The sequence below is a fragment of the Chionomys nivalis genome, chromosome 18 (genome assembly GCF_950005125.1).
Source record: "Chionomys nivalis chromosome 18, mChiNiv1.1, whole genome shotgun sequence".
NCBI lineage: Eukaryota > Metazoa > Chordata > Mammalia > Rodentia > Cricetidae > Chionomys > Chionomys nivalis.
Window position 1 is genome coordinate 3,752,244 of NC_080103.1, and position 61,101 is coordinate 3,813,344.

General features: G+C 47.1%; 3 protein-coding genes across 6 annotated transcripts; 1 reads left to right on the plus strand and 2 right to left on the minus strand.

The window, feature by feature from the left end:
* Window positions 1-6,073: 6,073 nt before the first annotated feature.
* Window positions 6,074-11,143, minus strand: Hapln2 (hyaluronan and proteoglycan link protein 2). Its single transcript, XM_057793660.1, has 7 exons — window positions 11,012-11,143; window positions 10,529-10,817; window positions 7,972-8,095; window positions 7,400-7,753; window positions 7,156-7,272; window positions 6,860-7,042; window positions 6,074-6,466 (listed from the first exon to the last, which is right to left on the minus strand). Exons 3-7 carry the CDS (start codon window positions 8,057-8,059, stop codon window positions 6,183-6,185), a joined length of 1,026 nt encoding a protein of 341 aa, XP_057649643.1. The 5' UTR covers window positions 8,060-8,095; window positions 10,529-10,817; window positions 11,012-11,143; the 3' UTR covers window positions 6,074-6,182.
* A 2,707-nt stretch (window positions 11,144-13,850) lies between these two features.
* LOC130889380 (G patch domain-containing protein 4) lies at window positions 13,851-34,631 on the plus strand. Of its 4 annotated transcripts, none has more exons than XM_057793028.1 (9): window positions 13,851-13,998; window positions 23,818-24,162; window positions 28,508-28,641; window positions 29,040-29,113; window positions 29,210-29,302; window positions 29,393-29,479; window positions 32,405-32,487; window positions 32,744-32,794; window positions 32,983-34,631. In XM_057793028.1, the coding sequence occupies exons 3-9, from the start codon at window positions 28,563-28,565 to the stop codon at window positions 33,779-33,781; spliced, it is 1,266 nt and encodes a 421-aa protein (XP_057649011.1). In that variant the 5' UTR covers window positions 13,851-13,998; window positions 23,818-24,162; window positions 28,508-28,562; the 3' UTR covers window positions 33,782-34,631. The 4 variants fall into 4 exon arrangements, with proteins under 4 accessions (XP_057649011.1, XP_057649012.1, XP_057649015.1 ...); XM_057793029.1 differs by having other exon boundaries at window positions 24,078-24,162; XM_057793031.1 differs by lacking the exons at window positions 13,851-13,998; window positions 23,818-24,162 and adding an exon at window positions 24,173-24,389.
* On the minus strand, window positions 34,496-37,267 carry Naxe (NAD(P)HX epimerase). Its single transcript, XM_057793033.1, has 6 exons — window positions 36,463-37,267; window positions 36,266-36,374; window positions 36,067-36,177; window positions 35,871-35,984; window positions 34,983-35,130; window positions 34,496-34,766 (listed from the first exon to the last, which is right to left on the minus strand). The coding sequence occupies exons 1-6, from the start codon at window positions 36,747-36,749 to the stop codon at window positions 34,564-34,566; spliced, it is 972 nt and encodes a 323-aa protein (XP_057649016.1). The 5' UTR covers window positions 36,750-37,267; the 3' UTR covers window positions 34,496-34,563.
* Window positions 37,268-61,101: the final 23,834 nt, after the last annotated feature.

Below are 61,101 nucleotides of genomic sequence, written 5' to 3' on the forward strand. Positions count from 1 at the left end.
TCCTCTCATTTACAAAGATGTTCCCCATCCAAGGTCCTCACTATCTTTGAAGCTCTTGGTGAAATGTAAGCTTTCTCCCTCTCAAGATCTCAAGGGGCCAAGGGTTAGAAGCTGAAAACACTGAGCAAAGAAAAAGCTATTTTAAAACTCACAACAAAAATTAAATATAATTAATTAAGAGTCTATGTGTAGGTAATTTTAATTTGCTACAGCATACTATATATGAAACTTGAATTCAATTCTTGCTTAGGGAAATAGAGTAGAAATAAACAGTAAATAAATGTTTAAAACATGATTTAAAATGTAAAGAATGAGGTCCTTGTGGTGGTTTGAGTGAGACTGGCCCCCTCAGCTCGTACATGTGAATGTTTGGTTCCTGGTTGGTGGGCAGTTTAGGAAGGATAGGAGGTGTGGTTTTGTTGAAGGAGGTGTGTCACTGGGGGTTACTTTAAGGAATCAAAAGCCCCTGCCAGGCCCAGTTGTTTGCTCTCTCTCTGTTTTCAACTTGTAGACTGGATGTGAGCTCTCAATCATGCTTGCTACTGTACTTCCCACCATGATGATCATGGACTCGCCCTCTGAAACTGTAAGCAAGCTCTGAATTAAATTCTTTCTTTTATAAGCTTTTAAGCTGTCTTGGTTGTGGTGTCTCTTCACAGCAATAAAACAGTAACTGAGGTTTTGTGTGTGTGTGTGTTGTGTGTTTGTGCATGCATGTGGGTCTGTGTATGTCTTCTAAGTGCTGAGATTAAATGCATGTGCCACCATGCTGGAATTGATAGTTTTTTATATATACAAAGGGTTAAAATATTTTGGATAAAAATAAATTCTGTATGATGAAATGGAATTTTGTTCTAAGAATGAGAAGTGGATGACTACAAAATCATGAATGCTTAAAGCCAAGTCACAGAGGGTTTGAGTAAGTTACACCAGGCTTATAGAGAGTAGGACTTAAGAATTATGGATGTTTGATGATTAAGATTCATAAGTTCAGTTGGGTAGTGGTGGCACACATCTTTAGTTCCGGTACTAAGGAGGCAAAAGCAGACAGACCTGTGTAGGTGGAATTTTCTGTCTCACCTGTTAGTTCCCAAATAATAACAAAGAGACTTATTAAACTATAAATGATTGGCAAATAGCTTAGGAATGTTACTAACTAGCTCTTACAACGTAAATTAACCCATATTTCTTATTGATATTCTACCATGTGGCTCAGTACCTTTTCACAGTCCAGCATGTTCATCTTGCTTCTCCCTGCGCCTCCTGGAGTCTCTGCCTTTCTTCCTCCCAGTGCTCTCTCCTTGTCTGAAAGTCCTGCCAACCTCTTCCTGCCTAGCTATTAGCCATTTAGCCCTTTATTAAACCAATGAGAGCAATACATCTTCACAGTGTACAAAAAGATTATTCCACAACCTATTTTTGTGAGTTGGAGACCAGCATGGTCTGCAGAATGAATTCTAGGACAGCCAGGGCTGTACATAGGGGAACCCTGTCTTGAAAAACACAACAAAAACAAAACAAAAAGAGATTTATTAACTTTTAGGGCTATAATGAACTATTCATGCTAAAAATAAATGATTTAAAGATATGTGTCTTTCTAACTTCGCTAAGCTTTAGATTTTTTGGAGAAATTGAGTCATATAAAAGAACTGTGATATTTTATAAAAGTACACTATAGAAGGATCAGAAAAATGATGTTCTCAGTTTCTCCATAGAGTATATCTATGTTTTAAATTTATTTTGATGTCAAGGGAGCTTCAATTCAAAATTATAGTTTTTAAGGCTCAAAATCTTAGGGACAAAATTATAAAATTCCAATCTTATGAGAGTTACTAATTTATTGTAAACTGTTAAAGGTAATTAATCCTTAAAAGACAATGAATTCAGGCATGGAGATGCACACCTTTAATCCAGCATTTGGGAAGCAGAGGCAGGCAGCTCTGAGTTCAAGGTCAACCAGGTCTACAGAGCAAGTTCCAGGACTGCCAGGGCTACACAGAGAAACTTTCCAAAAGATAATGATCTTATAAATGATAAAATAACCTTTTTTTTTTCTTTTTGGTTTGTTGAGACAAGGTTTCTCTGTGTAACAGTCCATGCTGACATCGAACTCACTGACATCTGGCGTCTCCATTGCCCGCCTATGATCAAATGTCTTTAATATGCTCCAAATTGTGTTTGTAGTCCAGCTAAGTACAAATGTGATTCGTCTACAGAGAAAAGCATGGAAGGAGAGACCAGTTTTTATTTCCCATTGCATAGTCTTCTGCATATGTCAGGCCTACCACATGTAACTCAAAGCAAGTTTAAAGTAAACTTAACGGTTATTTAATATAAAGTAATATTCAAAATTAGAAATATTTTAAAAACAGGTTATGAAAACTGAATGCTTAAATAAAATAGGTTAAATTATAATACACTTGCATGGCAAAACATCCCTAGACTCAAGCAATATTCTTTTCCCTGGATGGGACACAGACTCCATCAGGGTGAACTGCAAGCTAGCGTCATAACAGAAGGATGCAGGAATTTATACCCACGTGAGTGCGCTGCTCCTGCCTCTGGCTGTGTAGGCCAGTCCTGGAAACCTTCCTCCTTCTCTTTAGGGAAGATGAATTACTCTTCATGTCTCACATGATGGGGGTGGACTCACTCCCCCTGGAGAGGACATTGGAGTCTACATTCACATCTTAAAAGTCTCCAGTAAGAGAGACAAATAGCAATAACTCTGCTCACCATGTCTCCCAAACTGACATCTGAGATACTGTGGACGAAGGAAGCTTGTACTAAGCTTGTCACCTGACTGGTGTGGGACCTGCATGCTAGTTTGATTGGCCATGCTTCCTACCCTGGCTTTCAATTTTCTTCTTAGGATTCAATTACTGAATCCTGCTTGAAGTCTCTAGTCTTCATATGACGTAATAACAAGACAAAGGCTCTGCCACAGGGCCAGTCAGCGCAGCAAGTCAGCTGTGGACACTCATTTAAGCATTAAGTTACAGGTGTCATCCGGAAGCAATCAGGAATGGGTAAAGAAAACCACACTGGCTGAGAAGAGCTGTGAAAGTCCCCCAGACCAGCCTCCCGGAGCCACTTCCCAGAGAACACCAGCGACCAGTGAGCTCTCCAGCCTGCTCCTGTTAGCAACCGGGAGCCAGGGGGCTTCCCACAGCAAAGCCTAAAAACTTCAACAGTGGACATTTGGAGACAGATATTGTTAGATTTCTGAGGCAGCATAAAGAGACAGAGGCAGAAAGAAACCAGGCTGACTTTGGCAGAAGAGACTGCTTTTTCAAACAACAATGGGTGGACTTTCTCCTGAGGGCAAGGAGGTGTATTCAAAGAGAAAAGGGAACATTTGGAGTTTATAGAGGTGGAGTTGTGGAATGGAGACATTAAATGCTACCTGCCATTCTGCAGTCTCTGTTTCTTGGAACTGTTTGTCCAGACAAGGATGTATGAGCTTCAAAATCTGCCTTGCCCGGCTGCCAGGAAGTTGGTGATAGGGGATGAATGTGTTAGACAATAGCAACGAAAGGAGGAGGGCTGGAGTTTCAACAAAGCCACAGATTTCAGCAAATACTGGGGCAACTGAGAGTTCCTTGCTCAGGGCCTAGCAGAGGCTATTAGCCTAACCCTAACCCAAACACCAACCCCAACCCTATACCTAAACCCCAACTTGACCCCTAACCCCAACACTACCCCTAACCCCAGTTCCAACACTACCCCTAACCCAACAGTAAACCTAACTCAAGACGTAAAACCAACTCAAACCCCAGCCATAACCCCAGTCCAAACCCAAAACCCAGCCATAACCCCAACCACAGTCATAACCCCAATTCTAACCCAACCCTTAACTCTAACCCCAACACCAATCCAAACCCCAATCCCAACCCTACCCCTAACCCCAACAGCAACCCCAACCCTAACCCAACACCAACCCCAATCCCAACCCTACCCCTAACCCCAACAGCAACCCCAACCCTAACCCAACACCAACCCCAACCCCAATCCTAACCCTAATAACAGCGACGTTGGGCCCATGGGTCTACTCCTGCTCCCAGGTTTCATCTTGAGGACAGTTTCCAGTCAGCCAGCTAAAACATCCTGTTTGTCCCTGTGCTCCCTCTGCCCCCTGGTGGTTAGCTTAGGGCATTGTTGACTCCACCTTGGGTGTGGTAATTTCCCACCTGCCTGAGGGGTATTCCTTGTGCAGCAGCTAGGTATTTAAGTTTCCCCTAAATTTGAATAAATGGTATTCTGCTGATCTCCTTTTGAATGACCCAGGTCTCTTGTGTGTTCTTTAAATCTCCAGGCCCTTGCCCGGTCCTTGCCCGGTCCTTGCCCGGTCCTTGCCCGGTCCTTGCCCGGCTCGCGTAGGGTACAGTGGCCCGCGAACTGTACCGGGAGTAATGCAGATTCCGGTGTTACAGTTGGAGGCCCCGCTGGGACATCAGGAATTACACAGCGGCTGTTCATTCCTTCAGGAACTATGATGCCCCTTTCTCTCTTTGAACTCGCAGTAATATTAGCCATAGTGCTTCCTGTAGGGCTAATCCTGACAGATCCCCAGGCCTGGACTCTGACAAAATTTTATTACCTCTGCTGTATCTAGAAATAATAAGTTTAGATTGTTTTTATCTGATTTCTTTAATAACTCATGCCTTGGCCCTTATAAATAATAAATAAAACAGAACAATAATCCCTGGTCCCATAGCTGGCTTCATTGGAATCGATGATCAACCACCTCACTTCTGGCCCCATGGATCTGCTTGTCCTTGCCCTCCGAGGTCTAACGATTGGGAACTGCATAATTCACTGGCTGTTCCAGCACCCACTCCTCCATCAAAGTCAATGACTGAAATGTAACCTAAGTAGAGGAATGTGTGCAGTGACAAGACTACCCTCCCTCTTGTGTTTGCTCAAACGCTTGTCAGCTCCCACCCACCACCTCCAACAGTCTTGTCTAACACACGGGATTCCCATGACTCTGGCCACGGTCCCGATGTATTAACCAAAATAATTAGTGTTTATAATAAATGAAGAAGGTACAAGTAAAAAATAATGGCTAAGTTATCCACAGAATAACTATGCTCTGCCAAAACCAGATGTTGCAAGGCCATTCTCCCTGTCACCTCAAATCGACGGCCCCCTCCAGCCCCAAGGTGCATGCACTGGGACTCAAACCCACTCTCGATCACAGGCCAGAAAGAAAGGACTCGTTTGTCTTAATCTTCATGGTTGCCTGTATCTTTCTCGAATGGATTTATTTATTTATTTATTTATTTATTTATTTATTTATTTTTGGTTTTTCGAGACAGGGTTTCTCTGTGGCTTGGAGCCTTTCCTGGAACTAGCTCTTGTAGACCAGGCTGGCCTCGAACTCACAGAGATCCGCCTGCCTCTGCCTCCCGAGTGCTGGGATTAAAGTCGAATGGATTTATTATAGAATGTATGTGAACCATGTGTCTGCCTAGTGCCGGGGGAGGTCAGAAGAGGGTGTTGGCTTCCCTGGAGCTGGGCTTACAGATTTTGTGGGTTCTGGTCCTCTGAGGGAGCAGCAAGTTCTCCTCACTGCTGAGCTATGCACTGGGCTTTACTATCTTTAATTGTACACTTTAGCTGGGTTGATCCTAGACTCAGGGGTCAGAGATAGGCCCACCTGTATGAATTCAAGGCTAGACTGGACAACCAGGGCTATGTCTCAAATTAATTAACTAATTTACTAATCAATTAATTAAAACAGGCCTTGGAAACGCTTCTAAGTACACTTAAAGGTGTGTTTAGACCCCACCGAATGTCTGTTCTGTAAGGCCTCAGCAGTTTGAGGAGTTTGGAGTGCTTCTGGCAAATCTAAATGAGAAATCTTTGGGTGGGTGGCCAGGCCTGCGAGCTTTCCTCTCTGCTCTCCTAGCTCCTGATGGCATCTCGTCACAAACCCTTAATTTTGCTGGATCACAGAAGCAATAAAAGCTCTCCTCTAGATTGTAGACGTGTTGTAGGTGCTTTGGGTCCAGGGCCAGATCCTCTCACAAGCTCCAAGCCTCCAAGCCCTACAGCTTATCGAACAGAGAAGACGCCATGTTATTTTATTGGTAAGTTAATGCCTGGGACGCCCCTCCGCCCGGGAGCCTGGAGCGCCGCGCCGGCTCTTTCTGTCGCACGTGGCAGGGGCAGTGCTCTCACTTCTCCGCGTAGCAGTAGGTTCCGTAGGCCGCCTGCTGGGGCCGGGGGAAGCCGAAGCTGCGCACCCCGGGGTCAGGGAGGCCCCCGCAGCGCGGCCGCGGCGTGGTGATGGGGAAGCGAACGCTGCCGTCCGCCAGCCAGCCTCCATCGCACCGATCCAGCCCCGAGAACTTCCAGGCAGCGTAGAGGTGCCCGACCTTGGCTACTACAGCTCCCCGCCGCCGGCACGCCGCGTGGGCTTCAGAGAGCGTCAGTCGCCCGGGCACGAAGAACACTTGGCCTGGGAACGAGAGCGGGTGACCGATTGCCCCAAGCAGCGGGTCTGGAGGGGGACGCGACAGCGAAGCTGGGGAAATGGCAGCAGGAGAACCCTACAAAGCGGTGCTTGCGGGAGCCCAGGGGAACGCGGTCTGGGACACTCCAACTCTGCCCGCCCAAATTCTCCTCCGCTAGGCTCGCCGCACTGGGCCCCGCCCACGACCCGCCCTCCAGGCCCCGCCCACGACACTGGACGCTGGCCTGCCCCCGCCTGGCTTACAGGTCCTGCCCCTGCCATCTCTGGGGTTCTTTCGCTCGATAGGGCCGAGTCCTGCCTCCTGGCCCAGGCCCGACCACGCCCTTGCTCCAGGATGGAGTCCCCAGACCGGGCACCGCTTCCACGCAGCTGGCTCACCTGCCAGCGCCGAAGTGAAGCAGAAGGCGTCGTAGCGGTCACGGCTGCGATCGCGGGGCCCGTAACTGCGGATGCCTGGTCGCCCATGACCGCCACACGGGGCGCGCGCGTTGAGCACAGGGTAGCGCACCGAGCCCTCCAGCAGCCAGCCGGCGTTGCACCAGTCCAGCCCCTCGGTCCACGCTGGCGGAGGAGGGGGCGGGGAGAAGGGAAGTCACCGGCGCAAGCCAGACTCCAGCAAGCTTGCTGGGACCGGTGTGCAGCCCGGGGCGGTCAGTCGGGGCTCCGGTGCTCACCCTGGTACAGTTGACTATAAGTGGCCAGGCGTCCGTCCTGCTCCTCGCACGCCTGCTTCGCCTCGAAGTAATTGAACTGGTAGCGGCCCCGGCTGGGTTGGTACGGAAACACCACACCTGGTGGGTGGAGAGCTTGGTTGGGTAGGGCAGTAGGGTGCGCAGAGGAGCGCCGGCAGGGGAGGCTGGCATAGCTGAGGTGGCCGGCACAGCTAGGGAACAACAGTGCTGGAACAGAAAAGCTCACCCTCCAGGCGCAGGGTCAGTGCCACGCTCTCGTCCTCGATGCCATTGATGAGCTCGCAGCGGTACCGGCCCTCGTCCTCCAGGCGCACGTTCTTGATGACCAGGGAGGCGTCCAGTCGATGCCCCTTCCGCATGCTGGCACGCCCTCCCAGGTGCCCGTAGCCTCGGGCGTGCAGTCCATTGGTGATGAGGATTATCGTTTCTCGGAGCTCCCCGGGCTCCACTTTGCTCCAGCGTACCTTGTAGCTGGGAGGCGAGGTGCCCAGGACGCAGGGCAGTGTGGCCGTGGCCCCACGACGAGAGTGAATGACCTCGTGGATGGGGAGCAGGAGGTAGTGGGGACCCGGATGGGGGGCTGAGCAGAGGGGCCACAGTGGCAGGCCTCTTATCCTCCCTGCCCCAAGTACCCACTCAGACCTAGTCCCCAGAAGCTTTCCTGGGACTCACTGGCACCACCCTCACCTCTTCTCACGGATTCTCACTCCCTAGGTGCTTTCCACAGCTGCTCTTTTTAGCCCTCCATCCCCTGAACCCTTTCCCAATGTCCTGGTCGGGGCTGGGCTAGGCTCTTACCCGGGTTCCCCAGGGCGTGGTGAAAGGTGGTGAATGCCCAGGGGAGAAGGACGCAGCAGAGTGCACGGAGAGGAATCCGACTTGGCATGGCGGTGTCAGCACTAACGACAGACACTCCTCAGTACTGAAGGAAAAAGGGGGAGGGGGCGGAGATGAGGATCAGCTTCCTGCTGAATATGGGAAGGTGTTTGTCCTGGGGAGGTAACCTGCCTGAGCATCTCCTCCAGGGTTCCCTCATCCCACCTGCTTCCCAAGCCTGCCTTTGGGATGTGGATCTCTGAATTCATTTGACAGTGTCGCTTTCTACCCCAGAGTCAAAGTCAGTGTGATTTCTCCTGCTTGGAAGAGTGGTTCTCCTCTGCTTCTGCTATCTTCTTCACACAGTTTCCCGGGCTTGGGGCTCCAGCCTGCCCAGCGCTGCTAATGTCTATCCCCAGCCTGACTCTGCACTGGAGTCCAGGCACAACGGACGTAAGAGGCATCAAAATTGGGCCTTATCTCTGGAAAACCTCCCTTCATTCTCCAGTCTGTCTCGCTGTGGAGCATGAAGTCTACTGGACCAGACACGGAACTTTTTCCTTATGCCCTTATCACTGGCTAAACTAACTGGGTTGGAGAGCAGGGCACACACACTGGTAGGCCGTGTCCCAAGGGTTTCCCGTCGCAGAACATAACACTGTAGAATTATGAACAGTTCCAAGTGCTGCAGTCAGTCTGCCTGTGTTGTGGGTCCCGCCTCCTTTTGTAGTTTCTATTCTTACCACCGTGAACTTTAAAAAAAAATGGTGGATTGATGATCCCTTGACTTGTTTTTATTCAGTCACAAATTGGGCTCTTGCATATGCTAAGTGCATAGCCTTAACTGAGGAACAACTTCAGCCTCAGTGTCCTGACTGGTGATTTGTAGCAGGTACCTGTGGTGGCTAGTCGCCTCTGGGCATGACTGTGAGGGCGAATTGAGGGTGAGGCCCATCCTTAGTGTGGGCAGCACCACCCCAGGGGCAGGAGCACCAGATAGAATAAAAGGAAGAACCTTGTGAGCCTAAATCAGTCTTTCCTAAAGTTGTTTCTGCTGCATATTTTGTTCACAGCAACAATAAGCATAACTAACACACTACACTCAGCAGCTGCAAGATTTGGGTAAATTAATCAAGATTTGTAAAAACTTAAACCGGTGCCTGGCGGGAAAGAGCTCTAGAGAGTACAGAGTGGCGCCAAGCTGTGTGTGCATTGTTATGAACGAGCATTAAATAATTGAGAGGGGAGATGGGAACATTGGCACAGGGTAAAGAAGGCCTCCAAGAGTATCTAAAGCACTGGGGTCCAAAGACCAGTTTGTAGCTGGAGAAACAGATTAGTTACATTAAGATGGCTCAGAGGTTGGGAGCACTTCCAGAGGTCCTGAGTTCAATTCCCAGCATCCACATGGTGGCTAACAACCATCTGTAATGAGATCTGGTGCCCTCTTCTGGCATGCAGACAGAACACTGTACATAATAAATAAATCTAAAAAAAAAAAAAGGAACTTTCCATCAGGTGGTAGTAGTGTACACCTTGCACTAGGGAGGTAGAGGCAGATGAATCTCTGAGTTTGAGGCCAACCTAGTCTACAAAGCAAGTGATAAGATGGCCAGGGCTACCCAGAGAAACCCCATTTCAACACCCTCACACTCACAAAAGGAAAAAACTTTCCAATAGGGGCTAGAGATAACCTGAGTTTGGTTCCCAGCACCCATGCCAGGCTATTCACGACTGCCTGTAACTCCAGTTCCAGGCGATCTGGCGCCCTCATCTGGACTCTAGGAGTACCTACTTTCATGAGCACACACCACCCTACCACATACATACACACTATTAATTAAGGAAAAAACAAGAACTTTCTAATAATAAAAATGAGGTGCCATAGTAGCACACCTTTACTCCCAACACTCAGGAGGCAGAGACAGGTGGATCTCTGTGAGTTCGAGTCTAGCCTGGTCTACACAGAGAGTTCTAGGACAGCCTGGGCTACTTAAGAGAGACCTTTCTCAATTAAGACAAAACACTGTATGGACATATAGGACAACCTGGTAGTAAAGTGACCTTTACTTTTGTATGGTTCCCTGTGTATAGGCGATTACCACCAAGCCTGGCAACCTGAGTTCAATTCCTAGCAACCCATGTATTTAAAAGAGAGAACTAGCTTCCGCAGGTGTCCTCTGATTCCACACCCTGGCACAAGCACACCGCACCTGAACACAAAATAATAAAATGCAATAAAATGTTTCTAAAATAATGGACCAAGTGTGATGTAGGTTAACCCACCATAAGCATACTTGAAGTGCAATCTGATCTAGGCACCTTACTATATACTGTGTGTTTATTCTCTGGAGGTTCAGGAAGGCAAAAATAAAGCCACGGGGGCAGTCCCAGAGCTGCAAAGGGAGAGTGTGCTGGGTTTGATTCCAGACCTGACAGGTTTGAGCTCTTGGCCACTGGTCTAGAGTTCTGTAGTTAAGAGAAGCCCACGTATACCATTTCCACACCCCTTGTAGAAAGAAGGCAACACGGTGCCTACCTGAAGAGATGACCTCTCCTCAGAGGAAGGGCGAGGTGCTTAGCTATCCTGCTGAAGACGGTGCAGTGGAGGTGCTGTTGAGGATGCTAGGGGTTCGAAGCACCCCAATGGCCCCAGGACTTGGGCATCTGATCTCTGACTCCTTTGACGCTTTTCCAGGGCTTGTTTGCTGTGCTCACAGAAGCTGGATGCTAGACCTGTTCCCCAGCTCACACTAAGCAGTGGTGACAGGATCGGTGGCTCTTGCTGTCTTGGTCAGGTCAGGAAGACGGAGGACAGAGCCGATCACCTAGAAGAGAACAGAGAGCAGGCCCTGCAACTCCTCCTGTTCTTAGACCAGGGGTGGGGACAGACCAACTGCAAGTACAAGTGTGTTGGTCCAGGCAGGGAGCGGATGAGCCCTAAGTGTGACTCCAGCTCTGTATTTCCATATGGGCCTCATCCGAACAACAAAACTGCCCCTCCCTCCACCAAAGCCCTCACCTGTGCCCTCCGTGCCAGGATACATATGGCCTTTTGGAAGAGACTGTCAAAGTGGGAATCACTTTCAGAATGTCCGGCTGCTTCAGGGCCCTGACCGTTTCTGTCTGTCTGTCCTTTCCTTTTCTGTTCCCACCCCAAGGAGAACACAATTTCCCATTGTCTATGTCTTTCCCCTATTGTTGGGTAACAGGGCTCTTTTATTCATCCCTTGGGTAATGGCATGGAAATGTCACCAGCTGGGGATACGGGATGTGGGATGCAGGACAGGCTGGCACAAAGCACCGGAAAAAGGCCGGGGTGGGTGATTAGCTCCGAGCAGAGACTAACATCCAAGGAGGATACAGGGGAAGGCTGAAATGAGGCACCCTCAGAACTCCAAACTCCGGCACTGTCAGGAGAGTATACGTGATGGGAACCACCTCCAGCATTGCCAGGAGAGTATACGTGATGGGGGACCACCTCCGGCATTGCCAGGAGAGTATACGTGATGGGGGACCACCTCATCTGCTCCTGGGAAGGTACATGCGACTCTTACCAAGGTGGAACTGTGGAAGCTCCCTGGTATTTTTCTTATTGCTGTAGAGGTATGAGTCGCTTTGGATGTGTGGCTGTGCCCGTCTGTGCGCCCACAGTGCCCACAGTGCCCTAAAAGGCCAGGAGAGGGCATCACTGTGTAAACCACAACTTGGGTGCTGAGAATGCAACCTTGGTCCTCTGCAAGAGCAGCAAGGGCTCTTAACCACTGAGCATCTCTCCAGCTCCTTGGGAAGTTCCTAAAACTGAGGTCATGTGAATAGGCAGCTTCTCCTTCCTCAGCACAGGATAGTCTTTGTTTAAATTTTCAGGAGAACTGGTGAGATGCTCGGTAGGTAAAGGCACTTGCTGCACAAACCTAGCAGCCTGAATTCAATCAGATGAATGCACAATGCAAAGATAAAACTGACTCTCAAAAGCTGTCCCCTGGCCTCCACGCCCAAACTCAACCTGCAGTCCCTCATACACAATAAAAACAACAAAAATTTAAAATTCTGAAGAGGCCAAGTGTGGTGGTTCACATCTCTAACGCCAGCACTTGAAATACTGAGGCAGGAGGATTGCCATGAGTTTGAGACCAGCCTGGGTCACAGAGTGAAATCTTCCTTAAAAACAAATAAAAGCAGGGTCAGAGAGAGGCCTAGAGAGGTTGAGAGCACTGGCTGTTCTTCCAGAGGACCTGGGTTCTATTCCCAGCACACACACGGCTCACAACTGTAACTCCAGGCCCAAGGGATCTGACACCCTCTTCTGGCCACTGTAAGCACCAGGCACACATATGATGCATGAACACACATACAGGAAGACACCCACACATATGAAATAATATTATATATAATTTCCTAAGAGGGAATCTCTTGGGCAGAAATTTACTTCCTCTCCAGTTTTTCTGGTCTGCCCTCCTGGTGGAGTCTACTCCCACAGAGTTCCAGTTCATGTACGGTCATGAGGTGTATACCTGGAGCGGTTCTCACCTGTGTACAGACAGGTTCCCGTTGAATTCAGATTAAGACCAAGACTCCTGGCTTCTACCAGTGCAGAGTACCTGCCCCCACAACAGTTATTTAAAAGTCTTTTTCAAATTGCTTCTCCTTCTTTTTTCTAAGATTTTACTATTTTTAGCTGGGAGTGGTGGCGCACGCCTTTAATCCCAGCACTCAAGGTAGAAGCAGGTGGTTCTCTGGAATTTGAAGCCAATCTGGTTTACGTAGAAAGTTCCAGAACAAATAAGGTTACATATAGAGACCCTGTCTCAGAATGAAATAAAAGTTTTTTTATTATTTAGTTATGCATGTATCTGGGTACAGGTAAGGGCAGGTGAGCAGCTGAGGAGGCCGGAAGTGTCAGGTTCTACAGGACAAGAGTTACAAGCAGTGTGAGCTCCCAGGTGTGGATACTGGGAACTGAGCTCAAGCTCTCTGCATAAACAGTTCAGGCTCCCAGCCACTGCGCCATCTCTCTAGCCCCTTCAGATGGCTTCTTAGCCAACCGCACCTGGTAGCTTCAAGGTCTTAGTGTTGTCTACTTTTAGAACAGAGCCCAGACGGGTAGAGATGAGAAAGACTATACTGCCCACCAAAGCTGATTTACGAATTAAACTTTTCACCTTTTTGTTGTTTGGTGTTTGAGACAGGATCTCACTGTGTACATTTGGCTGGCCTGGAACCTGATGTATAGAGCAGGTTGGCCTTGAACTCACAGAGATCCACCTGCCTCTGACTCCCGAATGCTGGGTATAACGGCATTTGACACCACACCCGGCCTCCCCCACTCCGTCACCTTAAATATGTGTGGATGTTTTACTTGCACGTTTCTGTCCACCACAGACCCCCTGAACTGGGCTTTGGTACTCGAACCCGGGTCCTCTGGAAGAGCAGCCAGTGCTCTGGACCACTGAGCCATCCCTCCAGTTTCTCTGCTAACGCTTCTCCTCTCCTGGTCTCTCTAAGCCCGATGAGTTCCCAGAATATTGTTTGGGAAAACCTGACAAGAGGCCCAGCCGGTTACACACTCCTCAGTGCCAGGCTGACCACCCTTTTCTAAGCGCCACACCTCCCACCCCCAATCCTGCTGCTAAGTCTCACTCCTCCTGGGAACCAGCCATCCCTCCCTAGTGAGGAAACAACTAGCCCGCTGTCTCAGGGTTCAGGACAGCCCGATCCTGTGCATCTGATTGGCTTCCTCCCAAGGCAAACAGAGGAGAGAAGCCAGTCTAGCGCTGCTGGCCACCGGGGAGGGGCTTCTCCCCGAGGGAGCCGCTGGCGCTGGCTCCTCTCCTCTAGTTGTGCACTGAGATTCTCCAGCATGAAAGGGCTGAGCGTGGCCTCTCGGAACTACTACTGCAGAAGGAGGCCTCTAAGGAAGACTGAGGAAAGAGCACCTGCTGAACCGCCCGGTTGTGTGTTCAAGGCTACTTCCAGTTCAGTGCCCTGGGCCCCGGGAAGAGGAAGCAGGTGAGTGCTCCGACTTAGCTTATCTTTCCTGGTTTAGGGTTTCCCAGGAGAGGTTTGACCTCAGGATTCCACTACCTGTCTGCAGCTTCCAACTTGGTGGCCTTGGTCAAGTCAAACGTGGTCCCAGTTTACCACCAGGGGTGTGTGTGTGACTGTCAGGGTCCCCTCCACTTCCCTAGGTGGCTAGATCTTGCCACATTAAGGGGTGAGCCTGAGAAAGAGCCCTGAGGCATCTCACTTCCTCTGAAGGCACTGAACTGGTTAGAGTGAGAGCTTTGGAACCATTGGTATGCACCAGCAACACCTTTTCAGATGAAAGGAAGGAGGGAGGGAAAGAGAGACAGGAGGGCAAAAGATCGCACAACCAGACCCCAGCCTCTGTTCCCTAGGTAGAGGCTACTGCCCTGGCAGGAGACTGCACCTCCTCTCATTGCCCCACCAGCCAGAAGGCCTGGCAGGGGTGCAGCAACCTCTCCACTCTGCTCCCTCGAACAGGAGTCCCCCGAATACCTGCTCAGAACCTAGAACTCCCTGACATAGGGCTCCTTCCTACCCCAACCTACCAGAGGCCCAAGAGATCCAGAAGCTCTTCTCAGGGTCATTGAAGGTTCAATGACTGAATTTTGCTTATGAAGAATCATATCAGCAACACTCAGTCCACTGCTGTGTTAAGTGAGCCATTGAACCAATCTTTTCTCCAGCTGCCCCTACAGGACAATTGAATTTCTTGATCCTTCGTTCTGTTAGACCACCCCGTTCTCCTGGGCCTTAAAGCTCGCTGCTTCTGTAGCCTTAACCTGCAAACTCTCCTGGTGCAGTCTCCTGAGTAACCCAGCTGTAGACTTGAGACACGACACCCGGATTTGCCATCTCCTGGTGCAGTCTCCTGAGTAACCCAGCTGTAGACTTGAGACACGACACCCGGATTTGCCATCCAGGACCTGGCTATCTTACCTGTCTGTTGGTACACACTCCCAGATTCACATGGGTCAGTCTTAAACCCAGGCCAGATGGAATGGTTGGAAGAAACAAGGGCTCCCCATTTTGTTTCTTCTTTCTCTGCACTCTGTTGAAGAGGCAAATCCACCTCAGCGAAGGGATTTGTTTATTTCAGAACCGGGAGCGGCAGACATAGTAGGTGTGATGGTTATTCTTGGTTGCCACTTGATTACATGTGGAATTAACTAAAACCCAAACAGCTGAGTACACCTGTGAGATTTTTCTTGATTGAATCATCTAAAGTGAGAAGATCTGCTGTCATTCCTGGGGTGTTCCCTGATAAGTCTACAATGCCCATGAGTCCTAAAGGGGTACAGAGATGAGCCACTCTGGAGAAAGTTTCAGGGAACAGCATCTGCTTTAGCGCATGTGAGCAGCTACTTATACAATGGTGAGCACTTTACCTCAGATTGGACAATGACCACTCATATCATCAGGGTCTCTGTGGGAAAGAAGAGAGATCACCCAGGAAGAGTGAGGAGACAAGGTGGGAGAGAAAGAACGAGCCTGTGGAAGTGGGGATAGAGTTGATTCAGGGTGGATTTGGTTTGAATACGAATGACCCCAGAGGCTCCCATATTTGAGTGCTTAGTCATCGGAGTGGCACTGCTTGAAAAGGATTGGGAGGTGTGACCGTGTTGGAGTAGGTGGCCCTGTTGGAGGAAGTTGACAGACCAGACTCTATTTTAGGATGAGAAGCCATCTTGTTACAAGATCAAAAGAAGTTCATTACTGTTTTCTGTAAAAACTTAAATTTGATCTTGTCTTGATTTTTTTGGGGGGAATTTGACATGTTCCACATCCGATATCCTGAGCTCCGCCCTGATAAGATCAGATGTTCTGCCAAGTTCCCACATAAACCAGAAACTCTTGGAAATCCCTGGCCTTACAGTTTGGAGACTATAAAAACCCTATTCCTGGCCGGGCGGTGGTGGCGCACGCCTTTAATCCCAGCACTTGGGAGGCAGAGGCAGGTGGATCTCTGTGAGTTCGAGACCAGCCTGGTCTACAACAGCTAGTTCCAGGACGGGCTCCAAAACTACAGAGAAACCCTGTCTCGAAAAACCAAAAAAAAAACCCTATTCCTCCTGTGTTTGGGGTTATTCTCTCAAACCCCATCTTGGAGAGATAACCCGTCAGAAAATAAAGCTTGCTTAACTTAACCAAAAATTAGAGTCAATGACCTTTACTCTCATTTGATGGGATTTGAGGTTTCAGAAGCTCAGTGGATCTGTCTTCCTGCAGATCTGGATGTAGAACTCTCAGCTTCTTCTCCAGTACCATGTCTGCCCATGCACTACTGCACTCTCTAAATGGGCTGGACCTCTAAACTGTAAGCAGCCCAGTTAAATGCTCTTTTACAGGAGTTGCCGTGGTCATAATGTCTCCTCACAGCAACAGAAACCCTGCTGGTAGCAGGGTCTAGATGATGCTGTGACAGGCCTGACCACGCTGTTTGTTGGTGGACTGCAGACTGAGATTTTGGATTAGGAAAGCAGCTGAACACTTCAAGCGGGATTCAATGGGTCGTACTATTAGGAGCAAGGAAGATAGTGGGGCTGAAAACAATGTTGACTATGATGGCTCTGCTCAAGAGGTTTCAGAAGAGAATAATATTAGTAAGTGACCTAGAATATTCCTGTGTTTGGTGAAGAATGTGGCTGCTTTTTCCCTTGTCTAAAAAAATCTGCCTGAGGCTTTGGGCTGCTTGAGTTTTGGACTACTGGCATTGGCAGAGGAGACTTCAAGATAGCTTAGTACTGACTCTATCATGAGGTTGTTAGTAACCATTTTTATGCAGCTCTATAGCATAGTGACTAAGACACAGGGTGACATTGACTAGTTCCACTGCCAGGAATGCAACACCATTGTGAGCTAGCAGAAGGCTATAGGACATCAAAGGAAGGTGATGGAGAGAAGAGAGGACTGACATACAGAACTGGATCCAGCCTAGGGTGAAAGACAGAAAGGGCCACTGCAGCCAGGGCTTCTCCATGGCATCTGAAAGGTCTTTTTATAGCTGTATCAGGAACAAATGAAGCTGTTGTAGGTGAGGGTCATTCCGAGGGCTTTGTGGAATATCCTGTTTGGGTCTAGAGGAGGTTTAGAAAGTAAAAAAAAAAAAAAAAAAAAAAAAAAAAAACACTTAACAGACAAAGAGAAAACATGAGTATGGAGACAAGGAGAGAGGAGTAACCCAGCAGAGGGCTAGAGAGATAGAGAACAAAAGTCCATATGTAGGAAGAGACTAATGCTGAAATTTTTGTCTGGTCCTGTGTCTTTGGGCCAGTTAGTCCCCTTCTCAGGGGTCACCTGAGCTGCATCAGGGATTTGGGGGCACCAATCTTACTTAACAAATCTGACAAAAAGTGTGTTGTAGCAGGGACAGAAGTTAGAGTGTCTCCCAGGAGGGTTAGAATAAAGCATAACAGATGGTAGAGGTCCAGAACATAAGACAGCATTTGATAACAGTGTGTATTCTTGTGGAACACTATGCAAGGGAGGCAATTTCTGTAATATATAAAAATATAAGCTGGGCAGTGGTGACGCACGCCTTTAATCCCAGCACTCGGGAGGCAGTTCGAGGCCAACCTGGTCTACAAGAGCTAGTTCCAGGACAGGCTCCAAAGCTACAGAGAAACCCTATCTTAAAACAAAAACAAACAAACAAACAAAAAAACCCACTGGGCTGGAGAGATGTCTCAGAGGTTAAGAGAACTGATTGCTTTCCAGAGGTCCTTTGTTCAATTCCCAGCAACCACATGGTGACTCAGAACCATCTGTAATGAAATCTGGTGCCCTCTTTTGGCCTGCAGGAATACATGGAGACAGAACACTGTACATAGTAAATAAATCTTTAAAAAAAGAAGAAGCTGGCATTTCTCTCTGTAGACTGGAGACAACCCAAGTCCTCATTACAAACACTTCATTAAAAAAAATAAGATAGACTGTTAGTACTAATGTCATTTTTACTGAGTATATATATAGTTAAGAAAGCAGGACAGTTGTACCCTTAGTGGAAGAAAAGAACAGGCAAGAAAACCATCCCAGGAATCTTTGGCAGGCTTTGTCAAAGGTGTTAGGAAGACTGAACGACGGAATGCTGGCGCACGGTCCAGCCAGTTGTACGAATGCATTTCCTCTACTAAAGCACACCAGCCGGGTGGTAGGCTTACGAACAAGGTTCCTTTGTGTGTAGACCCACGTGTGTCAGTCTAGGAGACACTGAGGATGAGTAATTTTGCTTCTCTGTTGTTGGAGACACTTAGGGTGTGGGTGCAGACTCTGAGATCCTCCACTGGGCTGTAAGAGACACGAGCAATTCAGCTTCTGTATAGATGAAGAGATTTACATGGTTCTTCCCCCATGCATCCTTGTCCTGTAATGAGGTGAGCATGCAACTTGCTCCATCCAGATAGCAAAGAGCGGGATGGGTGTTCCTAAGGGATGGCCATGCTGTGCTGCCCCGCCTTTTCTAGAGAATTCTTAATGCAGGGGAAGAAACCTGCCCGATTTTAACTCAGACCTCCAGTGAGCCTGGACCCTTGCTCTCATCCCGGAGACCTCTTCAGAGAACCACTTGTATACATTTTGCTTTCAAAGGTCTGGGGAAAATAGGGTCATGGAATTTATTTGGGCATTGAAGAATGGGTTCAACCTGGCAGACTGAGGTGAGGGTGCCGACGACTGATTACTCTTAGTTGCCAACTTGGTGAGCTCTAGACTCAATCATCTGGAAGATACACCTCTGGGTATGGCTGTGGGGGCTGTCTTAATCTGAAAGATCTGTGTACAGGGAAAGGGGACTGAGAAGCAGATTTCATCAGCCTCGCTTTCCAATTGTGGTTGCCATATGATCAGCTGCTTCAGGCTCCTGCATGCCCACCACGACATATTTTATCCTTTGGGACTGGAACTGTGAGACAAAATAACGTATACTAGTCAGGGTTCTCTAGAGAAACAGACTGATGTAATGAATATATAAATGTGTGTGTGTTTATTAAAGTTGCTCACAGGTTGCGGTCCTACTATTCCAACAATGGCTGTCTCCTGATGGGAACTCCAAGAATCCCTTGTTTGGTCCATGAAGCTGAATGTCCCAGCTGCTCTTCAGCATAGGCTGAAGAAGTGGGTGCTAATGCCAGTGAAGGAATGAACTTGCTAGTAAGAGCAGGAGCAAACAGGAGAAAAGCAAGAGCTTCCTTCTTCCATGTCCCTTATGTGGGCTGGCACCAGAAAGTTGGTTCAGACTTAAGGAGGGTCTTTCTACCTTTTCTTTTTTTTTTTTTTTTTTTTTTTTTTTTTTTTTTTTTTGGTTTTTCGAGACAGGGTTTCTCTGTGGCTTTGGAGCCTGTCCTGGAACTAGCTCTTGTAGACCAGGCTGGTCTCGAACTCACAGAGATCCGCCTGCCTCTGCCTCCCAAGTGCTGGGATTAAAGGCGTGCACCACCACCACCTGGCTTGGGTCTTTCTACCTTAAATCCCACCTCAAATGATCCATTCAAGGAAAATCCCTTACAGGTGTACCCAGAACCTTGGGTTTTAGTTAATTCTAGATGGTCAAGTTGACAGCCAAGAACAGCCACCCCACCCTCCAAGCTTGTCTCTGTAAATGAATTATATTTGTACTTAGCATGACTACAAACATAGCTCTGATCATGAGAGAATTCATCACTTATAAGGCAGCTGACCATTAGCTTTCATCTCAGTCATCTATAGTAACTCTCATGAAATTAGAATTTTAGAATCTGTTACAATTTTTGACCTATAAGTGGATGGGCAGGGGATAGATGGGAGTTGACTGGGGAGGAAACAGGAGAAGAGGAAGGAGGGATACTGTGGTTGGTATATAAAATAAATGAAAAAATTTAATTACTAAAAAAAAATTTCATTTTTTTTTTTGTTTTTTCAAGACAGGGTTTCTCTGTGTAGCCCCTGCTGTCCTAGAACTGACTGTTTACCAGGCTGGCCTCAAACTCACAAAAATCCACCTGCCTCTGCCTCCTAAGTGCTAAGATTAAAGGCGTGCGCCATCACCACTGCCTGACTAAAGTTACAATTTTGGAATTGAGGTTCTTTTAGTATCAAGTAAATTTTGAACCATAAATACAGCCCATGGAGACACTGGAAACCTCATTTCCGAGTCCTCTTATGGTGTGTCTTATAAAATATTATAGCATTTTAAAATATATATTGAAGCGCAATCCTAATTAGTTTAAATCATAAAATCCCGGAGTCAGATGTTGGGGTAAGAGCTGAAAGCTCAGAGAAGAAGCAACCATGATCACCTTTTACCTCTCCAATTCCTTAGACCGAAAAAGGCCAAGTGCCAATCTCTGGCCTGCTTTATCACTTCCTGTCTGTCTGTACAGACCTTTAGACCTCTACGGTTAACTAGTGGCTAGCTCATCCTCTGATCTCCAGGCAAATTTTATTTGTCAGAACACAAACAAATATCACAACATTTCCCACTTTTTGTCTAAAATAAAAAATCAAAGTTATAACTAACACAGAAAAACTATATACAATAAGTATAATAACTATATATAATATATACAGTCAAGAATTACATTAACAATGTCCAGTTCATTAATATTTGACAAGTTTATAGAAAATACTCCATGATCTATCCTATCTTGATGAGTCCAAAGTGTTTTACATAATTTATTTTTTATCCTTACAGTACCAATCCAAAACTATCTTTTGAGGTCTCTCAATCTTATACACTTTACATCTCTTTAGTGAGTTTCTTTTCTGAATCTATTAATAAGAAAAACTATAACTATCTAGTCTTCAACTCCATCAGAGACCTGAGAAGGAAATAATATTACCTGAGTAAACAGGAAGTGCAAACAAGTGACTTCCAAAAACTGTGAGAAATGACAAAGAGCTGACTACCTGGGCAGTCACCCAGGGCTCCTCTGCAACACTGGCATCCATCTTCGGCCTACAGGCCTAGGCTATCTGACAGACTTTCTGTGAAGCAAGATATTCTGAAAGGCTATCCTACCTTGTCTTGGCAAAGTTTGGTACTCACTTTCTTTTGCATCCTGCTTGTCCAATTAGGACAGCATACTGCCAGAAGTTTAGGTGAGATACTTTCTTGCCCAGTGGCTTACTTTAGCCATAAGTAAACTCCTGTGGAGTTTCTTCTTTGATGCGCATTATCTTCTCTATAGTAGATTGGTGCAGGAGCAGAAAAGCCTCATTGTCATTAAAAAAAAAAAAAGAACCTTATATAACTATAACATCTTAAATGCCATATTTTGTAGACCTCCGATGTGTTTAAAGACCTCCTGCCTATCTAAATATATCTCTGTTTGACCTTGAAAATATACTTAACATGACTACAAGTTCAAATGTAATCAGTGACTAACACTAACCTGTCTTCCTATATTATCCTAAATAGTCTGTAATAATAACTTTTTTCAGCTTTCCTGGCTTTGTCTTTATTTGCTATGTTTTTTTTCATTTTTAGGACAAAGTTTCATCTCATCATATAAAAATTCACTCTTATTCAAAAGATTTTAAGCCTTTTTTCCAAAAATATAATCTTATAATTTTATATTTGTTAACATTTTTCTTAAACCTATTTATTGTTTCTTTTTATTTTCTTAAACCAGAGTTGAATACAAATTACACATATAGCATGTTGTAGCAAATTAAGATCACTTATACACAGACTTTTAATTATTAACCTTTTTGTTACAAGTTTTAGGTTAACTTTTTTCCCTGGTTGTAATTTTTTTTCAGTTTATTTAAACCATCACCCGTGGACACACAGATCCTGAGAGGAAGGAAGTTTATTTTTCAGCAAGAGTTTCAAAGATAACCATGGGCTTGAATGGGAGAACATTTTTGTTTAAAAAAAAAAAAAAGAATCAAGAAAAAGGGGAAAATTCATAAAGTTAGATATTTGTAATTATATTTAGTTGTTTTAATTTTTATATGTAAAATTTTCTTGATTATTTTCCATTTGTTGTAAGAAAATTTCCCTAAGGGAAAGTGTTAGGCCTCATCCAATCCATATAACAGCATCACCACTGCTGCAGGGGTGAGCTCTCTCCTTTTTTTTTTAAATATTTATTTATTCATTATGTATACAATATTCTGTCTGTCTGTATGTCTGCAGGCCAGAGGAGGGCACCAGACCTCATTACAGATGGTTGTGAGCCACCATGTGGTTGCTGGGAATTGAACTCAGGACCTTTGGAAGAGCAAGCAATGCTCTTAACCACTGAGCCATCTCTCCAGCCCCAGTTCTTATTCTTACACCCAAGTTTTCCCAGAAAGCCTTGAGCTCTCTCATAAGGCCTAATCACATACAACAGCTAGGAGAAAAGACTGGCTGCTCAGGTGAAGAGCTGATGACCTTGTCAGCCTTGAAGCCCAGTTGTGATTTTTTTAATGTAATATATATTATGTAATATATAAGAAAAATGTATGTATAGATAAATGTAATGTATATTTTATTATCTATATTTTAAATTTTATATGTGTGTGTGTGTGTGTGTGTGTGTGTATACATACAGCGTTCTGCCTGAAGGCTAGAAGAGGGCACCAGATCTCATACAGACAGTTGTGAGCCACCATGTGATTTCTGGGAATTGAACTCAGGACCTCTGGAAGAGCAGCCATAGCTCTTAACCTCTGAGCCATCTCTCCAGCCCCAAGTTGTGATTATTTTAATCAGGCACAGCTGGAATTATTGAGTGATTTTTTTAAGACCTAGGGTCTTTTTCATCCATAGCCAGTTGGTATGTGTCTGCAGATGGAAACAGACAACCTGAAAAACACAGCAAGTATTTTTTTCTCTTATGAGAACATTAAGTTGCCAATAATAACCTACAGACCGTCAAACAGAAACCATAAAAATTCAAGCAAGACTATCTAGGCTTGTGGTTAGAATCAACCAACATAAGGTAAAAAGGAGTTCCAAGAGCAGTTTCAGTTCATACATCAGGGACTTTTCCCGGACAGAAAAACATGCCTTGCATAAAGAAACTTGCTGTGCATGCCGCCGCCATTCTGAAGCGGGGATCCTGGACTCGTTGGCTGTCAAGACTGCTGCAATGAGAAATGGAGGGCGGGGGGGGGGGGAGCGGGGGGGGGGAGATGGCTGTCCTGTTTGCATTTTGAAGTTCTGGATCCATGGTTCCCAGAGTCACTATTCCCTCTGTGTTACAAGCTGTCCCAGCGGAGACATAATCTTTGCTGTCCTGTAAATTGCTCTATAGACCAGGGTGGCCTTGAACTCAGAGATCCGCCTGCCTCTGCCTCCCGAGTGCTGGGATTAAAGGCGTGCGCCAGCACCCGGTATAATCTTGACTTTAGGACTCATTTCCCAAGGACTCGGGGAGGCTTTTGGGGGAAGGGAATAGAAGTTAATTAGTCCGTGCTCTGGGAGAAGTTGCAAAGCCGAGTTGCAGGGATCAGACGTATTAGGAATTATGTGGTGGGAGGAGTCTCAGATCCTTCTCCATTCTGTCTCATGAATTTATCTAAATCAATTTAGACATTAAAATAGATTCTTTCAAACTGGGCCAGTGGTGGCCATGTCCAATTGAGATCAGATTTGAACTGGGAGCCGAACAAGTATGGCTGAGTTTAGGTCTCCTAAATGGAGATTTTTTTTAGATTAGCCCACATAGACACTAAGAATGTATAATTTGGAACCCAGGGTCGGTGCGGAACCAGACATCTGGAGGCATTCCTCGGGTTTCTGATAGACCAAAAGTGCATGGAAGGTAGGAGGGGCGTCCCCAGATCAGGAGTCAGGTTCTCCCAGGCTGTGGAAAGTTCTCACAACTTTCACCTAAGTCTTGCAGGCGCTGGGGAGAATTCCTGGGACTCTGGATTGAGCGAGCTTTGTGTGTGGAAAGCTCCCAGAAGCATCGACCCCGCAAGTCTCAAGATGAGATAGATCGGTCCTTCCCTGAGCCTCTGTGGCCTAACGAGGGACCCGAAATCGGACTAAGAGGAGGACGCTTGCACTTTAGCCAGGAACTCAGTTTCCATGGCAACCAGCTGGAAGCTTGGCCTCTGACAGCCCGGGCATCTCTATGGTTTCTGTGTCCTAGAAGGACCGAAGTGCACTTCCGGGAAGATGGCGACGCCCACGCCTGGCGTGACACGTGCTTCCACGGAGAGGATCGCACACTGAAGGTAAGGGGTTTGCTTCCTCAGGGGCAGGAGCGAAGGCGGAGATCCGCCAGTAGTTCCACCCTGCTGACTGCTGCTGTGGAGAAAAAGGCAGCGGCCAGCCTTTTAGGCTGCTGCAATCGGGTGGCTCTGGCCATCCCTGCAAACTGACTGGAGAGGGGACAGTGCCTCAGAGTGCGCTTGCAGCCTTCACAGATCTAGCTGCGTCGGCCTACGCCTGGCTATTGCAAGTATGTTGAAAGCGATTCCTACTTGCGTTACTCATTTCTGTCCAAAAACACTGAACGCGTTCTTGCTGTCAAGGGCTGGGAAATGAAAACGTCTCCTACTCCGGGGAGTATGGTTTTGAATTACTGTGTCGAGGAATAGGATGTGGGAAGTCTTACAGAGAGAGAGCATAACAAACTGTAAGAACCCAAAAACAGCAGCTTCTGAAATTCCTCACTATCAGCCAATTTGGTTTCAGCGAGTAACTAAAGTTATCAGTGCCTGATTTCTTCTTCATAAATTACGGATAAGGAATACCTTCTCCTACGATTGTTGGCAGGCATAGAGAATCCATGTGAAGCAGTTAAGAGCAGGCTGGTGTTGAGTCAGTGCACTACAAGTGTGGAGTATGATTGTTGTTAAAATAATAAAATGATTTCTGAGAGGTTTTAAGGTGACCTCAGTATCTAAATTTTACTTATTTCTATATCAAGAAGCAAGGTAGCAATTGGAAGAGAGAAACTGGCCGGTCTCTAACCCTGGCCAGCCAGTAATTAGACCCTATCTAAAAACAGAAAAAGCAAGGGGGTGAAGGGGTAGGGCCACCTCACTCTTTCTGTTGCTGTGCTCAAGTTTCAGTTATCACTTGGGCTTTATGTAACATCCTTCCTGGTGGAAAGGCGGATAGAAATGTGGTTTGTCCTAAATGTGCCTTCTCTTTATACGTGAGATGCCTGGTAGCCCCAGCCCCCCATTAAAAGGTTTTGTGAACTTTGCTGACTTTTAGCTGTGCGGAAGTTGGAGAACGTTGCTAGCCACTGGAGTACATAGGGTACTTCCTCCCAACAGAGCGATGGTGTCACTTGTGTGGTACCTGGGAATTACACGGTCTGTGCAGTCGTAAGAAAGAGGATTTATGAGAAGAGTTTTACCTCGTGGGCCTCAACCCAAAGGGGTCTGGTTTTGAGAGCCGAACTTACTGTTTGTGTGAGGTAGGGTCTCACTATGTCCCCTTACTGGCCTGGAACTCAGTATGTAGATGGGTTGGCCTCTCTGACTGAGATCTGTTGGTCTGTTTCCTGTGCACCACCACACAGGGCTGCCAGGACTGCTTTGTTTAATTTTTTAAAGTTTATTTCTTATGTATACAAGTGTTTTGCCTGCTCGTATATATGTACGTCTGATGCATGCCTGCTGTCAACAGGAGGGTGTGGGGAGTTGCTTACTGGGAACCAAACCCTTTTCTCTTCAAGAGCAGCAAGTGCCCTAACCACTGAGCCATCTCTCCAGGCCCCAAAACTGTCATTCTATACATCATATAACTTCATTGTCTGTAACAGTTGGTCCTTATCCTGTGTGTTAGCGTCACTGCTACGGAAAGAACTGCCACAGATTTAGTGGCTTAATTCAATAAATAAATAATAACTCTAAAAGGAATTTATATGTGTGGGTGTTTTGTCTGCTTGTATGTCTGTGCCACATGTGTGCCTGGTTCACGGAGATCAGAAGATGTCAGATCCCCTGAAACTGAAGTTTGTGATCTGCCATGTGGGTGCTGGGAATCAAACCCCGCTCCTCTGGAAGAGCACCCAGTGCTCTTAACCACTGAGCTGTCTCTCCAACCTCGGGGGCTGTTTATTTACTTATTAATTGAATTGTGTATGGGCGTGCATGCATATGGAGGCCAGAGGTCAGCCTTAGGTGTAATGTGTCAGGAATTAACCGCCTGTTTTTTGAGACAGAGTTTCTAACTGTTTGGTTACACTAGGCTGGCCTAAAATAAAGCCCTGGAGAGTTTCCCGTCTCCATCTCCCACACTGGTGCACACTGTGCCTGGCTTTTCTCGTGGTACTGTTGCTTTTTAAAGTCCTGTCTTACACTCCTGCCCACATTTTACTCTTGGTATCTTGTTTTTGTTTTGTTTTGGTTTGGTTTTTCGAGACAGGGTTTCTCTGTGGCTTTGGAGCCTGTCCTAGAACTAGCTCTGTAGACCAGGCTAGCCTCGAACTCACAGAGATCCGCCTGCCTCTGCCTCCCAAGTGCTGGGATTAAAGGTGTGCGCCACCACCGCCCGGCCTACTCTTGGTATCTTATGTTGCTTGCTTTGGAGTTTTGTGTTCCGTGAGATTTGTGACTTGGGAAGTGGGTCATTGGTGGAATTTATTAAGTGGGCTGGAAAGATGGTCAGGGGTTAAGAGTACTTACTGCTCTTCCAAAGGACCTGAGTTACTTTCCAGCACCACATGGTAGCTTGCAACCATTTATAATACAAGTTCCAGAGCATCTAGCAGCCTCTTCCAGTCTCTGAGGGCACTGTGTACACATGGCACACATACATGCAGGCAAACACCCACCCATACAACTGAAGTTCAAAGAGGTCTTTTTTTTTTTTTTTTTTTTTTTTTTTTTGGTTTTTCGAGACAGGGTTTCTCTGTGGTTTTGGTTCCTGTCCTGGAACTAGCTCTTGTAGACCAGGCTGGTCTCGAACTCACAGAGATCCGCCTGTCTCTGCCTCCCGAGTGCTGGGATTAAAGGCGTGCGCCACCACCGCCCGGCAGAGGTCTTGTTTCTAAAAGCATCTTTGTTCCTTCAGAAGTGTTTGCAATGTTCTAGAGGGCCTAGGCTGTTCTAGGGTTGAGGTGTTATCTTCCTCTGCTAGACTGCTGTCACAACATCCATCTTGATCCCCATTGCTCCCCTGAAATTAAAATACTGTCTGCACAAAAAGTATCAGAGTAGGCCTGCTATGAAGTACAGCGATAGCCAAGGAAGCACCGGTCATTTGAGGAAGTAATGGAACATTGTGCATGGGGGGAACTCGGGGGAAAACAGGTGATTTAGTCCTGGGTGGACAGAGAGACTAAGGGAGGAAATATATCGCCTTTTAGAGCTGTCTCTTTGAGATGCTCCAGATTAACTCAAGTAGCCCCATTAGTCAGCTTTGACAGTTTTCTGCAGCCAGGGCGGTAGCACATAGTATTGATCCCAGTACTTGGCAGGCAAGGCCAGCCTGGTCTACAGAGAGTTTCAGGCTAATGGGGGTACATAGTCTCAAAACAGAAATCAGTTGTCTCCTATACCCATAACAGATGATCTTAGCACAAATTGACACTGGTAGTCTGTTCAGTGTTGTGTGCCTGCTTAACTGTTTTGGAGGCAAATTTAGTGTACAAGGTAGGTCCAAAAGGAGTATGTGTAACTGTAAAGAAATGCAGTTTCTCAGAGTCACTCAATTTGGGCTAGTGTTCAAACTGCTTGAATGGGTCTTCAGGCAAGAAACCCAGGTCCTTTTTTCCTCACTTGTAGGATGAGGTTAACACCTACTGGACAGGACTTCTATGAAGTTGATACATGAGGCAGTTGTGTGTGACAGCTGTCTTTGTTTATTTAGTGTTGCTAGCATCCCCTTCCTAAGCGGAACAGTTTAAAGGGAGGCTTCTGAAACCTGAACCAGTAATTGCTATAGACAGTAGGCTCTCTTAAGGACCAGTCTCTAGCTCAAGATACCAAACACCTCATTGCTTTGTTTTTACAGGGTAATAATTTAGGGAGATCTTACAGACTCTGCAGACAGGCTTACTGGTTTAAATTCTCCATATGTTAGTTGTGTGACTTCTAGCGAGCTACTCGTGATAGCTTACATTTTAATGTGTGTCTGTATGTGTGTGCATGTATGTGTGTGAATGTGCATGTGTATGGAGGTCTGAAGACGGTCCATGGAAGTCAGTTCTCTCCTTCCACTAAGTAAGTCTCTAGGATCAAACTCAGGTCATGGGTTTGGCAGGAATCACCTTGACACACTGAACCATCTCTCTGGCCATCACTTGCTATTGTCTAGGAGCCAAGGCCAGTGAATGGTGCTGGGGATTGAACCCAGGCCTCACTCAGGCCAGACAAGCATTCTGCCTACTGACCACACGGTGCCCTTTTCTTAGGGTCTCAGATAACACAGGCTGGCTTCAACCTTTCTATATGGCTCTGAATGATACAAACTTCTGATCCCCTTGTGTCTGTATTCCAAGTGCTAGGATTATACGTGTGTGCTATAGGATTCTGTGGGTTGAAACCTGGGACTTTATGTGCATTAGCCAGGTGCTCTGTTGTCCAGGCTGTGTCTCCATGGCTTTCTTTCCCTATTCAGAGGATGGTACCACGTCTTCCCTGGTGAGAATCTGAGGACAAAGACTCTGCCCACCATGAGTGTCACCCCAAAGGTCAAGAGTCGCGGGATGAAGTTTGCTGAAGAGCAGCTGCTAAAACATGGATGGACTGAAGGTGTTTTAGGGCCCCTTCCATATCCTCCCAACTCCCTTTCTTCTGCCCCATGTCGGTTCAACCAGAGGAGAAACTATTTTAAAAATTTTAGAAGCATAAATTTTCTGACCTATTGGAAAAAGGAAGAATGGATGAAATTCTCATTCTTCGATAATGGGGGATAATGAGGTACAAATAGTTGGGCAGATTGGAGGAGGCAGTAGAAATATGACAAAAAAAAGATCATCCTGGGTCAGATAGAGGCACTTGTGGTACAGTGTTAGAAAGAATGGAGTGAGGAGATTCGGAAAGGTTCATAGTAAACCCAGTGATCAGTGAAAGGCACGGCAGTTGGCCCAGGAGGACTTGCTGCGGGCTCAAGGCAAGCTGCAAAATAAACCACTCGCTGTCCTCTGCAGGCAAGGGCCTGGGCCGGAACGAGAATGGCATCACCCAGGCCCTCAAGGTGACGCTGAAGCAAGACACCCATGGGGTAAGCCTGGAAAATGACCAGCATGAGTGTGAGAGGGCACCCATGAGGGCCGGGGCGGTGCTCAGACTGTGACTTTCATTTATTATTTACCTGGAGGTGGGACATGACCCTGCCAAGGAGTTTACAAACCACTGGTGGAGTGATCTCTTCAACAAGACTGCAGCCAGCTTGGTAGTGGACACAGGGAAGGTATGAGCTTGTCAGGTACACTGATGAATGAGTCTGGGGTGCCACAGGGAGGTACAGCATGCTGCTTTCTCAACCGATGCTTCCCGACAGGACGGAGTGCAGATCAGGCGTCTTACCACGGAGACCACCCAGCGAAATCACCCCAAGCCCAATCTGCTGTACCAGAAGTTTGTGAAGGTACCAGAATGAGAGGTGCAGTTCTTTACTGGGTCCCCTATCTCCCATGGGGCCTGATCCTTATTTTACATATGTGACCAAAAGGGAGAAACACAGAATGTTGAGGAACGGAGAACAGACGGCTTCGAAAGGAGAAAGAACAGAACCCGGGCTTTCCAGCTTCTTTACTACAGCTGTAGAAAGCCAGCAGTTAGGAACATAAACCTGTGCCGGGGCTTCCTTCCCAAGCTTCTACATCTGTTGGCATCTAAACTCTTGGCCTCTGGTCTCAGTTTCCAGTGCAGTTAGCTGACTTTCTACAAAACATCCGCAGGGTTCTCTCTGAAACCCAAATCAGATCATGATCCTTTTTGTTTTTCAAAATGATTCTCTGTGTAGCCCTGGCTATCCTGAAACTCACTCTGTAGACCAGGCTGGTCTCAAACTCAAGAGATATACTTGCCTCTGCCTCCCTAGTGCTGGGGTTAAAGGCGTGCACTGCTGCTGTCTGGTTCCACCCTTTCTGACGAGATGGGCTTGGATGGCTCTGATTTATCCCTCTTGGCTTACTCCCACCTGTCTCTCTGGGACAGAAGGTCTATTGCTTCTCCTTCAAGAAGCTATGTTCTCCCTTCTGCCCTTTCTCTGCCAGTGTTGTCTCTGCCCTTTACCTGCTAACCATTTCTTGACTTTCAGACTGAGATTATACATAAGCACCTTCTAGAAACTACTCAAACCCTGGCCTGAGCTATCTGTGGGAAGGGCAACATTTATCCTAACTGCTCATGTAATTACATCTGGACTAGATTCGTCTCATTCTTTTTTCTATTTATTTTTGTGCATGTATACATGACCACACATGTATGGGTACGTGTGTGCAGGTGCTCATGTGTCTATATGCATATAGAGGCCAGAGGCTGACACTGGGTATCTTCCTTGACTAAACTAGGGTCTCTCACTTGAATCCACCTCTTGCGTGCTGGGATTACAGGTGGATAGCCATGCCTGCCCAGCATTGTGTGGGTGCTGGAGATCCGCACTTAGGTCCTCACGCTTGCACATCAAGTGCTGTTACCAGCTGAGCTGTCTCCCCGTCTGGACCCATTCACTGTCCTTCTACTCGGTCCTGAGCTACATGGCCCATAATAGGTTCTGTTCATCTACTAAACAAAAATACTGGGAATAGGAGTGCTGCCTTTTTTGTCAGCGCCTGGCACCTACTCCACTATGAAAACTTAACTGGAAACGCTTTTCCTTGTGTGTGCTGCAGTCAGAAGTCTATGAGCCAGAGAAGCCCTGGTTGCTATGTCATGGTCTGGTCAGCCAAGACCTAAATTGTTTCTCGAACCATAGGGGAGGCATGGGAATAATTGAGGCACAACTCACATGGCTGTATCGGGAGGGAGTTTTCAGGGATCCTTCATGAAATCCTGAATTCACATCCTGAAAATTCACCCGTGTTTATTCTCCAAACAGCTTTTATACCAAAACGTAAACTGAGGGGGATTCCTTAGCAGTCTGTTTCCTAGGTAGCGGGGAGAATGGCTGTGGTCACGTCCACACCTCTATGTCCATTCTGTCACGTCTTCCTGTCTATGACTGCTCTGTGTGCCTGCTCTGTCACGTAGACTGAGTTAACACCTCTTTCCCAGGCGTCCCCAATGACAAAGAAGGAGCAGAGCGAGATTAGCACATCTGACCTTTGCTTAGGATGGCCTCAGTTTGTCTGGAAAGGCCGGGTGACCACCTCCTGTGTGGCAGGTGCAAACTGTGGCCTGAAATTCTGACCGCCATACAGTGTGGAAATGAGGGCCTGTATAATATGGGCCTATAATCCACTCCTTATTAATTTTAATAAAACCTGTGCTTCTGCCACAGGACAGATGATGACGTCTGCCTTAGGCAAAGACTTCGCCATTTACCCAAATTTACCTGCCTTTGGAAAACAGGCATCTTAATTATGTGAGCTCTTGTTTGAGGATCTGGGGAGAAGCTTCAAACCCGTCTCTGACTGCTGACTTCTGTGAAGAAAAGAGATTAGGGGAGAGAGATAACTTTTGGGCCCTGTGTCTTGGAACCATACTTTCTTGTCAGGAGAAATCATAATGTTTTATGAATAATCACGCTCCTAAAGACTATAGTCTCCTAGTTAAAGGAGAGGAGGATCACCTGAGTTGAAAATGGCTTTTTAGCTGGTTTAGAGCATCTCTGAATGTTTTACATTGTATCAAAATCTAAAATGTTTAACATATGCATTAAACCCACACATTTATAGGGCATGTCAAACTTTTCTCAACATCTTATAAGCAGTTATAAACATTATCAGGTCAATACCATAATTAACAATAAATCCAAACATTTATAGAGCCTGTTAAACTTTTCTTAACATTTTATAAGCAGTTATAAACATTATCGGGTCAGTACCATAATTTTAGAGTGGGAATTAACAATAAATCCACAATTTAACATATCACAGTCTTTTTTTTTTTAAATATTTATTATGTATACAATATTCTGTCAGTGTGTATGCCTGAAGGCCAGAAGAGGGCGCCAGACCTCTTTACAGATGGTTGTGAGCCACCATGTGGTTGCTGGGAATTGAACTCAGGACCCTTGGAAGAGCAGGCATTGCTCTTAACCACTGAGCCATCTCTCCAGCCCCCATATCACAGTCTTTTTAAATCCATATTAATCAAAAGACAAGAAAAGTTTTTTTCTGATGGGTTTTTTCTGGCCGCCATACAAAGTAAAAATATGGGCCCGTATAATACGGGTCCTACACTGCTCCACTTCTCAATAACTGTGGCCCATCTTCTGCCCAAATTGAAATACGCAGGCTGCACAGCTCTGCAAGGGCACAGTGGTGAGTTGTAGGGCTTCTTAAAGGGAGGAGGGTTGGTAACGGTGTCGTTGGCTTCATCCATCTCCATGGCCCTTTCCCTCCAGACAGCCACACTGACCTCAGGTGAAGAGAAGCCTGACAGAGCGAGCAGCAGTGATGACAGCCACGAGCCTCTGCCTCCAACGATGTGAGACTGTATTTGGTATTGAGGGCATGTGGGAGGAGAGACCTTGGCATCTTAAGAGGATGAACAAGTAAGCCTAATGCTTGACTGGGCTCTTCGAAGGGAGGTTTTAGAATTAATTAGGCTATTCTTTGTATTCTTAGTACTTCAAAAAAGTACCAGGTTTTGAATAAGAAATAGTGAAAATGTACATTTTTTAGACAGAAAAAAAATCAAGCCTTTTCACCATCTGTTTGTGATTTGTCATCTGCCCCTACAGTCTGACTGATGAGATGCTACTCAAAGCCTGTAAGGGGCGAACAGCACACAAGTAAGTTGTGGTCACCTTCTGGGTTTCCCATCTTTTCTGTCTATGCTTTATAATAGCTGGTGCCACCTCTCAATTATTTCCATCCCAGGGAAATAATTGCTGTTGTTGATGCATTTGTGTTTGAAGTTAGGCAGCTGCCCTCCCCTCTATTTCCCAACTTCTTATGCTGACTTGGACCCATCTCTTAGGGCTGCCCGGATTGGAATCACAATGAAGGCCAAACTTGCTCGCCTGGAGGCCCAAGAGCAGGCCTTCCTGGCTCGGTTCAAAGGCTCAGAGGATGTGGGCACCTCTCATCCACAGACTGACAGGGAGCCCTCCCGAAAGAAGAAAAAAAAGAGGAAACAGAGAGAGGAGGAAGAGGCAGTAACACCTGAAAAGAATGTAGGTGAGGCACTCCTAGAATACACTGACCAGAGCGTTAAGAAAAGCAGGAAGAAGAAACGGAGGCAGAAAGAAGAGAAAGACGGAATGGCTGTAGGAAGTGGTGAGGAAGAGGCTGAAGGAGAAAGTGGGCCTAGAGAGCTGAGCACAGTGCAGTCTGATCAGTCATCTAGGAAAAAGAAGAAAAAGAGGAGGCAGCGCCATGAAGAAGAGGAAGAGATGGAAGTCTGTGATAAAGGAGGCAGAAATGTGACAGGCAGGCCAAAGGCAGTGGACAGTGGTGCAGGCACAGACCCGTGGAGAAGCAACAAGAAGCTGCAGCACTGTGGGGAGGACCTGGACACCCAAGATGAAGAAGAGAAGGATGGCCTAACAAAGAGAGAGAGAAAGGTCAGAAGAGGCAAGAAGAAAAGACAGAAGTGTCTTGAGGAGGTGGTCTTGGATGTAAGCGATAAAGATCATGATGGCAGGACTTGGGAAGTAGAGAATGAAGGGGAGAGAAGTCAGGCACATCCAAAGGAGAGAGCTGACATCAACACTGACCAGAGAGCCAAGAAGAAGAAGCAGAAGAGGGACCGGAGGTCTCCAGTGCAGCCCTGCTGATTCCTCTTCAGGAGTAGCCTGGGTTTGCCCCTCTGCAAACAGCTAAGGAGCACCAGTCCGCTGAAGGGGAGACATTCCCTGAACAATGTCCTGTCCAAAAAGTACAGACCCTGGTGCCTAGCTAAAGGATGGTGGGAGAGAAATTAGGATAGGGGTTTCTATTTGAAGAAGTGTCTCTGGTAAAAGTCTGAAAATGTAGACATATGTGAAAAGACTGTTTGTTTTGTTTTTTGAGACAGGATTTCTCTAATATAGCTCATGCTTTCCTAGAACTCAGAGATCCACCTGCCTCTACCTCGGCCTGTACTAATATACCCTGCAGAATGTCTTCATTTCTAAATACTGTGAAGATTAAGAAAAGCATACATTTGGATGTATGGGCTGGGTTAGCCTTCCAGACTGCCTGTTTCTAATCATGATTACATAAGAGCTTGGCCCCCAAGCCTATAGGTCATTCCCAGTTAACATCATTTCCAGCATGTGACGTTCTGAAAACAAATTAGACGGCCCTTGGAGACTTTTGAAGAAACTCTGTTACCCTCTTGGGGTCTCGCTACAATGCTAAGCTGAGTTTGTTTAGAGGTATCATCTACCTCCCTGCGTATCACAAATAAGTAAGAATCTTTCATTCCTGGGTATGGAGTTATTTTCTATTGCTTACAAATGCCTGGTCTGTTTTCGCAAACAAAGTGTAGCCTGCTGATAATTACTAAGGCCAGAAGACTCCAGTTTGAAGAGAGACGGCACCAAGCCTTTATTAGAAACCTGCCCGCCCACCTCCCTTACTGTAGACGGTAGACACACTCTGTGTCAGGGTAGGATGGGAGGTTTAGCTGGTACTTCTTTTCTAGAGCGGGTGGTACAAAACGTCCCCCCAGGTAATGATACCGGCCAGTAAAATGGGCTGCAGACTTCTTGGGAGCTGTCAGTGAGATGAGTAAGTCTGGTTGGATTCCTCCAGGGTTTCCTTTCTCTACATCCCATCCTGAAGAGAGAAGGTGGTGAAGAAGTACTATCAGGTTTGGGTTTTCCCACAGGGTCAGCATGAACTCTGCTCCCCAGCCCTAATGTGGGGCATGGAAAGGTACATTCAGATTATTTTAGATCTGGTCTCTACTGTGGGTCAAGAATCCAGTCCTCCGAGTACCAGCCTGAAGACAGGTGGAACACCAGACCCCCCGCACCATCTGGGTCCCAGCACCTGAGGGAATGTCGATGCTAGCGATGGGCACAGTAAGTCCACTCAGGACACTCAAGATGCTGTGGAATGGCTCCCGAACATCACCCTTGAAGCTGAAACCAAAGATGGCGTCCACCACCAGTTCATACAGCTCATCAACCATCATGGGCTGTAGGGGAGCAGAAGAATGTCAGGAAGAATGTATTGTCACATAGGAAGGGCTGTCCCTGCACCCAGACTACAGAGGTATGGAGATAATTGCTTCCTAAGGTGCAGACTGCGGCCATTCTAAATTCAGGCATATGTTCTATTCTGAGTGCCTGCCTGCCCGTTTCCTCTGGGAGGAAGGGGCTGACAGTGTAGGGAGCCTGAGCCTGGAAGCCAGAAGGGACCAATTCTGCCTTAGCTTTGCCTTGCTCCGATTCTGTGATTCTGGGCAAACCATTTCTCTGCATGTTAGTATCTCCATCTATAGAGTAAGTTAATTCTTTAATTTCAGATTTCCCACCCCTAAGCCGGGCGGTGGTGGCGCACGCCTTTAATCCCAGCACTCAGGAGGCAGAGGCAGGCGGATTTCTGTGAGTTCGAGGCCAGCCTGGTCTACAAAGGGAGTTCCAGGACAGGCTCCAAAACCACAGAGAAACCCTGTCTCAAAAAACCAAAAAAAAAAAAAAAAAAAAAGATTTCCCACCCCTAAATCCATGCGTCTACAGAAAAGGCTTAGGGGTGCCTGGAGCTGCTAGTGTTGGGAAGTGCTGGAGCACACACTATGGAGGGGCTCCTACACGGCTGCTACTCGGAGAGCAACTTTTATGGCGGGCAGGCATTAGGCAGGTCAACTCAGTCTGAAAACATGAAGGGGAGGGCAGAGGCAGTACTTACTGGGGAGATGAGGTATAAGCCACCTACCTCTGGGGGCATTTCACTAAGGAAAGGAATGTCCATTTTCTGACACTGAGTCACTAACCCAGTGAAGAGCGGCTTGTTAGGTCTTTTGGGGTAATAGATAGTTGGCTGGTAACCCTGGTTGGAAAGGAAAGTAGCCATTCAATCTCTGATTCCAGACTGCTTATACCTTTTCGCAAAGGCTAGCTCATATACTCACAAAAAGTTTGAGGTGTCGCGCGCAGACCAGGCCGTCCCCTCCATTATTCCCAGGACCACAGATGACCAAGACGGTAGGGGGACTCTTTGACATGGACGTGGGGGGATAAGCCTGAAGGCAGAGGCGCAAAGGGTCTGGCCTCCACCGCGGGAGGCCTCCCCATCCATTCCTCCCAAAGGCTTTGCACCGCGCCACCTACCTTGGCAATGGCCGTGGCACAGCTCAGCCCGGCCAGCTCCATGAGTTGATCCACGCTGAATTGGTATTCGTTAAATAGCTCCTCGTCCACGGCCCGCGCCTCCTCCTGGCTGAGGGAAGTCCTGGCCTGAGTCCGCCGCCGGGGTGCTGGGGGCGCGGCCTGTCCCGCCCCGCCCCCGTGGGAGAAGGTGGCCGTACCTCAGGTACTTCACCGCGGCGTTCGCCATGGTTTCCGAGCCCCGGCGCGGCGTCCCCCACCAGGCAGGCCCTGCAAGGCACACACTCTGCTGACCTGCGACCCGGGGCAGGCGCGAGCCCGCAACCAGCAGCCCGACGCCCAGCAGCGCCCGCAGCCCGGACATTCGGCAAGCAGCACTCCGCCCGGCCTGCGCATGCGCACGGCCTGCCCGGCCCCCAGCGCCGTTTGCGTCCAGCCGTAGGTTCCGTGTCCCAGGCGTACCACGCACCTTCGTTCCGCCTGGCATTCTCGCCTTTCCCCAGCGCTACAAGAGTTCAAGCCTAGGTACAGATAGGCTTTGATTATTACCTAGCACTCTCCTTGAACTCAAAGCTGCTCTTCTGCCTGCAGCTTCCTTCGTGGGAGATTGGCATTACACGTATGTACCATCGTGCTCAGCTCTTTTTTTTTTTAATTATAAGAGAATTAACTTTTCTAAGTTCCTACTTTTTAAAATATTTAAAAGGTATGGGGGCGGGAGAAGGCGCGCATGTGCCCCTGGAGCACAAGTAGAGTTCAGAGGACAATTTGAGAGCGTCCGTTTTCTCTCCGTCCACCATGTAGGATCCAGGAATCAAAGTCAGTTTGTCAGGCTTGGGAGGCTCTCCAAGTGGTTCTCTGGGCCCCTCCCATGCCTGTTTTACTTATTTAATGTAGGAAATAGAATTTGTAAGGCAGTGGTATTGGCTGGAAATTTAGATTACTCGTCTAACTACTTCAAGTCCAAGGTTCCATGGTCTTATTCAGAACCTCACTAGCTTTATTTTCTGTCTGTGAGTGGCTTCACTTTTACATGTTACTCAAGACTCCTTATAGAATTGCTGGAGAAAATAAAATTTAGTCTTAAGCTGTTTGTTTGTTTTTAGTTGGCTGCTGTTTTTCTGGCCCAATAAGCCTCTCTACCGACACAATAATTCAAATCAGACCAAATCAAACTGAATTAGAAAAAGCCTAGGTTTAATGGATGCCAGGTCCGGGGTGGCCCTAGGCTTGGAGAGGGTGATGGGGGTCACCACGTCTGGGCCGCGTCAATCCTCTGCAAGGCGAGTAGTTCGAAGGCTGCACAGCCGATGTTGGTGAGGCTGGACCTCCATGGCGTGGCATAGAGGATGAGCCCACACGGGGACATTGTGATTTCCAGTGTCCAGGTTGCTAGAAGATAGGGCATGGCCTCCTAGGTGGCAGAGGCCCAGGGCAATATCGTGCCAAATGGTCATTGAGGAGGATGGAAAAGCCAAGAGTTCCCTCTGGTGGTCACTGTGTCCCACTGTCAAGGTCATACTGAGACCAACTCAGTGCCTAAAGAAAGCTGTTTGGGACAGACTGTACGGGACAGTCCCAATTTATAAAGATTCTGTAAAAGGCAGCCTGGGGCGATAGAGGATCTGGCTTTGAATCACAAGAGCCCATTTTAGAAGTCTATGCCAAATCTTGGGACTCAAGCCTGTTGCAATGCGTCCACCATGACAAGGTTCTTGAGTCAAAAGGTGGGAAGTTGAGGGGTTCGCGAGAGATGTGTGGCAAATGTCTCTATCCACTTAGTCCACCTCAGCAAGAACTGTCTTGCTGCTTGTGTTGGCACCTGGCACAGAACAGCCCGAAAATCGACAAACATAAACGGTCCCTGAACCCTAGAGGCAAGTACTCACAAAGGAGAACTCACCAAGACAAAGCTGATCTTAGCCTGGTGAAGAGCACAACACGTGGGCCTGGGCCAGAGGGAAAACACCCCCCCACACACACCGTGGGACCTCCAAATGTTAAGTATTTTCTAGCCCTACAAACCTCTGCCAAGGCAAATAATCCCAATAAGATCAAATCAGATCATTAAAATTACTCAGGTTTAATGGGTGCCAGCAGTCCCGGGTGGCCCTGGGAAAACACGGGGGGGGGGTAGGAAAACCAGAATGACCACCTGAGAGGAAAAGCAGAGACCACGTGTTTATGCTCTGGGGGCAGTTTAAATAGCCTGTGGGAGTGGCTTGACCCTCCCTGGGGAGGGGTCACCATTTGGCCAGTTTTCTCGGAGGTGGAGTTTGGACTGAGGCAACTCCCAGAGGAGGAGACTTGGAATGGAGTTCTTTGCCCAGCATTCCAAAAATGGATGCCAGGGGGCTGGGATGAAGCCCCCCGACTCTTCGTATAAAGGGGTGCCAGGGAGCTGAGGTGATGTTTCTGACCAAACAGTCACCTTTTGGTGGGCTTTCTTGGAGGTGGGGTCTGGACTGCGGCAACTCCCAGAGGAGGGGACCTGGGGTGGAGTGTCCCACCCTAAATATGTTGGAACGGATGCCGGGGGCTGGGCGACACTTGCAGTCAAGCAGGCTGGCTTTGTTTTGGGGTCCTGGTGTGGGCAGGTGCGCATGGACTCAGGGGCCCTCAGGATCTAGGTGCCAGGTGGAAATACAAGGCATCTCAGGTGGCCTAGGCTGCTCTTGAAATTATGCTGCCAAAAATGTCTGATCCTCCTGACTTCACCTCCCATGTGCTGAGATACCAGGTCTGGGCCACAATGGCTGGCTCAAAACTTGGTGATTCTGAAGACCAAAACACAACGGGAAACATGTTTCTTTGACGTAGATAGCATGTTGACACGTGCCAGGTGCTGACATGAACTACCTCAACTTCACAGCAAGTCTATTATTCCCATTTCAAAGGCAAAAAATACGACCTGCCCAGCGGTAGTGAAGGTGGGTGCTGGGATCTCAGCAGGTAGACCTACAGTCTGCGTGGAAGACTTAGCCTGTATTCCCCAGCTGCTGGAACATGTGAATGAGGGCTTATCCCTTCTGATTTCATCCTGATGAGCTGTGATTATAGAATGAGACAAAGTTTCCCACCAACAGACATGAGACAGCCAATGAGGGCTGTTTCCATGAAGGCAGTCCCTGAGTCCAATCCTTTCTGTTCCTGCCATGGAGCCTTTGGGTTTTCCTTTTCAAATCCAAATCAAGACTCACATGGATTGAGTCCCTGCTGAGCCCCAGAGGTTTTGCATCTATAATCCTTTTTTTTTTTTTTTTTTTTTTGGTTTTTCGAGACAGGGTTTCTCTGTGGTTTTGGAGCCTGTCCTGGAACTAGCTCTTGTAGACCAGGCTGGTCTCAAACTCACAGAGATCCGCCTGTCTCTGCCTCCCGAGTGCTGGGATTAAAGGCGTGCGCCACCACCGCCCGGCTCTATAATCCTTTTTAATCCTGCCAAACTCACAATGTAGTTTTAGTCTATCATAGAGAAGCATATTCAATCAGGTAACACAATCATGGTTGGTTCAGGCCTGACCCAATAACACACTCTTGTGTGGCAGACACTGTCATTTACCCCTTAAAATCCATTTTCCTCTCCTCCTTTGCTACCAGATTTCCTGATTTTCATCTCTTTGTACAGCAAAACCCTACATTCTCTTGTTTTCCTCCAACCGGTAAGAATGGCCGTAATTAAATCTTGACCACTTATGAACAGAAATGATGTCTATCCAACTTCCATAAAGTACTCCCAAAGGGGAAGGCTATTATTTTGTTTGATTTTGGAGACAGAGTCTGACCATGAGCCCTGACTATTCTGGAGTTCACTCTGTAGACCAGGCTGGCCTCATATCAAAAGATCACAGAGATCTGCCTGTCTCTGCCTCCCATGTGCTGAGATTAAGGGTATGCACCACTATGCCTGACTTCATAGTGTACTTTTTTTTAGATTTATTTTGATTTTATGTGCATTGGTGTCTCACCTGCCTTACGCCAGATCACCAGGAACTGGAGTCACAGACAGTTGTGAGCTGCAGGTGGGCTGGGAATTGAACCCTGGTCCTCTGGAAGAGTGGCCAGTGCTCTTAACCACGAGACATTTCTCCAGCCCCACTTCTTTTCTTATAGTGGCTGGGATAAACGTATGAAGCTTGTCTTAGGGTTACTACTGCTATGATGAAACATTAAGTTGAGGAGGAAAGGGTTCATTTGGCTCACACTTCCACACCACAGTCCATCCCCCTCATCACAGGACAGGAACCCAAAGGGGCAGGAACCTGGAGACAGGAGCTAATGCAGAGGCCATGGAGGCGTGCTGCTTACTGGCTTGCTCATCATGACTTGTTCTTCCTGCTTTCCTATAGAACTCAGGACCACCAGCCCAGGGATGGCACCACCTACAACAGGCTGGGCCCTCCCCCCATGAATTAAGAAAATGCCCTGCACCTGGATCTAGTGAAGGCATTTTCTCAGTTGAGGTTCCCTCCTTTCAAATAAGTCTAGCTTGTGTCAAGTTGACATAAAACTCTCCAGCAGAGTGCTGTCATCGGTGGGACAGCTTCTTTCTTCTCTCCCCATGGCCTCGTGCATATGCTTCATCACTGAGCTACTTCCCCAATCCCTGAAACAGTGGTGAGGCAGAAACCCCATGCTAATGTCAGAGTTGGGGCGTACAAATGTGTCCGCAGTTAAGAACCCTTGCTGCTGTTGCCTGGCAGTGGTGCACGCCTTTAATCACAGAACTCAGGAGGCAGAGGCAGGCGGATCTCTGTGAGTTCGAGGCCAGCCTGGTCTACAAGAGCTAGTTCCAGGGCAGTCAGACTACTGTCTCAAAAACATAAAATCAATCAAACAAACAAGATTAAAAGAAAAAAAAGAAACCAAGGACTGGAACACCCACCCAGCAAAGATAGGCATTAACACCTAGCATTGCCTTGACCATCCTGACGTTCATCCATCGCTGCTGGGAGTGCAAACTTGTAACTATAATAGCCAGTGTGACGCTAGTATAAATATAGAAATCAGCTATGCCACTCTGAGATACACACCCAAAGGACTCTGCATCCTACCACACGGACACTTGCTCATCCATGGTCATTGCTGCTCTACTCACAATAGCCAAAAAATGGAAACAGCCTCGATGTCCATCAACAGATGAACGGATAATGAAAAGGTGGTAGATTTACAAATGGAATATTACTCAGCTGTTAAAATCATGTTGAGTGAGGTGACCCAGACCCAAAAAGTCAAACATGGTAAGTTGTCTTAGTTAGGGTTTACTATTGCTGTGAAGAGACACCATGACCACAGCAACTCTTATAAAGAAACACTTAGCTGAGGGTGGCTGGCTTACAGTTTCAGAGGTTCAGTCCGTTATGATCATGAAGGGAACGTGGCAGCGTGGCGCTGGAGCTGAGAGCGCTGCATCTTCCAGGCAACAGGAAGTCGGCTGACTGTCACACTGAGGGAAGATGAAGAACCCACCACCACAGTGATGTACTTTCTCTAACAAGACACGCCTCCTAATAGTGCCACTCTCTTTGGGGCCACTTTCTTTCAAACCACCATATATGTGTTCTCTTATATGTGGGTGTTAACTTTTAAGCCTTCAATAGGTATATCAGTATAACCACAGAGGTTAGGTATAAAGTGAGGAATGAGGTGGGGGGAGGATCTTCTGGGAAGAATCTCCCAAGGAAAGGGAAATAGAATATATCGTAAGAGAGACTTCAGGGAGACAGGAACAGGAGGATCAAACAGAGTAGGAGAGAAAAAGGGAGAGAGAGTAGGGAGGGACAAATGACACCAGGGGTCACCTGAGTAGTGACATGGAACCCAACTACAGCAGAAGCTTCTTCAATATAAACATATATGAAAGAAATCCAAATGGAATCCCCAGAAAGTACGGAAGACAGAGCCCCAACAGACACCTTTGACCCCCAAATGAAACCTTCAGCACCAAGAGTGGGTTACATCTGACTGACTTGTTGGCCAAAGGAAATCCCCAAACACCCTGGGCTTTTGCCAAGTCTTTTAGTTGTTCTCCACAAATTGATGGTAAGGACCTATTCCAGCAGAACACAACGTTTCCATATCTCACTGAACACAAAGAAACTGAATTAGATGTGAAGAGCCTAGCTAGAGCATTCACCCCTACTGACTAGTGTTCATGGCACTAGGGGGCACTTTGTATGCTACCAGAGAAGAAAGATAACCACCAACACATCGATCTGCATTGCTGGCCTGCCATATGGTACTCTGGTGTAATAGTGGCACGAACACTGTGGGAGTAACCAATCCCTCTGATTGGATATAAGGCCCATCCATGAGCTGGAACCCAGGTCTGACCCTGTTCATGCTGAGAACCTGAGACGGGAGAGGCCATGGCCCTAGGGGAAAACCAAATACTATGATAGTGCTTAAGGAACACAGCATTAAGATGACTCCTGATACATTCTGCGGGAGCCGTAGATCAGTGTCTTGCTCAGTCATCATCAGAGAAGCTACCCCTGTAATAGATGGGAACTACACAGAGCTTCACAACTGGACAACGTACAGAGAGTGAGAGACATTATAACACTCCGTCCTAACCCCTCTTCTCGGGGCTCAGGGAGCTAAGCAGAGAAGGCAGAATGATAGTAAGAGCCAGAGTGGCTGGATGATGACTCCGGAAACAGCGTCTTCCAGACGCAGGACCCATGCACGTGTGAATTCATAGAGGCTGTGGCAGCATGCCCAGGGCCTGCACAGGCCCAAGGGTCCCAGTGCTGAGATGGGAAAGTGGACATGATCTTCCAATTGACAACTACTGGCAAAGGAAAACTTGTTTTTGCCAAAGAAGTCTCACTGGGTATATTAACCACGGTTAATGGTAGGCCCCATGCCTGACAGTAGATGGCCAACCCAAATGCTCAACGGTGTTTTATAGACTTTTTGTCTTTTGTTGCTTTGTTTGGGCATGTTTCACCTTACTGCTCTTTTGCTTGTAAATTACAGTTTCCAATTTTGTGTTTTATGGGTTTTGTGTGTATGTGTGCTTTTTTGTTTATTTGTTTGTGTTTTGTTTTTTAATTTGATCATTTGAGAGAGAGAAAGAAGGTGCAGAGAGTTGGATGGATGGAAAAGATCTGGAAGAAGATGGGGAACAGAAAACCGTGATCAGAATATATACTATGAATTAAAAAAAAAAAAAAAAAAAAAAGGCTGGTCATGGTGGCGCACACCTTTAATCCCAGCACTCAGGAGGCAGGCAGATCTCTGTGAGTTTGAGGTCAGCCTGGTCTACATTGTGAGTTCCAAGACAGCCAGGGCTACATAGAGAGACCCTGTCTCAGAAAGAAAAAAATGTGCTTTTTCTCTATGAAACTGTGGGCCACCTTCCTGATCCCTCCCCGTCTCTTTTGCACAATGCTGGGGATGGAATTCCAAGCATTTTGTTTGCTAGACAAGTTCTGGACCACAGAGTCACACTCCCAGCCATGTTAGCTGGACTTACGTCTGTTTAAAACCACAGAGTCACACTCCCAGCCATGTTAGCTGGACTCACGTCTGTTTAAAACCACAGAGTCACACTCCCAGCCATGTTAGCTGGACTCACGTCTGTTTAAAACCAGAGTCACACTCCCAGCCATGTTAGCTGGACTCACGTCTGTTTAAATCTCAGGCACAGTGAGAACGGATGACAGTAAGACTTGCTTTTGTCTCCCCTGCACCTTTTTATCATTTCATTCACTTCTGTAGACCAGGCTGGCTTCGAACTCAGAGATCCGCCTGCCTCTGCTTCCAGAGTGCTGGGATTAAAGGCTGCGCCACCTCAACCCAGCCACCCAGCCATATTCTTCATGGTTTTATACAAACCTTAATGGTTACCTGTCACCCGCAATTTCCAGTTTGTTTCTGTTTATTTTTAGATTTATTTATTTTATAGTGTGTCTGTGACTCACATGTGTGCCTGGTGCCCTCCGGTCAGAAGATGGCCTTGGTTTCCCTAGAGTTCTGGATGGTCGTGATCTACCATGTGGGTCCTCTAGAAGAACAATGAATGCTCTTAACCGTCTCCCCCACCCCTCCTCACCCCCAGTTTGCAAGTGGAGAGCCAGATTACTCGAGGTGCTTAGGGTCTGGATCACTTTGTATCTGATTCAGCGGGAGTTGTTTTGAAGTGTCTAACCTTGGCCTGCAACAGTGCTGGAGTAATTGCTTGCTCACTTAGCATGCGCCCTGTTAGTCCCTGACTACAAGTGAAGTAATCAGAAACAATACGAAAAGTGACTTAGTTTGAATGAGTCTTTGTAGGACAAAGATTCCTTTCACAAGTAGGTCCTGGATTCACTTTTTACACTAACTCCTAGCAGCCTGCGGGTCAGCTCAGGTGGGGGTGGGGCTGCACAGCTGGTTATACCACTGAGTCCATCTCAGGGACTGTTCCTGTGACTGGAAGTTTAACCCTTGGCCTTTGAGCCTCCTTTCCCTCATCTTTGTTTTGTTGTTGGATTTTTGTTTTGTTCTGCATTTTTTTTTTTTTGAGACAAAATCTCATTATATAGCCCTGACTGGCCTGGAACCTGCTATGTAAACCAGGCTAGCCTCAAACTCACAGACATCTGCTGGTCTCGGCCTCCCTAGTGTTGTGGAACAAAATATTTAACTATGTAAAGAAGTGTTGCATTTGTTTAACTATATAAAGATGTGTTGCTGTTTTACCTTGTCTACCTACGGCACCTGATTGGTCTAATAAAAAGCTGAATGGGTGAGTTCGAGACCAGCCTGGTCTACAAGAGCTAGTTCCAGGACAGGCTCCAAAACCACAGAGAAACCCTGTCTCGAAAAACCAAAAAAAAAAAAAAAAAAAAGCTGAATGGTCATAGCTAGCAAGCAAGTCTGGTGGGCAGACAGACAGACATGGTGGAAGTAGAAAGCAGGACAGGTAGTATGCAGATGAGGTAAATGAGCCTCAGGCAGCACATAGATCAACAGAAGTGGCTTAGTTTAAGTTAATAAAAAAAAAAAAAAGCTAGCTAGAAACAAGCCTAAGCTAAAACCAAACATTCATAATTAGTAAGTCTCCGTGTCATGATTTAGGGGCTGGTGGTCCAAGAAAGCCTGCTGCATGTTAGTTGTTCTGCTATTTTTTAAGATAAATCTCACTATGTAGTCCAGGCTGGTCTTCAAGGGGAGATCTTCCTGCCTCCTTCTGAGTGTTGGGATCATGCCAACTCTCTTTCCCTCACATGCTCCTGGGAGGAGATACCTGTAAGTGCTTAGGCTGTGGTGTTGGCCTGATAATGTCACATCATTATTGCTGCTATGACCTGGGGTGTCCTGCAGGGGGCAGTAGTGGAGTGTCCCTTCTTTCAGCTTCTGTTCTATGGCATTCCTATCTCCCACACAGAAAAGGGGACTCGGAGGTCAGTGGTCCCAAAGTCAGCTGAACTAGGAAGTCACTTTTAGGACTGACAAAGGCCTTAGCAGTTACAACATCCTAATCCAGAAAAGCAAGGGTCAGTGTCCACCAACCATTTATAGTCGTAGACTCCTCAGGAGGAGGTCTGCCTGCTCAGGAATGCTCCTTCCCCAAAGCCCTTCATGTCCTCTTCTGAGGGCTTCCTTGGTCCACATGGATGGCCTAACAGAGGCAGAGGGGCCTGCCATGGGGCAATGGGGAAGCGTAGGAGGCAGGCTCCCTGTTTGCAGCATCAGGTCTCTGCTTTTCCCAGGCGTGTAGGCAGGCCGTGCAGGAGCCAGGGATATACCGCCAAACACGGGAGCCTTTCTCCTCTCAATCTTACAATCACCCACAAATTATTTCTTTTATTGTGCTGTCCATCCCCCAGCCTCCACCCCTCCCCTAGGAACCTACCTATCGACTTGGAGCTTGTGGGGTGCTGTGATGATGGGGTGCTCCACTCCACTGGGACTGAGGCCTCCAGATGGAAGATGAACTGTGGCCCCTAAGCCTGGTGAAGGGAGTCAGATACATTTATTACAGCCTCGTCATGACCAGGACAGCACAGTGGGAGAGAGGAGGCAGGCTGGGGTCAAGCGGGGTGGATGTCCAGGCATGAATCGGTCACTTCATGAAGGATGCCTTGTACGGACCAGACGCTTGATAAACACGGGCCATCTACTGACAGTGGTATAGGCTCCTGTGTCAGAAGAGAACAGTATCATAAGAAGCAAGGCCCAGCATGGTACCTGACATGGAACGGTATCTACTGAGGTTTCTGTCCCACCCTGTCCTGCAGTCATTCAGTCCCAAAGAAACACACAGAGGTCTACATTAATCATAAACTGGTTGGCCTATTAGCTCAGGCTTCTTATTAACTCATAACTTATTTTAGCCCATAATTCTTGTCTGTGTTAGCCACGTGGCTTGGTGTAGAGAGCTGCGTGGAGCCACACCTGATGGTGCTGGCTTCCGCCCTCCACGATCCCAAAAGCGAGTGCTCTCTATAATAATCAACTCCTTATATGGCTAAGGCCTGACTTACGCTATTATCACGCAATGATCGTCAGCTGCTTGCATATGCGTGGACCTATGGACAGTGCCCACGTGGCAATCTGGGGTTGGCGGCCCGTGCCTATTTAAGGGCTGGGAGAGGTTTGCGGGGGGGGGGGGGGGGGGAGGGAAAGAAAGGAAAAGAGAGAGAAGCTGTAAATAAGGTCCTGAATAAACTGCTTGCAAGAAGAACTTCGGTGTTGCATCTTCCTTGCTGGTTGAGGCCGGAGCGACAAGTGGTGGCCTGTATGGGGAACCTCCAAACCTCTCTCCGTGGAGCCCAGAACTTGCTGCAGTCAGGGGGTGCACCGATAAATCCTCAGGTAAGAGGAACCGCGACAAAAGAGGGTTTTCTGCTCTCACTGGTAGAAGGGAGAGCCGGGTAGTGGAGCTGCGACAAGAGTGGATGGGTTACGAATCTAACATTTGTTCATATGGGCGCTTCACCTTTGCACTCAATTGTTTTTGGCTCTTAATGAGCTGCTGCTTTCGATATGTTGATTGTGTTGTCTTTTGTGTTCTGGACTGGAGAAAGAGATTTGATTCTAGGATGTTTTGGAAAGGAGGCTCTGTTTTTGTCTCCACAGACGATGAGAGCCTAAGGATTTATTCGATATTCATGTGGTTTGAATCCCCGAGACCTCCTGAAATGTTGCAATGGAGTGTGAGCTGCTGCAGCTCCAAGGCCAAGCGGCTCCAGGCTGCTGGCGCTGAAGGGCTGCCACGCGTTCAAACCCCGGGACCTGCCTCAAGAACCAATGAGGCAAGAACGCTAAGCCCGTTTCCAGCGCGGGCCTCAGGACACAGAAGCGCAGCACGATCGCGACAAGGCCCGTTGGCCTGGACCTCTGTCCCAGCCTGGGGCAGCCGGCCGGCCGGGATGGGATCCACCCCACCCCAACGGGGTCGTGGCCCGCTGCTCTGCACCGCCAGGCCTCCACCTTCCAGCTCGGTGGGGAAGTGGAGCCTCCGCCTCTCTCCCAGCTGCTATGACCCGCGTCCTAGCGCGGCTGGAAAATGGCAGTAAATTGCAGTAAATACCCCCAAGAATGCAGCGTCCCCACTCAGCAGGAAGTAGCCAGACAGATTGACAACGTCCAAATTCCCTAAAAGATAATTTAAGTGGGACCCTTCAGTGGTTGCAGAGCAGGAAGCCTGCTTTCCTGAGTTCCCCTCCACTTCATGCACCAGTTTGGACCCAGAACGAATGTAGCTGAGGCTAGAAGGCAGCTGAAGCAGAGCTTTGCTAGGTGGCTGTGGTGGAAGGCACATTGCCTCAGCCCAGTCGGTGCCCAGCCTGGCGGATGCCACAGCAGTGCCAGGAGCATCAGCAAATACAACAAGTGCTGGAGCTGAGACAAACTGGAGCAGGAGCGCCGAAGAGCGGCTAGACAAGGAGCTGCCTGGCTGCGGAGGAGGCCAAATCTGCCATAGCCAAGCAAGCTGCGGACCAGATGAAGAACCAGGAGCAGATGGCAGCAGAACCTTAAGTTGCTCTCTTGTGTTCCCTAAAAGCCAGTATTCTCCTGAGGAGATGCTGTCACTCTCTCCTGAGTACAGGTTCAATCAAAGTGACCAAAAGGCTGTGTGGGAAAGAATTGGAAATTTCCTGGACTGTGCGTGACCAGTATTCAGTATAAAAGCTTTACCCATGCAGCTAATTTGTCTAAAGAATTGTCTAGTTATCTTTTAGGTAATTGGTCTGGAGAATTTGAAAAACAACTTGAGAAGCTGCAGATGGCCATAGTGACTGTTAATTCAACCCGCATGGACGCCGGCTTGGCAGAAGGACTATCCTCCTGGATCATCTGAAGGAGTGGGCGGGAATAGGAGCCCTAACAGGCTTAATGGTGCTTGCCTCCCTGGTATGCCTGTGGTGCATTTGTCGCATGAGAGTTTCACAGCCTCGCAATGCAGTCATGATCATTCAGGCCTTCACGGCCATTGAAGCAGGACAGTCCCCTCAAGCTTGGTTGTTTATATTTGAGCACAGGATGCGAGGCTTGCACACTGCACTTGAGGTCAGAGAAGTCGACCTCAAGAAGAGCAAGTCTGATTGCATGTGGGTTGGTGTCTAACTCCCACCTCTGTAAAAAGACACCGGACAGGTCTAGTGTTCTCTGGGTGGATGACACCTGGACAGACACTAGTACATGCTCCATTTTTAACAGAGATCAGACCTCTACTCTTGCCTGTTGCTTTGCAAAACAAAAAGGGGGAACTGTAGAGAGCTGCGTGGAGCTGCACCTGATGGCTATGTGTAGAGAGCTGCATGGAGCCGCACCTGATGGTGCTGGCTTCCGCCCTCCGATCCCGAAAGCGAGTGCTCTCTGTAATAATCAACTCCTTATATGGCTAAGGCCTGACTTACGCTATTATCATGCAATGATCGTCAGCTGCTTGCATATGCGTGGACCTATGGACAGTGCCCACGTGGCAATCCGGGGTTGGCGGCCCAGGCCTACTTAAGGACTGGGAGAGGGCTGGGGGGTGGGGGAGCTGTAAATAAGGTCCTGAATAAACTGCTTGCAAGAAGAGCTCTGGTGTTGCGCCTTCCTTGCTAGTAGAGGCGGGCGCAACAGCTTGGTATCTTTTTCAGTGAGGCAGTCACATCTTGGGTCCTCTACATCTGGATGATGACTGTAGACTGACTCTCTTCCCAGAATTCTCCTGTTCTCATTTGCCCTGCCTCTACTTCTGCCTGGTCACCCTGCCTATACTTCCTGGCTGACAACTGGCCAGTCAGCATTTTATTAAACAAGTGCAAGAAACAAAGGTTTACAGGGTAAAGCTATTGTCCCCCAGCAGAGTGGGCTCTCCATCCTAAGGTGTTAGGAAATGAAAGCCAGAGGGCAGGAGGGAACACATCTGGGAAGGGCTTGGGGGAGACAGACCAGGCCCTGGGGAGACGAGCAGAGATGTGGAAAGGCTGCTGCAGGGGTCAGCAACCTGGGGAGCCAGGGGATGGGTGGCAGGCCTGGGTGGGGGCACCAGGAGAGAGAAAGTTCTGACTGCTGGAGTGGGCCATGTTTTTCCCACTCCCTCCACTCACGGTCCTGTCTCTGAGGGTCTACCATGGACATGTTCACCAGTCCCTCCACCTCTTTCTCCTCATGGCCCTCTTCCGGCTCTTCGTCTTCCCACCTACCGAAAGGTTTTCAGGGACAGAGAACTGAATGTGGCTCGGCTGTGGGACAGCCCAGTGGTCAGCTCTCCACCTCTGGCCAGCAAACCCTTGGACTTGGCCTGAGCCTTCCCGGAGCAGAGGGCTTGGGAAGCACAAACTCTGGCATGGAAAAAAATCACTACGTGGCTGTCACACTGTCCTTCCAGCTGCCTTCAGGGAGCCACATCCCGCCACAGACCTACTTGCTGGAGACAGCCCAGGGGGGTTCTAAGATCAAATTCTGACATGAGTCTTTGATCTGTAAAGGCCCACCTACTAAATCTTGAGACAAACCAGGCTTGCTGACTGAACCATGACCTGACCACTACCCCGTCATGCCCGAAGCCCTCTGGTACTGTCAGAGTTGGTGAAAGACCTTAACTGGAGCCCAAGTCTTTTGACTTTTAATCCAAGCCCCTGCCTGTTCCAGGATGACTACTTCTGCCCCCCCAGTGTGGTAACTGAATTTAGGGCCTCTGTTGTGGGAAATCTGATCACGCTGTAAACTCCAAGCTTGCATTTGCATTAATTAAATAAAATCAACCTTGGGTCAGGAGGCTGAGTTATCAACTAGTTGACAGAAGTCAGAGAGTCATACGGTGTCTGTGAGACAGTAGAGAGGTGCACAGGAAGTAGTAGGGAGGGGCTTCTGTTTTGGTGAGCAGAAGGATGCTCCAGGCAGAGAGGTCAGTTAGTCGCTCCTCAACATCTCTGAGTTAGCAGGTCTTCACCGCAGCCTTTGACCCCCGAATCTTATTGATAAACAGAACAATAGAGATTTAACTAAAAGCTATATTTGGCAACAGTGACATAGCCGGTGCCTGCGGGAACAGAATTCTCACCAGCCGGGGCCACTGCCAGAGAGACAAGCCCGTAACTGGGGAGCTGCATTTGTTGGCTAAAACAGCAACAGATTAAAGCTCATCCCCGTGCTGACGGAAAAACAGGCCTCACATATGTTGGGCAAGCGTTCTACAGCTGAACTACACTCCCTGCTTCAGGTGAATTTAATTGTGCTCAGAGATTATACAGTGTCCTGGTCTTTAAAACGAGAGGACACCAGGCAGTGGTGATTGTCGCTTTTAATTCCCAGCACTTGGGAGGCAGAGGCAGGCGGATCTCTGTGAGTTCAAGGTCTACAGAGTTCCAGGACAGTCAAGGGAACACAGAGAAACCCTGTCTCAAAAAAACAAACAAAACAAAAGCAAAAACAACAAAAGAGGTCCTTCAACCCTACAATAAAGCATATATTTCAGTTCTTGGGGTGGGGCTAAGTTTCCTACGGAGAAAAGCATTTGGAGGGCCCATGACCTGGGGAGGGAAACTAGGAAGCAAAATGAGCTGGAGGCAGAACCTGGAGCATCCATCAATTCAGCTCCTGGGGCTTTCTTGGAGCACCACCCCCTCCTATGGCCATTTCGGGAACTGCACCCAATGACCGATTCCCAAGTCTTTGCACCCAATGGATTTGCCACTCCGTCAGTGTAAGCTGTAGTGGTACAGCCCTTGTGCAGACACAATCTCCTCCCACCTCCCTGCCCCATCCCCACAACCTGAGATACATCCATCCCTTCTGCAAACCCAGAGGCAGATGAACACAGGAGCAGTTAAATGTAGCATCCCTGAGAGCATCCTTTCTGGGCAACTTGCTCCCACTTCCTGGTCTCAGGTGTCATATTACCAGGATATGAGCCTGGGCTAGCCTCTCCTGAGCCAAGAAGGCCCTCCTGGTACCCACCAGCCTGGCCACAAGCTGCTCCCACCCAGAACCTGCTTCATGCTGAGGAAAGGGGAAAGTGGGGGAGTGAGAATGGACTGGGCTGTGCAATCTGCAGGAGGAGGAAGAGAACAGAAAGAGAGCGCAAGGACTCCGGTTGCCTTTTTTTCGCCCTGACCCTATGCCCTTGAGTCCCTGAGCCCTGAAGTGTGGGCAAACTGCCTCTTCCTCCAAGTAACAGCCCAGGACTTGGAATGGATGGTGTTTCTTTTCTAGTGAGGTAGGGCAAGGAACAAAGGCTGCAGGGACACGCTGGTAAGGGGGTTCAGAGGTTAAGAGCACTGGCTGCTCTTCCAGAGGTCCTGAGTTCAATTCCCAGAAACCACATGGTGGCTCACAACCATCTGTACTGAGATCTGGCGCCCTCCTCTGGTGTGCAGGCATACATGGAGGCAGAATGTTGTATACATAATAAATAAATCTTTAAAAAAGAAAAGAAAGAAATAGAAACAGTCATCAAAAGTCTCCCAACCAAAAAAAGCCCATGGTTTCAGCTCAGAATTCTACAAGACTTTCAAAGAAGAATACCAATATGCCTCAATTTATTCCACACAATAGAAACAGAAGGAACATTGCCAAACTCTTTTTATTTATTTTTATTTTATTTTATTTTTGATTTTTGAGACAGGGTTTCTCCGTAGCTTTTGGTTCCTGTCCTGGAACTAGCTCTTGTAGACCAGGCTGGCCTCGAACTCACAGAGATCCGCCTGCCTCTGCCTCCCGAGTGCTGGGATTAAAGGCGTGTGCCACCATCGCCCAGTTCCAAACTCTTTTTATGAGACTACAATTATCCTGATACCCAAACCACAGAAAGACATTACTAAGAAAGAGAATTACAGACCAATCTCACTCGTGAACATTGATGCAAAAATAGTAAATAAAATACTGGCAAATCGAATCCAAAAACACATCAGAACCATCATCCACCATGACCAAGTAGGCTTCATGTAGCGAGCTGCATGAAGCCACACCTGATGGCAATGTAGAGAGCTGTGTGGAGTCACACCTGATGGTGCTGGCTCCCGCCCTCCGCGATCCCGAAAGCGAGTGCTCTCTGTGATCAACTCCTATGGCTAAAGCCTGACTTATGCTATTATCACACAATGACTGTCAGCTGCTTGCATATGCGTGAACCTATGGGCAGTGCCCACCTGGCAATCTGAGGTTGGCGGCCCAGGCCTACTTAAGGGCTGGCAGAGGTTTGCCCAGAGAGAGAGAGATTTTACAGTTGTCAAAAGGTCCTGAATAAAACTGCAGTGAGAAGAGCTCCGGTGGTCATGTCATCCTTGCTGGACGAGGGGGGCCGCGACAGCTTCATCCCACAGATGCAGGGATGGTTCAACATACAAAAATCTGTCAATGTAATCCACCATATAAACAAGCTGAAAAATTAAAAACCACATGATCATCTCATTAGATGCCTAAAAAGCATTTGACAAAATACAACATCCCTTCATGATAAAGGTCTTGGAGGGAGCCGGGATACAAGGAACATATGTAAACATAATCAAGGCAATATACAGCAAGCCAACAGCCAACATCAAACTAAATGGAGAGAAACTCCCAGTGATTCCTCTGAAATCAGGAACAAGACAAGGTTGTCCACTCTCTCCATATCTATTTAATATAGTTCTTGAGGTCCTAGCTAGAGCAATAAGACACCAAGGGAAGATCAAGGGGATACAAACTGGAAAAGAAGAAGTCAGACTCTCACTGTTTGCTGACGATATGATGGTTTACGTAAGTGATCCCAAAAATTCTACCAAGGAACTTCTACAACTCATAAACACTTTCAGCAATGTAGCAGGATACAACATTAACTCAAAAAAATCAGTGGCCCTCCTGTACACAGATGATAAAAGGGCTGAGGAAGAAATCAGAGAATCAACACCCTTCACAATAGCCACAAATAGCATAAAATATCTCGGAGTAACTCTAACCAAACAAGTGGAAGACTTGTATGAAAAGAACTTTAAATATTTGAAGAAAGAAATTAAAGAAGACACCAGAAAGTGGAAAGATCTCCCATGCTCTTGGGTAGGCAGAATTAATATAGTAAAATGGCAATCTTACCGAAAGCAATCTACAGATTCAACACGATGCCCAGCAAAATCCCAAAAAAATTCTTCACAGACCTCGAAAGAACAGTACTCAAGTTCATATGGAAAAGCAAAAAACCCAGGATAGCCAAAACAATCCTGGGTAATAAAAGAACTTCTGGAGACATCACAATCCCTTGCTTCAAATTCTACTACAGAGCTACAGTACTGAAAACAGCCTGGTACTGGCATAAGAACAGACAGGAGGACCAATGGAACCGAATAGAAGACCCAGATATCAATCCACACATCTTCGAACACCTGATATTTGACAAAGAAGCAAAAAAATATAAAATGGGGCCGGGCGGTGGTGGCGCATGCCTTTAATCCCAGCACTCGGGAGGCAGAGGCAGGCGGATCTCTGTGAGTTCGAGGCCAGCCTGGTCTACAAGAGCTAGTTCCAGGACAGGCTCCAAAACTACAGAGAAACCCTGTCTCGAAAAACCAAAATAAATAAATAAATAAATAAATAAATAAATAAATAAAATAAAATGGGAAAAAAAGAAAGCATATTTAAAAAGTGGTGCTGACTTGGGAGGCAGAGGCAGGCGGATCTCTGTGAGTTCGAGACCAGCCTGGTCTACAGAGCTAGTTCCAGGACAGGCTACAAAACCACAGAGAAACCCTGTCTCGAAAAACCAAAAAAAAAAAAAATAAAAAAAAAAAAATAAAAAGTGGTGCTGGCATAACTGCATATCAATATGTAGAAGAACGAAAATAGACCCATATCTATCACCATGCACAAAACTCAAGTCCAAATGGATCAAAAAACTAATATAAACCCAGCCGCACTGAACCTCATAGAAGAGAAAGTGGGAAGTACACTTGAACGCATTGGCACAGGGAACCACTTCCTAAATAGAACCCCAGAAGCACAGACACTGAGAGAAACAATTAATAAATGGGACCTCCTGAAACTGAAAAGCTTCTGTAAAGCAAAGGATACGGTAAATAAGACAAAACGACAGCCTACAGAATGGGAAAAGATCTTCACTAACCCCACATCAGAGGTCTTATCTCCAAAATCAATGAAATTGGACATCAAAAGATCACATAATCCAATAAAAAAAAATGGAGTACAGACCTAAACAGAGAACTCTCAACAGAGGAATCTAAACTGACTGAAAGACACTTAAGGAAATGTTCAACATCCTTAGTCATCAGAGAAATGCAAATCAAAACAACCCTGAGATTCCATCTTACACCTGTAAGAATGACCAAGATCAAAAACAACTTATGCTGGAGAGGTTGTGGGGGAAAAGGGAACACTTCTGCATTGCTGGTGGGAATGCAAGCTGGTACAACCCCTTTGGATGTCAGTGTGGCGATTTCTCAGAAAAGTAGGAAACAACCTTCCTCAAGACCCAGTAATACCACTTTTGGGTACATATCCAAAGGATGCTCAATCATGCCACAAGGACATGTGCTCAACTATGTTCATAGCAGCTTTGTTTGTCATAGCCAGAACCTGGAAATAACCTAAATGCCCCTCCACTGAAGAATGGATAAGGAAAATGTAGTACATTTACACAATGAAGTACTACACAGCAGAAAAAAATAATGGCAGCTTGAATTTTGCAGAAAAATGGATGGAGCTAGAAAACATTATTTTGAGTGAGGTAACTCAGACACAGAAAGACAATTATCACATATACTCACTCATAGGTGGTTTTTAAACATAAAGCAAAGAAAGCCAGCCTACAAACCACAATCCCAGAGAACTTAGACAACAATGAGGACACTAAGAGAGACTTACATAGATCTAATCTACATGGGAAGTAGAAAGTAGAAAAAGACAAGATCTCCTGAGTAAATTGAAAGGTCCATGGGGACCTTGGGGGGGGCGGGGTGTTGAAGGGGGGAGGGGAGAGCCAGGAAGGGGAGCAGAGAAAAATGTAGAGTTCAATAAATATCATGGGAAAAAAAGATAATAAAAAATATATCACAATGAAAGAAAATAAAGTCAAAAGTAGACAAGGGGGGCTCCCTACAGTAAAGAAACATCTCACAACTAAGGAAACAATCAGCTCTGGGAAGCCCACAGAACTGGCTAGAATCTTTCCAGCTAAGACATAGGACTAATATCCATAATATACAAAGAACTCAAAAAACAAGAGTCAAAAAACCAAAATGACCCATTCAAGAAATGGACCTGGAAGTTGAATAGAGAGTTCTAAAAAAAAAAAATAACTAGGAAATATCTCCAAAATTGTTCTTTCTCCCTAGTAATCAAGGAAATGCAAATCAAACCAACTTACCCCAGTCACAATGGCTAATATCAACTGTGGGGACTAGCCATGATAAGCTAAGTATTGACAGGTCAGCCAAAGGAAGTTCTTTATGTCCAACCATTATCACCTGCCAGAGTAGAACTCGGCCCTCATAAATTTAATAAGAGGCCAGAGTCTCAGTAGTTTACCCTGAAGCAGGGTTGCAGGAAGAGCCATAAACTGAGATAACCAGACCACTACCCAGGAGCAGACCTTTCAAAGGAAATGCCTGACATTCCAACTGCTGTAGATAGGATCACCTGCCAGTACACCTCACCAGGACATCCCTAGGCAAATGTCAGCCGATCAGGGACCTGAGCCTCAGAGACCTCTCACCCCTACCTTTACTACTATAAAAACCCAACTCTAACTGAGCTCGGGGCTCTCCAGTTATTCCAATACGTTGGACATGCGGAGAGACCAAGTTTGCAAACTTGATTAAAATAAAGGCTTTTTGCTTTTACATATGGTACTTGGTTTTCTTGTTGGCTTTTGTGGGGACCCACGGATTTGGGCATAACATCAACAACACAACCGACAACCAGTGCTGGAGAGGGTGAGGGAAAAGGGAATCCTCATTCACTGTTGGGATTGTAAACTGGTTGCTCTGGAAATCAGCATGGGAGTTCTCAAAAAGCTAAAATTAAGTCTACCGTATGACTGGGCCATACAACTCCTTGGCATATGCCCACACAACTCGACATCACACTCCACAGCCATGTGTGTTTACAATAGCTGGGATATGGAACAACCTCACAATAACAATGTGGTACACACACACTGTGGAACACATACCACTACTCAGCAGTGAAGAAACATAAAATCATGAATTTTTCACATAAATGGATAGAACGAGAAAAGATCTTATTGAGGGAGGTAGCTGAGACCCAGAAGTACAAACACAGCAAGTCTCTCTCACCAGAGGTTCCCAGCTCCAAACCTTCAGATGTGAGAACACAGCCTGAAATCACCACAGAAACCTGGAAAGGAAACAGGACCATTGCCAGGATGGGGGTGGGATGGGGGGGTTGAGGAACAACAGAGAGGGGAACAGCAGGGTACAAGTGACCTGGCCAGGGGCTCTTTAGGGATGGGGCATCAAATACACAAGAAGGTTCGGGAAGAGGCCCAGGGGACACTGTGGAAGAATGGTAGAAATGTTGTGAGAACCAGAAGTTCAAAGAGTTTTCTGGCAGATTGTGTCTTCTAGGAATGTCAGAAGCTACACTCATAAAAGCTCACCGATATAACTAACCAAACACGAGCTGAACAAGGACTCCAATGGGCACGCCAGAATGAATAGGGGAAAGCCCCTGAGGGCTTGCTCTTGTACAAAGAACCATAGGCAACTGAGACGGTCTCTCTTTATGTATAAAATAATATATATAAAGAAACTGAAGAGAGAAAGGATTTATATTAGCTCATAGTTCATCATGGTATGAAGCCAGAGCAACAGAAGCTTAAAGTAGCGGCATCTCCAGTCAGGAAACAGTGAGGGACAGATGCAATGCTTTCTGCTCAATTTCACTTTAAACAGTCTGGGATCTCCTGTCCAGGGAATGGTACTTCCCACAATTTAAAAAGGTCCTCCCCCGTAAATGACCATAATAAAATACCCCCCACAGGTGTGCCTAGAGGCCTAGCTTCCAGGGGGTTCTGCCAAGTTGACAATTAGTAACAACCATCATAGGGCCTTTTCAAATATCTGCTGTGAGGCTTTGAGTCCTGCCTATCCACGCAGCTTGTGTGGCCTGAGGGGAAAGGAGAAGGGAGAAATGCAGGTCAGAGAAGCAAGCACACACCGTGCCCACTCCCTTTCTCAACATAGATGTTATCATTGTCTTCATTAGTGAAGCCATCTTATCTGTCCCCTGCAACACCGAAGTAGCTTCCCAGTTAGTCTGTACCCAGTCTCACTGTCTCCAAGCCCTGGCTGTCATCTTCTCTAAAGCCTAAAACCGCTCTGACCTGCATCTAAAGGGCGGGGAGTTGCTCACCAGCCCTGGTTTCAGTGCCATGGCAAGATACCTGAGGTGTGTGGGACGTATCCTTCTCCCTGCAACCTTTCCTCCCCATCACTAAGATAAGTTCAATGTCCCTAATATTCTTGCACATTCTATTGCCACTGTGTGGAATGCCCCACTCCTTTAATCTGCAAAGTCTTCCATTTTCAACTTGGATTATCAGGCGCCAGAGGCTCAGCTCCACGCTGCCACCTGGAGCTGCCTGAGTTCTTTTCAGAGTCCTCTACAGGTAAAGCCAGGGTTCTGATCTTGCTGCAGAAAGGAAATTGCAGGACAAGTCAGAATGAAACAGAATTGGAGTTTTTATTAATAAGAGTTCTGAACACAGATGTGAGCACATCTGATAATAGGGGAAAAAGAGAGCACCCACCCAAACATGGGGGTAGGCTTCTGCGTGAGTCATGCTTTTTGTGTCTTTGTAATAACCATAGATCAGATTTCGATGTCGTCTGAAGTTACATCTGAGAAGGTTGCCAAGGAGCTTAAATAGGCTGGTTGTCACGGTGCACAGGACAAAGTCACATAGGGAAGGGAAAGCCATAAGCAGACAAGAAGATTGCACAAGACAGTTGAACCATGTTTTTTACTGTAAACAATGATCATATTCTTATTTGCGAGATTCCCAGAAAAGGGGCTTGGCATTTGTAGGAGGGGCTGCCCAGAGCACTGCTCTGCAGGAGCCTGCAGAAGTAAGCCTGCCAGCAGGTAAATATGCCTGTTGTCTTGCGCGGCAGAACCTTCAAAGGGCACACTCTTCTATTCCCAGGTTCTGGGGCTCCCAGGTCAAGACAATGTAGCTGACTTAGATGCCCCTTAAAATTCAGCAGTTACCACAGGATGGGATCCTTAAGGGACCTGGGGAATCCTTGGGCTTTCATTCCACACTTCAGGGAATCTCTGGAAAAGGAAGAGTAAGGCCCCACGGGAAGATAGACGTGTGCTTAGGTCTTAGTTGTGTTTCACTGTGATTTTGACATGTTTTCCTTTTGGCAATCTCATATGTGTATACAATGTGTTGTGATCATGTTCATTCTTCATGTTGTATCATTCTTACTCGTCTCATCAGTTTTGTAAGTAGTGTGGACAGTCTTTTCTTACGGGTTATGTGTAGGACCCAGCCATGACAGGCTCAATAGAGGCCTGGAGACCACCCAGGCACCACCCAGGTACAGATCATCCAAAGGAAATTCCTAATGTTCCATCTGTTGTAGATAGGATCACCTGCCAGCACACGCCCATAGCTTTTCACCAGGACACCCCTAGACAAAAGTCAGCCAATCAGGGGTCCCAAACCTTAGAGATCCCTCACCCCACCTGCTTCTATAAAAGCCCAACCCTAACTGAAGTTTGCAAACTTGGTTAAGAATATAGGCTCTTTGCTTTTACATACAGGACTCGGCCTTCTGGTTGGTTTTGGGGGGACTCCGTCATCTGGGCATAGCATTATGTATTTTCATTTTATGTGCATTGGAGTTTTGCCTGCGAGTGTGTCTGTGTGAGTGTGAGGGTATCAGATCCCCTGGTGCTGGAATTATCAATGGCTGTGAGCTGCTATGTGGATGCTCGGAGTGTGAGGGTATCAGATCCCCTGGTGCTGGAATTACCGATGGCTGTGAGCTGCTGTGTGCATGCTCGGAGTGTGAGGGTATCAGATCCTCTGGTGCTGGAATTACCGCTGGCTGTGAGCTGCTGTGTGCATGCTCGGAGTGTGAGGGTATCAGATCCTCTGGTGCTGGAATTACCGCTGGCTGTGAGCTGCTGTGTGCATGCTCGGAGTTGAATCCATATCCTCCAGAAGAGCAGGTAGTGGTCTTAACGCCGTCTTAACTCTTGGCTGGTGAGAGATTTCACCCAGACCCCAGGGGCCTTTACTCTTTTGGCTCCCACGGAGGCTTGCTTGTTTTTAGCCAGCTTAAATTATCCTGTCTACCTTTTTCCTGTGGGCTTTTCCCTTTTTCTTTTCTTTTTTATTTTAAAGATTTATTTGTTGGGCTGGAGAGATGGCTCAGAGGTTAAGAGCACTGACTGCTCTTCCAAAGGTCCTGAGTTCAATTCCCAGCAACCACATGGTGGCTCACAACCATCTGTAAGGAGGTCTGGTGCCCTCTTCTGGCCTGCAGGCATACACACAGAATATTGTATACATAATAAATAAATAAATATATATATAAGATTTATTTGTTTATGCAGTGTTCTGCCTGCATGTATGTCTGCAGGCCAGAGGAGGGCACCAGATCTCATTACAGTGGTTGCTGGGAATGAACTCTGGACCTTTGGAAGAGGTTAAGAGCCATCTCCCCAGCTCCCCTTCTCTTTTCTATATACCGTTCTTTACATCTTACTCTGTGATTTGCTGTGGTCTCCCCTACTTACTTCTCTTGCTCCCAGATTTCTTCCTAGATTTCTCCTATTTATTCTCTCTGCCTGCCAGCCCTGTCTATCTTTCTCCTGACCAGCTATTGGCCTTTCAGCTCTTTATTACACCAATCAGGAGTTTTAGGCAAAGTAACACAGCTTCACAGGATTAAACAAATGCAGTATAAAAGGATGCAACACATCTTTGTGTCATTAAGCAAATGTTCCGGGGGCTGGAGAGATGGCTCAGCGGTTAAGAGCATTGCCTGCTCTTCCAAAGGTCCTGAGTTCAATTCCCAGCAACCACATGGTGGCTCACAACCATCTGTAATGAGATCTGGTGCCCTCTTCTGGCCTGCAGGCATATATGCAGACAGAATATTGTATACTTAATAAATAAATAAAAATATAAAAAAAAGCAAATGTTCCATAGCATGAACAAATGTAACACATTTTCAACCAATATTCCACAACACCATTCCCAACCCATGCCCTTCTGTTTAGATCTGTTTTCTGTCTTGCCTCGAGATCAGCTAAAGCCTTCATTAGGAAGGCTCTCTGCCCTCCACTCAATGGTCCTCTCCCTCAGTGCCGTACTGACCTCTAAGCTTCTTGATTTTGTGTCTATCACTTGTTACAACAGCACTCTCTAGAGAGCATGTATACCC

Bases quoted from the DNA above. Each gene is read 5' to 3' on its own strand.
- Naxe (XM_057793033.1), bottom strand. From the start codon at position 36,749: ATGCCAGGCGGAACGAAGGTGCGTGGTACGCCTGGGACACGGAACCTA. The intron at 36,178-36,265 runs GTAGGTGGCGCG...CTCTGCCTTCAG, and splicing joins GTGCCACGGCCATTGCCAAG to GCTTATCCCCCCACGTCCAT. The intron at 35,131-35,870 runs GTAGGTGGCTTA...GCTCCCCTACAG, and splicing joins TTAGTGAAATGCCCCCAGAG to CCCATGATGGTTGATGAGCT.
- LOC130889380 (XM_057793028.1), top strand. From the start codon at position 28,563: ATGAGTGTCACCCCAAAGGTCAAGAGTCGCGGGATGAAGTTTGCTGAA. The intron at 29,303-29,392 runs GTATGAGCTTGT...GCTTCCCGACAG, and splicing joins TGGTAGTGGACACAGGGAAG to GACGGAGTGCAGATCAGGCG. The intron at 29,480-32,404 runs GTACCAGAATGA...CTTTCCCTCCAG, and splicing joins TGTACCAGAAGTTTGTGAAG to ACAGCCACACTGACCTCAGG.
- Hapln2 (XM_057793660.1), bottom strand. From the start codon at position 8,059: ATGCCAAGTCGGATTCCTCTCCGTGCACTCTGCTGCGTCCTTCTCCCC. The intron at 7,043-7,155 runs GTGAGCACCGGA...CTCCTCCGCCAG, and splicing joins TTATAGTCAACTGTACCAGG to CGTGGACCGAGGGGCTGGAC. The intron at 6,467-6,859 runs GTGAGCCAGCTG...TCTCGTTCCCAG, and splicing joins CTTCACTTCGGCGCTGGCAG to GCCAAGTGTTCTTCGTGCCC.